This window comes from Stigmatopora argus, chromosome 22, assembly GCF_051989625.1.
Source record: "Stigmatopora argus isolate UIUO_Sarg chromosome 22, RoL_Sarg_1.0, whole genome shotgun sequence".
Lineage (NCBI taxonomy): Eukaryota > Metazoa > Chordata > Actinopteri > Syngnathiformes > Syngnathidae > Stigmatopora > Stigmatopora argus.
In genome coordinates, this window is record NC_135408.1 from 1,361,138 (window position 1) to 1,416,435 (window position 55,298).

A 55,298-nucleotide genomic window follows, 5' to 3' on the forward strand; every position below is an offset into this window, starting at 1 on the left:
CTCGCCTGACTCCGGTGCGGGCATGCATGGGCTCGATTCCCGCTGGTGGCGCTATGATTGTGATCGCGGGTGGTCGTTTGCCTCTCTGAATTCTCTTCAACTGACTGGCGACCAGTCTAGGGTATACTACTCTGCCTTTCAGCCAAGGTCAGGTGGGATAAGCGCTGGCAAATCCCCGCAACCCATACAAGGATGCACAGTATAGAAGATGAATGAATGAATGTCACGTATACGCTATAGTTTATAATACAGTATCATTTGTAGTATTTACTATAAGCTTTGCCTGAATTTGAGTGCATTCTTGCTTTAGATGAAGAGTAGTCATTATTACATTTCTTGCCACCAACAAAGGACGTTTTGTTTATCTGTTAGGGTTGGTTGGTTTTTGTTATTCCTTTTTCCCTGTGTGTTTGCTTTCACCTCTTTTGCCCCTCCTGGCTTCCCTTTCTCATAACCAGCCGAGTGTATTTTGTGATTAGCCCCTGGGGAGCTCAGGTAGGAGTTTTTAACACCGCCCGCTAATGTCCGGGAAATTGCCAGTTTTTTTTGGGAGGCTCAGTGGCAAGACTTTTCCCATGTTGCAGAGGAGGTTAACAGTCATCTATGTCCCAGCTCCACTCCATGTCTCTTGCTCTCCGCCACCGGTTCAAGCTCCCCGCTTGCCGGGACCAACTCCTTCCCCCACGTAATCATACGCCCTCGCAGACACCGCATGCACGAGCTCCAATGCCGACGTCGCGTGCTCGAGCACCCGTGCGTTATTCCTGTGTTCCGGTTCCGGTGCTCTGTTACCGTGTTCCCGTTCCGGCTAGCCACCCATGTGTTCCATTCCGGCTAGCCACCCATGTGTTCCGTTCCAGCTAGCCGCTCATGTGCCACATTCCCGTGTTTCTGTTCCGACACCCCATCCCGTGTTCCCGTTACTGCTAGCCACCCATGTGTTCCGTTCCAGCTAACCGCTCATGTGTCCCCATTCCCATGTTTCTGCTCTGACGCCCCGTTCCTGTGTTCCTGTTCTGGCTAGCTGCCCATCTGTTCCCATTCCAAGGCCCATTTCCATGTTCTTGTTCCGGCGCCCCGTACCCATGTTCCTGTCCCGGGGCCCCATTCCCGTGTTCCTGTCCCGGCGCCCCGTTCCCGTGTTCCCATCCCAGCGCCCTGCTTTTGTGCGCCCGACGACTTTGAGTCCGAGGGCGGCGACCCTCTTGGCGACGGCGACAACGAGGCCAAGGGCGGAGACCCTCTCGGCGACGACTCCATCATGCTTCCCGGTCGAGGTTGCCTCCGCAGACACCACGGTTTTCCATACCTGTCAACCTCTGCCGATAACTGCCCTTATAAATGATTATGATTCCCCTTACAAACCCCAAAAAACCTTACAAACACCGTACGACTCGTACGGTGTTTGTAAGGTTTTTTGGGGTTTGTAAGGGGAATCATAATCATTTATAAGGGCAGTTATCGGCAGAGGTTGACAGGTATGGTTTTCGGTGAGTCACTCTGCCACGTCGCCACCGCGCACCATCACGACGGTCAGGAGACCGTTCAGGGAGAGGCGACCTACGACAGGGCCGTCGCCTCTCCAGAGACTGTCCAGGGCGAGACGCTACTGCCTCGTGGGCCGGCCAGCCCGGACCAACTCGCGATGAGGCAGCTCACTGCCTCCTCAGGGGCCGGACCGGTCAGCCCGACGCCTCCTCAAGAGCCGGACCGGACGAACGCCGGAGCAGCCAGCCCGACGCTTCCTCACGGGCCAGACCGGACGACAGTCGCCAAAGACATAATATTATCCTTATTCAAAATGTGATGTGCCGAAGCATCTTAGTGTCCTTGTGCCTTGTATTTTGACTATAGTGATGCGATTGTGAACATGTTTTCAAAACTTTGATATCCCAAATGTATCATCCACCTCTCCCTTTAGAATTGGAACATCCATGTAATCAAAAGAAAAGAAATAGCAGAACGCCATGATGGAGTGGTTCTCAATCGCTGTCCTCCTTCCAAGTGAAAATCCAGAAGGTTGTCGTTCCTCTTTCTTCATGCATGTTTTTGTGGATCTCAAACGGCCAACCTGACAGAACTGTCAGAACTGTTAGAATACACTAAAACCCTTTATATTACTATAGTGGGAATTTATTAAGTGGTGCGATTAGTTCCAAGACCCTAAGTGCCCCCAAGTGTCTGGTGCCCACACACACACGGATAAAGACACAATCTACCCTCAAATTAAAATATTTCTATTTTCTGTAGTATATCGGGGCCAAATAAAAACCGAGGGAGATTTAGAAAGCATCACATTTAATTCTTGTTGGCAGTAGAACTCTTTTTTTACGCCATTTTAAAGACGTCACATGATTGATCATGCAGGCTCGATAATAGAACGCAAATGGTCATGGTGTCACGTTGTCTTCTGTCATCTTCCAGGCAGTTCTCAATAGGTACCAGAGTAGCTCTAATACCTGGGGGCATCTTTTATTTAACTTGTAGGGGACTCCATTAGGGCCTGGTGCTGATGAGGACCTTGCCTTCTTCACTGCTTGCCTAACTTCGCTGAGCTTGGGGGGCATGATGTTAAACTCAGCCATCGGTGGTGAGGGCCGGGGTATGTACCCTGGTGTTCCTAGTGGGACGTCTCTTAGTTCGTCGCTGTACTGCCTTCTGACGTGCTGTTCCATTAGCTCCCTGGTGGTCTCGAGCTTTCCGGACTTCTCCTCCAGCAGTTGTCGGGCGTGCTTGAAGGGGTCCTTGTAGAAGCTGGCTCGCTCTTTCTGCCTCCGTTTGCTATGCTTGCGGACGCGTTCAACTCTGCGAAGCCCGGATAGTCTTTGCCTGACTTCTTCCCACAGAACTGGACCAATGAAATAAGCGGGATTTCGTATTATCATACACGTGGGTACTCGGATGATTCACCGAAAGACATTTCGCCAACGGACGCTTGACAGACGGACAGGTCGCCGAATGGAGGTTTCGCCGAACGTTCATTCGGCCGAATGAACGTTTGGCCAAACGGAGGTTTCGCCGAAATGGGATTTGCGCGCTCGCCCCGCCCCCAGATCGTGTACAAGTTTTTCAACCTCGGCCCGCGGGCCATATACGGCCCGTTAGGAGCTTTAATTCGGCCCGCCGCCGGCGTTGTCCAAATTATAGTAAAAATCAATGATTCATTTCCCTTTGCCGGTCATCACTCTCAATTTATTAGTCTACCATCAATAGCAGCCCGGGAATAAGCACTCTTGGGCGTGCATGGCAGCCCGGGAATAAGCACTCTTGGGCGGGCATAGCAGCCCGGGAATAAACACTCTTGGGCGGGCAGATGTAGCAGAACCGAGCCTTAAAATGACAGCAATCGGGTCAAATCCATCCTAAAACCGCATTTAATGATTAAATACAAATACTGGAGCTCTTTGGACACTAGAACCGAACCCAGGGAAGTGAATTCCTCTGTAAAATGATGCGATGTCGCGATGGAGGCAAAAAACGTCCATATACGTCCATTCGCCAAATGGCTCAAATTGCTCTCAAATTCGGTCAAATCCAGCCGAAAACAGCGTTTAATGATTAAATACAAATACTGGGGATTTTTAGACATCAGAACCGGGCCCAGGGTGGTTGATTTCCCCGATAAAATAGCACTTTACAGCGTTACCTGACCCAATTGCAATGAATAAATTTGTCCACCGGATAGAAGAGTTCTGCCGATTAAAGCAGGGGTATTTTTGTTGCAAATTTATTCATTGCAATTGGGTCAGGTAACGCTGTAAAGTGCACTTCTATCGGGGAAATCAACCACCCTGGGCCCGGTTCTGATGTCTAAAAATCATTAGTATTTGTAGTTAATCATTAAACACTGTTTTCAGCTGGATTTGACCAAATTTGAGAGCATTTTGAGCCGTTTGGCGAATGGACATATATGGACGTTTTTTGCCTCCATCGCGACATCGCGACATTTTACCGAGGAATTCACTTCCCTGGGCTCAGTTCTAGTGTCCAAAGAGCTCCCATATTTGTATTTAATCATTAAACGCTGTTTTCGACTGGATTTGACCGAATTTGAGAGCATTTTGAGCCGTTTGGGGAATGGACGTATATGGACGTTTTTTTGCCTCCATCGCGACATCATCCCGACATTTTACCGAGGAATTCACTTCCTTGGGCTCGGTTCTAGTGTCCAAAGAGCTCCAGTATTTGTATTTAATCATTAAATGCTGTTTTAGGATGGATTTGACCCGATTGCTGTCATCTTACAGCTCAGTTCTGCTACATCTGGCCGCCCAAGAGTGCTTATTCCCGGGCTGTCATGCCCGCCCAAGAGTGCTTATTCCCGGGCTGACATGCCCGCCCAGGAGTGCTTATTCTCGGGCTGCCATTGACGGTAGACTAATAAATTGAGAGTGATGGGCGGCAAATGGAAATGAATCATTGATTTTTACTATAATTTGGACACTGCCGGCGGCGGGCCGGATTGAAAATCCTAACGGGCCGTATATGGCCCACGGGCCGAGGTTGAAAAATATGTACACACACAATCCGGGGGCGGGGCGAGTGCGCGAAACCTCAGTTCGGCGAAACGTCCATTCGGCGACCTGTCCGTCTGTCAAACGTCCTTCAGCGAATCATCCGGTCACGATACAGGTGTGCTCAATGGTCAAGAAAAAAAAGTGGATGCCTGCGTATTCTTAAAATGCACCCTACTAGTAATTGTTCATTCTCCAAATTGGACACAATTTTCCAATTCCATGATAATGCAGAACAAAGCGCATCCCTTTTAAGATCAATTCGGAAAGCGTACTTTTTTCTCTGAATACGAGACGATTTTGTTTTTCGAGATGCAGTTGGCAACCGCTCTGGTCAAACATTTCAATCTTTTGGGTTTCTGCTTTTATATTCTGAAACTTTAATTATTTTTGTCAGTGGGGGATGATGCACTTCACTAGAAACAAATAAATATGAAGTGTGAGCAGTTTCAAGATGGATGTGGCAGAGGTAACGTGATTGTTTTTTGCTGTGATTGTTTTTCAGGCAGTTTTTCCAAAACAATAACTTCTGGGAGTTGGTTGGCAGTGTCCTCAAGGTTGGCTGAATTCTGCTGTTCAACAGTGATAACCAAAATAATCAACTTAACCAAATCCAGGCACCGGTAGGCTTGTGTTATTTGGGATTTTTTTCTTATCTGTGCTGTCCACGTGGAGATTAGAGGGTGCATTTTGGGGGTTTAAGAGACACATTGTATCATGTAGATGATGGAAGAATACAATTAAAGTTTATATTTTTGCCTTTTAACTGTTTTACTAACACCACCATGCATACTTTATTTGGTTTATTTGCCGAAAAACTCATCCTGAATGCGGCTAATGCTATTATTTACAGTTGTTTCAAATGACAGCCTCATGAAAAAAGTGCCATCAACGGTGCTGACAAAGTACTTTGAAAGCTGTTTGCGGTCGTGCAATTCAATATTTCATTAGTGAACAACGGCACTTGTTAACATAGGTTTGCCGCCTTGCCGAGTCTAGTGCTTTCACATCTGTTTTTCCTTTTGATTGGTTCTGCGTTTACAGGTCTTGTTGTACAAGAGCTTTGATCCCCATCGTTTGCAATTGACTTTTACCAAAGTTTGAATAGAAGTGCTAACTAGGATGCCACAAATATTAGACTCATGAATTGACAGCTTTTATCATAGTAGATAGATCAATTATTTGTCCAAATCCCTATTTTAAGCCTCTCATTAGCAAATATTCTTTTGTGATTTTGATTTATTTTTCATTCATATTTTTTTTTATTCCATGTAATTAATTCCCCCCTCCTAAATTATCGATTACAAAAAAACAAGAAAACTTTGAATTGAGAAAAAAAGGTGGGGGGAAAAACTCCTAAATATTCTATTTTTAGAATTAAAAAAATGTTTGACATTTTTTCTTAAAAAGGGAAAACATTAAATATGAGCATTTTTATCTTTTAATCATTTGTTTTTCATTCAAGAAAACAATACAAAAAACTAATAGATTTAGTTTTCTTATTTTTGATAAAAGATAAAATGGAAAATATTTAGTTATATTTACTTTAAGAGTTTTAAAAATGTTTTTAACTAAAAAAACAAAAATACATTTGGATTAAAAATTAGTCATCACCATATCGTGGTGGTGGGGTTTGTGTGTCCCAGTGATCCTTGGACCTATGTTGTCTGGGGCCTTGTGCCCCTGGTAGGGTCACCCATGGCAAACTGGTCTGAGGTGAGGCACCAGACGGAGAATGGCTCAGAAGACCTCTGCTGACAAGTAAGAGCTATGGACTACAATTTCCCTCGCCCGGACGCGGGTCACCGGGGCCCCACTCTGGAGCCAAGCCCGGAGGAGGGGCACGAATGCGAGCACCTGGTGACCGAGCCTACACCAATGGGGCTCAGCCGGGCACAGCCCGAAGTGGCGACGTGGGTTCCCCCTCACATGGGTTCACATGGGTTCACCACCTATGAGAGGGGCCAAATAGGTCGGGTGCGTTAAAAGCTGGGCGGCAGCCAAAGGAGGGATCCTTGGCGGTCCGATCCCCGGCTCCAGAAACTGGCTCTTGGGACGTGAAATGCCACCTGTCTGGTTGGGAAAAAGCCTGAGCTAGCGCGTCAGGTCGAGAATTTCCGGCTTGATGTAATCGGGCTCACCTCTACGCACAGCTTGGGTTCTGGTACCACTCCTCTCGAGGGGCGTTGGACACTCTTCCACTGTGGAGTTGCTCACAGTGAGAGGCACCGAGTGGGCATACTTGTTGCCTGTATGTTGGGGTTTACCTAGGTGGACGAGAGGGGAGCATCCCTCCGTCTTTCCTAACTGGTATTTGTGCGTATGCACCAAACAGCAGTTCAGAGTACCCACCCTTTTTGGAGTCCTTGGAGGGGGTGCTGGAGAGTGCTCCTTTGGGGGACTCCCTCATTCTGCTGGGGGACATCAATGCTCACGTGGGCAATGACAGTGATTAGGAACAATGGCCCCCCTGATCAGAACCCGAGTGGTGTTCTATTGTTGGATTTCTGCGCTCGTCGTGGATTGACAATAATGAACACCATGGTCAAGCATAAGGGTGTCCATATGTGCACTTGGCACCAGGACACCCTAGGCACCAGTTCGATGATCGACTTTGTGGTCGTGTCTTCGGACCTGTGGCCGCATGTCTTGGACACTTGGGTAAAGAGAGGGGTGGAGCTGTCAACCGATCACTACCTGGTGGGGAGTTGTCTCCGATTGTGGTGGCAGATGCCGATGCAGCTCGAGAGACCCAAACGTTTCATGAGGGTCAGCTGGGAACGCCTGGCGGAGTCCCCTGTCAGAAGAAGTTTCAATTCCCACCTCTGACAGCTTCTCTCATGTCCGGGAAGAGGCGAGGGACATTGAGTCTGTCCGAGTGGACCATGTTCCGCTCTTCTATTGCTGAGGCGGCAGACCTGAGCTGTGGCCGCAAGGTGGTCGGTGCCTGTTGTGGTGGGAACCCCAGAACCCGCTGGTGGACATCGGCGGTAAGGGACTCCGTCAGGCTGAAAAAGGAGTCCTACCTACCGGATCATTTTGGCCAATGGGACTCCGGAGGCAGCTGATGGGTGCCGGGTGGCCAAGCAGCACGCGGCTCTGGTCGGCTAATAGGCAAAAACCACGGGCATGGGAGGAGTTCGGTGAGGCCATGGAGAACGACTTCCGGGTGGCTTCAAGAAATTTTGGTCCACCATCCGACGTCTCAGAAGGGGGAAGCAGTGCACCACCAACACAGTGTATAGTGGGGATGGGGCTGCTGACCTCGACTAGGGATGTTGTGAATCAGTGGGGCGAATACTTTGGTGGGTACCCGGACGTTTTGTCGACGGACAATTGGTCGACGGACACTTCGTCCCCGGACATTTGGTCGAACGGACGTTTGGTCGGCGGACAGTTCGTCCACCAGACGTTTGGTCGAACGGACGTTTGGTCGAGCGGACGTTTGGTCGGCGGACAGTTCGTCGACCGGACGTTTGGTCGAATGACGTTTGGTCGAACGGACGTTTGGTCGAACGGACGTTTGGTCGAACGGACGTTTGGTCGAACGGACGTTTGGTCGAATGGACGTTTGGCCGACGGACAATTCGTCACTGGATTCGCCGCCGGACATTTCGTCGAACGGACAATTCGTCGCCGGATTCGCTCGCGCTCAAAATTATAATCATGAGAGAGACAGTTTACTGTTGAAAGCGATCAACCAAGTAATCTCTCGCTCTCAAAATTATAATAATGAGAGAGAGAGTTTGTCATTGATTGCATTGACAATGTCAGAGCATTAATATATAAATATCTAATATCAAAATTATCAATAAGTTGCGTATTGTTGGCGTGTGTGTGTACATGTTATTCATCGCCGGATTCGCTCGCTCGCTCCCGGATTCGCTCGCTCTCAAAAATATAATCATGAGAGATAGAGAGTTTGTCTTTGATTGCATTGACAATGTCAGAGCATTAATATCTAAATATCTGATTTCAAAATTATCAATAAGTTGCGTATCACTGACGTTGTGTTTACACGTTTTTCAAACTACGGCTCGCGGGCCATATACGGCCCGTTAGGATTTTTAATCCGGCCCGACGTCCAAATTATAGTAAAAATCAATGACCTCATTCATTTCCCTTTGCTCTGCAATACCCTCGTTTCCCGGATAGATGACGCACTAGTCTAGACCTTTGTTGGAGTGTAACTTGGAAAACATGCCTTTCATCACTCTCAATTTAAAGACTGCTTTCTTTCGTTGAATAATAATATGTTCTTAATGTTGAAAGTAAATTTGAAAATACATTTTCACCTTCAATTGTGTCTTTTTTCTTACATTTCAATCCCCAGGTTTGATAAATTACATTGCGTGTCCAAATGCTCCTGGCCCGCCCCCTCTGTCAAATTTTATTATCCATTCTGGCCCGGGAGTCAAAAAGTTTGCCCACCCCTGGTATAGACAAAGTTGCCTCTTTTATACTATTATTGTCCCAAATTAAACACATTATCAATAAGCTGCCATTGACGGCGGTAGACGTCCGATTCATGTTGACTGAGGTGCAGATGCTATTTCTGTTATTAGAGCTCCATTTAGTGGATATATAACGCAACAGTCAACATGAATCGGACATCTACCGCCGTCAATGGCAGCCGGACGTCCGGGTACCGATCTTGCTATGGGATAATGAGGTTTTTTTTATAGCATAAAGAAAAATCCTCACCGTCAACATGAATTGGACGTCTACCGATTATAGAGCACTCATACACTTATTTCTTAAGGAAAATTGAGGGTTGTTGTGAGACAGCCAATGAGACCCCAGTATATGGTGGATTGAGCTTCTAAAGCAAGAATCAATGCATCCGCGACAATATTTTCAAAATAAAAGAACGGATAAGGAATGCCTGAACTTTTGGGGGTTTTCATAACTTGGATATTTTTCTTATCTCGAGGAACTCATTTGCATATAAAAAGCTTTCATAACCTGGAAATTTCGCACCTAGAGGCATTCGTAAGTAGAGGTATGACTGTATTCAAATTCAGGGGTCAACTCCTCTCCACAAGGGCACCTATCCAGTCTGTTTTACCCTGTCTCCCTCCTCAAACTCACCTGAATCAAACTATCAACTCCTCCGCAATCTCTCTAGAAGCCTGTTAACGATCCTGGGAATTTGATTCAGGTGTGTTGGAGGAGGGAGATATGGAAAAGACCTTTGGTGACCCCTGTTCAAGAGTAGCTGAACTGATGTAAGTTGAACGCTGCCACTAGCCAAAACAGCAGACTTTTCTCCTGGTGTTTTGTATGCAGTATCGTATTCAACTGCGAATGAATTTTTAAAAAGCCCACACTTATTTGGATCTTTCCTCCTGTTGATTCCTGACATTTGCAGCAGGTTTTCTTGTCCTGTCATCAGACGGGAAATGAAGAGCAACACCTCCTGGGGGTGTTGCTGAAAGAAAGAAACATGTCTGTGCTATATAATTCATATTTGGGTGTGTTTGTGTGTGTGTTCTCATGAAAACCACAGTGGACCATCATAAATGTTTCACCACCAACAGCACCATCTTCTGTCAAAGGACATTAAGAAAAAGTTGTGTTTGTGCTGGAGTATTTGGGACGTAGTCTGGGGGTTTGTGTGCTTCCTAGTGCAATATTAAATAGTCCAATAACTGGATGAAAAAAAAATGAAAAATATGTCTACCACATTACTGTGTGGGCGTGCTGCCATGTTAGTATACCACCAAACGCATGCATTGTATTAATAAATGGAATTTAACCAATTTCTCCCATAGAAATGAACTACTTACAAATTAATTTGTTGCCACCCTCTCAAAAAACACCAAAATCAGGATATTACAATGGAAACGCATATTTTTATTGCTTCTAATTCACCATCTACTAACAGAGTAACAAATAACTATCTAGTGGTTATACTAAAATGAGATATTATTCAGTACAATGCGGAGTGCACTGAGGGGAGAGGGAGAGAGAGAAAGACAACACACTCGTAACATAACATAAATTTAACTTTAATGAACTTAGATCACGATACAGACACATACACAACATAAGTTTTAATCTTACCTTACACGAAACTTAATTCTAATTTTGTTTTAATTCTTTTTACTTTTCTTCTTTGGGATTGGCTCTTTTTGCCTCGCTTTCACCTTCACTTTGGGCGGGAATTTTTAAAAGGAACTTATCTAGGGTTGTTTGCTTTTGTCTCCTTCAAAATATTACGAAAATGACGCACACAAATGTCCTCACAATAGGATAATGATCACAAATGTCCTCATAATAGGATAATGCACGACTTTTTGCTCTTCTTGTATTGACGAGCCAGCTCCATCACACGTACTCCGCTCTCATGCTTTTTTTATTATTTCGTGCTTAATATAGATTTCGTTGCACTACCCTTCATTGCACCTGCTTGGTTTGCACCCATTGTTTTTCCCCTTAATTCTTCACTGACTAACGCAAAAAGCACGGGAAAAAATGCAACGCTCTGCCCAGTGCTCATAGTTATCTTTACACGAGGGAGATGCGGCGAGAAAGTGCACTGATATCGTAAGCAGCCTCTCGTGCCACGGTCTCCTGGCTGCTCGTATGCTTGTATCTCAAAATTTGTCTCGTATCTCAAGGCAAATATTTGCTCGGAATTTTACTCGTATCTCGTATCACCATTTGCTAATATAGATTCTTTGGAGCAAAGTCTTTTACACGAGGGTCATCTATTCATTTCGTTTTCCCTTTTGCACCTGAGCTGCTTCACTGAGTCAATTAATAACATTAACCCCCTAGGACCAGGCGTCCACGTGTGGACATCAGATTTTTGGTTATCAGAAGACTACAATGTTAAATTTTGGACTGGCACCCACTTATGATGTGGACATCATTTTTCTCAGAAACTACATAATGTAAAAAGATCATTCTTTGTTTTTCCACTCATCAGGTCCCACATTTAGCATAAATATCAAAGAGAAAATAAAAATCCATGCCTTGCAAGAGTCTGGGTCTTAGAAGGTTAAGAGGCAACATGGTGAATGTATATACTTGCTATCAGTGGCGGGACGTCAGGGCCTTCAAGGCCTTCTCTGCTGGCCTAAGAAATATCTGAATCATATTATATTTTGTCCATCAATACTTATTATTCCAAATGGTCTGTTAGCTGCCTTTCATTGCTTTTCCCCCTGGTTGCACTGCTTCTAGATGTGTGTTTTCATATTGAAGCATTTAACCAATCACATTTCAGCCATTATTTGTTGCCAGATCAGATCTGCCTCAAAGTCTTCACAATCAGTTCTTGCGGGCTCTGCAGCATTAAACTAGACTGTTGCTTTTAACCAATCAGATTTCGAGTTGGAAACCCCACAATGATTTTTCATAGGCGTTAGCATTTTGCTGGCTCGGACATGTCATTGCTTTCACAAACTATGATTGGCTAGTAGGCGGGCCAAAGCAGCACCCGAGGCAGCCGAGATCGCAAACTCCACCCACTAAGGCCGACAGAAGCAGAAGCAAAAACAAATTGATTCTGTTTGCTCACAAAGCTATTTTCCAGACGGACTTTTCTAGAAAAAAATGGACATCATTAAGAAAAGGCGGTCAACTCCGAAGCTAGCAAGCCTGTTACAGCCGGGAAAATGGTGTGTGGGGCACTTTCAGCGCGCTAACTTAGCTCCACAAGCAAATAGTATATTGTTGTGTTGATTTAATGCTATTTTCAAAACGGACTATGCCGGAAATATGACAGGACAGGCTCGACTTTCATCATTAGCTTCGATGGCGATAGGAAAGAAGGAAGAAAGAAAGGAGGATGGATATTGTGTAAAAAGGATTTTTGGTGAGTAAAATTACAAATATGGCTATATTCCTAAATAATATTTCAATTGTGGGCCTAGTTCTGATATCTAAAAAGCTCCAGTGTTTGTATTTAATCACAAAATGCTGCTAGGAAGTGGATTTTACCCCAGTTTAATTTTTGGCGTTTCACCATTGACGTCCATCGCTGTCTTTTCCCGGGAAAAATCACCCCCCTGGCCTGGTTGTAATGTCTCAAAAGCTCCAGTATTTGTATTCAATCAATAAATGATGCTAGGAAGTGGATTTTCCCTAATTTTAGTGCATTTTTGTCATTTTACGTATGGACGTATCGACGTTCATCGCTGTCTTTTTACCTTACTCCGGGCCCGGTTCTGATGTCTAAAAAGCTCCAGTGTTTGTATTTAATCACAAAATGCTGCTAGGAAGTGGATTTTACCCCAGTTTAATTTTTGGCGTTTCACCATTGACGTCCATCGCTGTCTTTTCCCGGGAAAAATCACCCCCCTGGCCTGGTTGTAATGTCTCAAAAGCTCCAGTATTTGTATTCAATCAATAAATGATGCTAGGAAGTGGATTTTCCCTAATTTTAGTGCATTTTTGTCATTTTACGTATGGACGTATCGACGTTCATCGCTGTCTTTTTACCTTACTCCGGGCCCGGTTCTGATGTCTAAAAAGCTCCAGTATTTGTATTTAATCAATAAATGCTGTTTTTGGCTGGATTTTACCCCATTTTCGGGAAATGTTTGCCCGTACGCCATTGACGTTCATCGCTGTCTTTTCCTGGGAAAATCACCCCCTGGCCTGGTTTTAATGTCTGAAAAGCTCCAGTATTTGTATTTAATCATGAAATGCTGCTAGGAAGTGGATTTTACCCCATTTTTGCGCATTAATTTATTGATTATTTTTTATGTGTCGCAGCTGTAGCTGCAGTAGAGGTTTTATAGCCATAAAATAGTTTTTGAGGGTTGGATTGATACGTTGAAGGCGCTACCAGAAAATGCACCGCCCGCCACTGCTTGCTATCTACTGAAAGAATTGAATGTAGAGGTCTAAAACGGTATTACTTGAATACAATTTAAAAAATGTGTAAAAGATTGAACTCTATCCTCACCATATTTCTATTTCGACTTTATTTACAGTAGTTAGACTTCAAGGTCATGATTTATGAATTATACATTATTTTCTCACGTAACACTCCACATACATATCTCAAATAGGTTTTTCATGTAAATACTACTGTATAAAACAACCAATCACGTAAAATGTCAAGTGTCAAGGTTGAGAAGATAGAACGTGTAAAATAAACACCTTACTTAAATAAACATTTTTACTGTCAAATGACATATCTTCAAAGTGAAGGTCAAACATGACCTTGAAAGCACTGATGAAAAATTCACTAGATGGTGGCCAGAGGTGCTTGCATTAGGAAAGGTTGTCATCAAAGAGAACAGAAGCAGCGTGAATTTCCAGAGGATGAATCCATCTTTTTCACACTTTTGAAATGTGAACGTTCGGCATTCTGTTGACAAGAGTGAGCGACCCGACCATCCATCCCGAGATGGATACGCATGTCTGATGAAATGTAAGCCGGTGGATGCTATTGAATGTGTTAGCGCAGAGAGCAAAGTGGTGCAATTCAGGTGAACTGTTATGTGATCCAAGTTAGAATATTACAAAAGTGATGTTTTGAGTTTTATTCATTCATTCATTTTCTGAAGCGCTTCATCTTCACAAGGGTTGCGGGGGGTGCTGGAGCCTATCCCAGCTGACTTTCAGATATGAAGCAGGGGGCACCCTGAATCGCTGACCAGCCGATCGCAGGGCATGAGAAGACAACCATTCATGCACACTCAAACCTAGCCTACCATGCGTGTCTTTGGAATGTGGGCGGAAACCGGAGTATCCAGAGGAAACCCACGCATGTCCGGAGAGAACATCCAAACTCAACACAGGTGGACCGACCTGTATTTGAATCCGGGACCCCAGAACTGTGAAGCCGACGAGCTAACCACTCAGTGGCCGGGTCACATGTTTTGACTTTTAATTTTTAAAATGTTAATTGTTTTAATTGTAGAATTCCAATTTTAGTAGTAATACTTATACTCGTAAATTATTATATTATTTCTATTGTATTCTTATCACTATTTGCAAAAGTTATAATTATTTTATTCTCATAAATCCAGATCTTTTAAATAATTCTATGATAAATCCTCATGATTTATAAGATTATTCATTCATTCATTTTCTGAACCGCTTGATCCTCACTAGGGTCACGGGGGTGCTGGAGACTATCCCAACTGACTTCTTCAGGCTAGAAGCAGGGGACACCCTGAATCAGTGGCCAGCCAATCGCAGGGAAAAAGGAGACAGACATTCACGCTCATCCTCATACCTAGGGGCAATTTAGAGTGTCCAATCAGCCTACTATGCATGTTTTTTGGAATGTGGGAGGAAACCCAAACACATGCAAACTCCACACAGGTGGACCGACCAGGATTTGAACCCAGGACCCCAGAGCTGTGAGGCCAATGCGCTAACCACACGAGACGCCGGGCCACCTCTTCTTATAAGATTATTTAACCGCAATTAAGTAAGAAAAAAAAGTAATTGTGTTAGCATTTTGTTGCTTAGACAAGGTACAGCAATCCCTCCATTATCGCTGTTAATGTAGACCAGACATGGCAGCGATAATCAAAATATCGCAAAGTAGGGGCAGCCCTCTTTTTTTTTAACTTCTAAGTCCTAGTAGCAAGAGTGGCTTCCGCTTACGAGTTCCAGCATGGATTTTCACATTTTTATGAACTTAAAAAAATAAAAATAAAAGATAATTAATAGCAGAATCGAAGTACTGAATTCGCGATAAGTGAAGTCGCGATAATCGAGGGATTACTGTATAGGTTTTTTCTATCCCATTATTTCATTGGCGAGAGGGTCTGGTAGAATTTACCAACCTTAAATGGGGTATACTGTACAGCAGGGCTTTCCAAACTGGTCCTCAAGAGCCACTTTGGTTCCTAGTTTTTGTTTCAACCAATCCAGCGCAGGCAATTTAACCAATGAGGTTTCTCATAGCACATGTAGAACCTGACTGCAATCAACTGATTACACTTCTTAAACACCAGATTGGTGAAAAAGGTGTCGCCTTGTTTTATTGGAATTAAATCCTGCACCCACTACAACCTTTTCTGGAATAGTTTGGGCACCTCTGCTGTACAGCATTTGGAAAGATCCATTTAAAGAATGCACCTGAAGTGGTTTATTTTAAAAAAATGCTTGCCAAACGCATGTTAAAAATGGATGCGTGATCTACAGACTGTGTATAATGGTCCTATTCTTGAGGCCTTGCACATACTCATTGGCCCGGTCAATGTTGGTCTTTTCCTCCTTTGTGGGTGGCGGCCCCTCAACCAGCTTGACAAAATAGTGGCAGTAGACTTTATCCATGATGCCGAACATGCCTCTGCCGTGGTAGCGGATGCGCTTCAGGTACATGCCTTTCCCCGTATTTGACTCGGCTTTAACGTAGCAAAGAGAGAAAGTGTTGAATAAGATGAGCTCATCTAAATGGTACATACTTGCAACATTAATATGCACCGTGATCTTCAGAAAGTAAATTCTGCTTTAATAAGGGCTGAGAAGGGAATGTGAAAGGAAGAAACAAACTTTGGATAAAATTAATAAAATGTCAGCTGATGTTACAACGCCCTCTAGTGCATTGAATTGATATTGCCGTGGTACGGTATACAGTGGTACCTCGACATCCGAGTGCCCCGACATACGAGCAATTTGAGATACGAGTAAAATTTCGGGCAAATATTTATCTTGAGATACAAAACAAATTTTGATATACAGTGGTACCTCGTCATACGACCGCTCGTCATACAAAATGCTCGTCTTACGGGGGAAATTTCGATCGAATAATTCGCCCGTGATGCGGTCAAAATTTCGTGATGCGACCAAGCCAGGTGGCCATGGTATTTTTTTTTTTGCATATCTTTCGTGTATAACAATATTTACGAGCACCGGATGAGTTATTCCGACCAGGAAACGCACAACGCGCATGCGCGGTGAAGAGGGCTTTCTGGGTAATGAAGTATACTCGTGCACACAACGCCGACAGGCAATGGCACTCAGAACTTTACCCACAATCAATATGTGGGTAAGCTCAGCTGCTGCATTTCCTGTTATTTTTATCTAATACAAGGAGTATTATATTACTTCTCGTTGGCTGCTCATAAGAACATCAGGGGCACTGGCTCGCAACAGCATCCCCGGTACCAACTCTATCATAGGCGCCGTTCGAGGGGATGCGAACACAGATGCTACAAGCTAAAAGGGAGCCGGTAGCCAGCGCCCCCAAAGCTCCCATGAGCAGCAGAGCGATCGCTGATAAAAGACTGCTGCTCGTTGGCAAGTGGTCGTGCGTTATCCGATTGTGAGGACATTTGTGTGCATCATTTTCGGAATATTTTGAAGGGAATAGTACGACAGCAAACAGCCCATCAATAGCGAACGTGAGGGTGGAGTGCATTGTTGCCGTGGAGAAAGTCCCCCCGAACAGCCCCCCTCTCCGCCTCCGTGTGTGTCGTCTCTCCGGTTCCGCGAAATGCGTCTAATTTTACTCCTATTAAACACATTATTACTATCAAACCACTCGTTATTTATTACTTTGTCAATATATGGCGAATTATAAGAAATAAAACTTTTTCAATCCAATATCCTGTTTTTGGTGTTTTTTTCAGAGAGTTGGAACAAATTAATTTGTTTCCCATTCATTTCAATGGGAAACTTCCGCTCGAGTTACGAGAATCTTGTCATACGAGCTCAGTCCCGGAACGGATTAAGCTCGTATCTCGAGGTACCACTGTACAAGCATACAGCGGACGCGAGAGGCTGCTCATAAGAACATCATGGGGACTGTCTCTCTCCCGCAACTCCCTTGTGTAATGTCTCTGGTTGCAAGTCCCTCGTGCAATGTCTCTACGAGCACTGGAAGGAGCGTTGCATTTTTTTCAGTGTTTTTTTTTCCCGTTAGTCTGTGCAAATGGCGGAGGGGTCGCTAATACGAGAGGAGTATATACTACTTGTTGGCAAGTGGTCGTGCGTTATCCTATTGTGAGGACATGTGTGCATCATTTTTGGAATATTTTGAAGGGAATACAAAAGCAAACAACCCTCAATAGGTTGCATCTGAAAGTCAGGGTGGAGGCGGGGCAAATAGAGCCAACCCGGGAGAAGAAAGGTTTAAAAATGTAAAACAAAATTAGAATTAAGTTTAGTGTAATGTTAGATTCAACTTATTTTTGAGTGCGTCTGCATCGTAATCCAAGTTCATTTAAATTTGTTTATGTTATGTTACGAGCGCGTTGCCGTGCGAAAAGTCCCCCCTCTCCCATCTTTCTCTGTCCCTCTCTCTCTTTCCCCTCGGCGAAATCCGTCTAATTTTAGTACTATTAAACACATTTTAGTACTATTAAACTACTAGTTATTTGTTACTTTGTTAATAGATGGCAAATTAGAACAAATACAAATGTTTTTCCAACCCAATATCCTGTTTTTGGTGTTTTTTCAGAGGGCTGGAACAAATTAATTTGTTTTTAGTTCATTTCTATGGGAAACGTTCATTTGAGTTACTGTATACAGTGGTACCTTGAGATTCGAGCTTTGTTCACACCCTCCGAATTTTTTTTTACCATCTACTAACAGAGTAACAAATATCTAGTGGTTGTGATGTTTAATGATAAAACGAGGCACTATTTTATACAACGGGGAGTTCGTGGATAGGGATAGGGGGAGAGGGGGAGGGAGAAAGAGAGAGAGAGAGGGGGGAGAGAGAGAGAGAGAGAGAGAGAGAGAGAGAGAGAGAGAGAGAGAGAGAGAGAGAGAGAGAGAGAGAGAGAGAGAGAGAGAGAGACTTGACGGATGCGCTCGTAACGTAACATATATTTTAAACTTAATTTAAATGAACTTAGATTGCCATACACACTTAAAAAGTTGTAATCTTACGTTACATTAAATTTAAACCTTCTTGTGCAATAACCAAGGCAAAGAGGTTCATGTATTCCAACGCGGCTTTCGGGGCGAACTTCCTGCTTCTCCATACATATTGACGAGCCAGCTCAGTCACCCATACACTACTCATGTTTTTTGGTAATTTCGTGCTTAATATCGATTGTCATCATTCGCCTTTTCCTCGCACTACCCTTCATTGCACCGGCTTGCTTTGGATCCATTGTGTTTCCCGTAATTCTGCACTGACTAATGCAAAAAAAAAAACACCTGAAAAAATGCAACGCTCCGCCCAGTGCTCGTAGACATCTTTGACAGACAGTGCGGTGAAATCATAAGTAGCGGCCTGGCCAACTGGCTGTCTCAAATGCTCGTACCTCAAAATTTGTCTCGTATCTCAAGGTAAATATTTGCTCGGAATTTAACCCGTATCTCAAATTCCTTGTATGTCGAGTAATTACTTTAATTGACTACCTTTGTGTTGAATTTCTTTTTGTGACCATTTATATATATTTTTTCCTAAAAATTAAGTATAACTTTTGTAGTAATATTATTTTAAAAATTATTTTATATTTTACTTCATTCAGAACAAACATGCAAGATTTTCTTCCTATTTTAGACCTTTTTTTTAAATTTAATACTATGATTTAGTCTTTATTTGGTCCAAAATCTGTTGAATTATTACTTGATAATGATAATGCTTGTAATTTGTAATTTTTCTCTTACAAACTCTATTTTCCTTTTTTCTGTAAAATGTTTTCTTCTTACTGCCACAAAAATACACTTTTCCTCATATAGCATTACAAATTTATTCTCATGAAATAATCTTGTGATAAGAATAGTTTATATAAGACATTAGGAGATTTACCTGGGAAAGATTACCTTTTCATTTTGCCCATACATTTGGTAAGATTACAAATTATTTTTCTTGGGAACTTTATTCTTGTCAATATTTTGTTCATCTTCTGTTTTTTAATCATCACATTATCATTCCGCTTTGTCCGATTACATTTTATAACTTGACTCTTTCCTTATTGTATTATAAATTTCCACACAGCAGAAACTCACCTACATACAGATTGGACTTGTACTCCACGTTGTGATTCTTAACTGCCATCTCTTGAGCTTCTAGGAGCACCTGGAATATAACATGGGAATCGGTCATGTGCAAATCGGTTGAAATCAGAAAGGATCTACAGGGGTAGTGAACCAACTTCTTTCATGATCTTGGCCCCTTTTTTGTCGTTAAACTCCAACTGTGCGACAGCTTCATCGATGCTCATCCCTCGGATCTATGGATGGAAACATCAATTCTTCATTTATTTATAAAAAGTTTACAATGCTCAAAGTTCAGGTTTGTGTGAATATGTCTGTATATGTTGAAGCCGCGAAGTGGCGAAGGATCACAGTATGTATGTGTATGTATGTATATATACAGTTGTGGTCAAAAGTTTACATACACTTGTGAAGAACAATGTCATGGCTCTCTTGAGTTTCCAGTTATTTCTACAACTCTGCTCTCTGATAGTGATTGGAACAGATACTTCTTTGTCACAAAAAACATTCATGACGTTTGGTTCATTAAAAGACTTTATAATGGGTTAACAGAAAAAGTGATCAAATCTGCTGGGTCAAAAATATACATACAGCAACACGAATTAGCAATTTTGGTGACTTAAAAAGTTGTGTCAGTGAAATGAGCTTCATAGCATGGCCTTTTAACTTCTTGTGAGTGATTATGAGTGACTACAGCGGGTGACTTCTCCGAGGCCATTTAAATAGGGCTCATTGGATGCAAACGCCCACAAATGCTACAATGGGAAAGACAAAGGAGCTCAGCATGGATCTGAAAAAGCGAATCCTTGACTTGAACAAGTCAGGAAAGTCACTTGGAGCCATTTCAAAGCAGCTGCAGGTCCCAAAGGCAACAGTGCAAACAATTGTTTGTAAGTATAAAGTGCATGGCACTGTTTTGGCACTGCCACGATCAGGTAGAAAACACAAGCTATCACCTGCTGCTGAGAGAAAATTGGTCAGGAGGGTGAAGATTCAACTGAGAATCACCAAAAAGCAGATCTGCCAAGAATTAGAAGCTGCTGGAACACAGGTGTCAGTGTCCACAGTCAAGCGTGTTTTGCATCTCCATGGACTGAGAGGCTGCCGTGCAAGAAGGAGAGTAAATGGGATAATGAAGGAGGAGGATTACCTTCAAATTTTTCAAGATAACCTAAAGTCATCAGCCCAAAGATTGGGTCTTGGGCGCAGTTGGGTGTTCCAACAGGACAATGACCCCACACATCAAAAGTGGTAATGGAATGGCTAAATCAGGCTAGAATTAAGGTTTTCGAACTGCCTTCCCAAAGTCCTGACTTAAACCCCATTGAGAACTTGTGGACAATGCTGAGGAAACAAGTGCATGTCAGAAAGCCATCAAATTTAATTGAACTGCACCAATTCTGTCAAGAGGAATGGTCAAATATTCAACCAGAAGCTTGCCAGAAGCTTGTGGCTGGCTACCAAAAGAGCCTAGTTGAAGTGAAAATGGCCAAGGGACATGTTACCAAATATTAGCGCTGCTGTATGTATATTTATGACCCAGCAGATTTGATCACTTTTTCTGTTCACCCATAATAAAGTCATAAAAGAACCAAACTTCATGAATGTTTTTTTGTGACAAAGAAGTATCTGTTCCAATCACTCTATCAGAGAAAAATCAGAGTTGTAGAAATAACTGGAAACTCAAGAGAGCCATGACATTATGTTCTTCACAAGTGTATGTAAACTTTTGACCACAACTGTATGTGTACAGTAATACCTCCACTTATGCAATTAATTGGTTCCAAAACTTTTTTCATAACTTTACAATTTAAGTTAAATAGAGAAACACTTTATATGTAAAATATCTAATTCGTTACACGGTCCTCACACAACTACCAACTAAACCCTTTAAAATTGGTCAAAATCTCCTAATTTTGCAAGAAAGATGTGAGAAACACACAAAAATGAGAGAAAATGATCAGAAAATTATTTGTAAAAGTCATGAATAACAAGTACATTTACAAAATCTACCCGTCTGGAAACGCAGAGGAACAAGAGAAAGCTACCGGGATGCAAGTTAGAGATAGCAAAGGCACATCTACTAATAGCACACAAACACAAAAACACACATCTAATAACCACAGCATTAAGCTAATAAACATAGCGTTAAGAATTCAAACAACAAAATTTCTGGTATGTTGGGACACTCGTATGTCAAGGTATTTCTTACCATATTAGCAAGATACCACATCTTGTCTTTGCTGTACTTGATCTGTCGCCGCGAATGATGGACCTCCTGTGTGTGGGAGGGAAAGAAAATGTTTCATATTTGTCATTTATTTACTCAATTTCAATTTGTAAAAATCACTTATACAGCCGGTCTGCGAGGCTCGTCAGGCAGCTGAGGTGGATAAACAATCTTGTTCTTCCTTTCCCAGTTTTTTGCTTCCACTGCAGTGCTGGTGTGGACATAGGACAATTGTTGAGGACCACTACCTATTGTTGCTAACCTAGACAGGAGAACAGAAAATTGGGTGATGTGAATATTATTCATTTTCAAGTAGATTTATTCGATGCATTCATGCATAAGTATTTATACTTAGTACTTATTTTCGAATAATAGTAAAAGTTGTAAATGTTTCAAACCATTGTTTTACTTCAATCATGTCTAAAATGTTGTACAGAAAGTGCTAAATAACAATGTCGTTCCGACCTTCTGAGTGCCTTGCACGCAAACATAAACACAACATACCTCGAACGAATAAGTCCAAATATACTCCTTATTGACATAACACCTGTAAATAAATCGTAAACATGTCAGCTAAAATCATGCAATTGAAAAGAAAGACTTTAAAAATCCAATATTCCTTACCACATCCTCTCACGGTCACAGCCATTTTGGCTCGCGTCAACGAATCACTTTACGGTAGTTTTCATTTTACTTTTCTTTTTTGTCAGAACTTTAAATTTACTCTAGTTAAATAAAACACAGAGTATTTACACTTTGAATCCCATATAAAACATATAATTTCAAATATAAATTAATACAAAATGGACGGTAGATAAGTTTCTCTAAAATGTATGTTTGTTTCCAAGGGTCGTTTTGATCTCACTCGATTTCCGTAGTTTCTTTTACGACACCAGTGTGACATGCGGTCGTTGTTGCGTCTTTAAGCCAGACCATGTGAACCGTGAGCTGGCATCATGTTCTGTGTTTTTCCGTAAAGCTTTTTATATTCTCTAAACATTTAAACACTTCTCATCATTATAATCATGCACGAACGTCTTCTTCCAGCCTCTCCTAATTGGTACTGCTCCCGATGCTGTGACGTCAACATTAGTGGCTTGCTGGGCGTCGGAGCTAAAAACTTTATCTACTTGATTGAGGTGTCAGCGTCCACCTGCCTTACTAAAGGTGAGCGTGTCACAGAAAACACCTTTTAAATATTTTTAAATTGATGCAAATAGAGGTTTGGATGTGTCCATTTGAGACAAATTCTGACTATTCCCGTTGTCTTCACTACCTAATGTTAGTGTTCATTAATGTTGTTCTGAAAGTTTTGGGGACCTGACTGCAGACAAGACACAGGTCAGTCTCAGTGATCACATCTCAATAGTTAATTTGGGTAAATGGCACCCTCGTGCTATCTGACACCAATATTTAAATTCTCCCAGTGGGCATTAACTTAAACATCTGTTGGGGTAAAAGACCTCAAGATATGACACTTCTGTTTCAACTGCAGGAACAAGATGTTTAGACAGGTCAGGAGAAGCTTTTACGATGTTTTGTTTCTCTTTGAACAGCTTTTACAACTGTCAGAACACAAGAGCAATTGTTTATACCGCAAACACCAGAGCCCTATACTGTAGTCACACATCGTTGTGAAGATAAAAGCATGAAGCATCCTACGTTCTGGTGGGAAAATATATTTTGAATATGAGACACTAACCACAAACATTTCAGCTTTTAAAAATAAAATAATTCTTTGCATCTTTATTCTTGGGTGTAGGGTTTTTCGTAGGGGTGTGACGAGGCATCATTTGGATTGAAAAAGCAGCTGGTTAAGCAATGATCCGCTGTGTTATGTTGTGAACTTAAATGCAATTTAGTATATGTATGTATATGGATGCCGTCATACAGAACTTTTTTTGTAACTTGAAAATTCCGAAAGTAGACCAATACTTTATATGTAAATACAGTGGTACCTCGACATACGATCTTAATCCGTTCCGGGACTGAGATCGTATGACGAGATTCTCGTAACTCGAGCGGACGTTTCCCATTGAAATGAATGGGAAACAAATTAATTCGTTCCAACTCTCTGAAAAAACACCAATAACAGGATATTGGATTGGAAAAAATGTTTTATTTCTTCTAATTCGCCATCTTTTTTTTTCCACGACAACGCACTCGTAAATGGAACAAACTAATTTAAATTAACTTGGATTAATATATATAGACACTCAAACATACGTTTAATGTAACTTTACACAAAACTGAATTCTAATTTTGTTGTAATCTTTTGTTACCTTCGTTTTCCGGGTTGGTGGTTTGCCACGCCTCCACCCTCACGTTCGCTATCGATGGGCTGTTTGCTGTTGTACTACGTATTCCCTTCAAAATATTCCAAAAATGATTCACACAAATGTCCTCACAATAGGATAACCCACGGCCACTTGCCAACGAGAAATAGTCTTGTAGTACATTTTAGCGATCGCTCCGCTGCTCGTGGGGACATCGGGGGCACCGACTCGCAACTCCCTCGTTGTAATGGGTCTGGTCGCAACCGCTTTGAACAGTGCCTATGAGAGAGAGTTGCGACCGGCAATATTGCGAGGAGGGAATTGCGGGCCGGTGCCGCTGGATTTTATGAGCAGCGAACGAGAAGTAATATAAAACTCCTCATATTAGATAAGGATGACAGGAAATCAACAGCTGAGCTTACCCGCGTATTGATTGTGGGTAATGAAGTTTTATTCTGAGAAAGAGTGCCATTGCCTATCGGCGTTGTGTGCACGACTATACTTCATTACCCAGAAATCCCTCTTTTTCCCGCGCATGCGCGTTGTGCGTTTCCTGGTCGCAACTCGTCTGAAGAACTCATCCGGTGCTCGTAGTATTGTTATACACGAAAGATATGCAAAAAAGACAGTGCCATGGCCACCTGGCTTGGTCGCATCACGAAATTTTGATCGCATGACGGGCGAATTATTCGATCGAAATTTCCGTCGTAAGACGAGAATATTGTATTACGAGCGGTCGTGTGACGAGGTACCACTGTACTCTCATTTCTCTTTTTTGCCGCATCTCTTTCGTGTATAACTACTATAGCTACGAGGACTGAACGATTTATTCAGACTAGTTTCGACGAGGAAACGCACAACGCGCATGCGCGGGCAAAAAGAGGGATTTCTGGGTAATGAAGTATACTCGTGCACACAACACCAATAGCCAATGGCACCCTTTCTCAGAATAAAACTTCATTACCCACAATCAATACGTGGGAAGCTCGGCTATTGCATTTCCTGTTATTCTTTCTAAGGAAAGCAGGTCCCGCGATCGTTCTTTAAAGACTATTTCTCGTTGGCAAGTGGTCGTGCGTTATCCTATTGTGAGGACATTTTTGTGCATCATTTTCGGAATGTTTTGAAGGCAATACAACAGCAAACAGTCCATTGATAGCGAATGTGAGGGTGGAGGCGTGGCAAACCGCTAACCCGGAAAACGAAGGTAACAAAAGACAAAACTAGAATTCAGTTTTGTGTAAAGTTACATTAAACATATGTTTGAGTGTGTCTGTATATGTTGTGGTTGACTAAATACTTATTTGCCCCACTGTATAAACCAGAGGTCTCCAAACCGGTCCTCGAGGGCCGCTGTGGGTGCAGGTTTTTGTTCCAACCGATCCAACACAAACAGTTTAACCAATGAGGTTTCTGCTGAAAAAAGAAGCACCTGACTGCAATCCACTGATTGCACGTCTAGGATACCATATTGGTGGAAAGGTTTCCTCTTACAGGTTGGAATGAAAACCCGCACCCACTGCGGCCCTTTCTGGAATAGTTTGGGGACCACTGGTATAAACCATTGGACATCCATTGCTCCCAAGCCGTTTTTTTGGATGCACCGTTTATGGCAATGCCCATCGGTTTTATTTCCTTCGTCAAGCCTCTCGGAATGACGGCAAGCTCGGAGTTCATATGCCGGACTTGCCGGACGTACACGTTTTCAATATATGAATATAGCACCTCAGCAAGAAATGAGAAATCCTCGCAGACAAACAAGCGCTCAGCGACATCTACAGAATCTTGAATTTAGTTCATCCAAAGATTGCACTGACTGACTGATTGGGCACCCCGACCACTTTGGGTAACATTTTAGACTTTTAAGTGCGCCCTATATGTGTGAAAATAAGGTATTCTGGTTTGCGTCTTTTCTCCCAATGTCATCTCTATAAAGACCTTCAGAGCATATATTTACTTAATGTTTCAGGTGTTTTTGAAGGCCACCGAGGCTTGGTGTCAGGCGTTTCCTTCTGCCAGGATGCGACACAGGGTCACATCTGCTCTAGCTCCTCCGGCGATGGTGTCATCCTCTTCTGGGACACCAACACAAAATCTGTGTTACGGGAGCATGCGGCTCATCAGGTCAGTTCTAAACGTTCGCGTCTGGCCCTCATCCCGGATAATGCTATTTTATTTTCCTCAGAGCGCAGTTTCGGCCTTACACTGGTCCCCACTGGACAAAAACCTGGTGGTTTCCGGCGATGAAAAGGGCATGGTGGTTTGCCACCGCTACAACACAGGAGACACGGCCAGCTTCTTCCCCGAAGCTAAAAGCATTGTGTGTCTGACCTGTTCCCCGCACGAATGGAGCATTGTAGCTGTTGGGTAAGACTAGAATAACTAGAAGAAATAGTACTTATTTTGAAGCACAACTGCATGAATACAAATATGTTGTACCATACCATAATTCAAAGTAAAAAACACCACTAAAAATAATATACCTTTTAGTATTCTATTTTTGTTTCCTGGGCTCCTTTTTCATTTTTTTTACCTTTCTGTACTCGCACACATTTTTTTCTACTTTGAATTTAATATTTTATTGTATTTAGCATTTTATCATTTAACTTACTGTATTTACTCGCATATACGCCGCCTGCGCGTATAAGCCTTAAAATTGTTGAATTTTGCAATTTCTCGCGTATAAGCCACCCCCTGATTCACAAGTTTCACACAATTTTTAAGAGGGAGTACAAATGTGTTACTTTGAAGGGAAAATCCTGATGAAAATCATCACACGTGGTATTTCTGAGATACTGTATGAATAAAAAGCATATTATTAGAGTCAATATCACAAGGTTCACATTCACTGTGCTGGATAGATTTTCTTGTGCGCTGAGTGTGCGCCACCAGTATACAAATGTGCATTTGCGCAGCTTAGAGGGGACGTTGGACAACATACCTTAATTGTGATTTTTTTTCTTTTCCTTCTCTTTGTAGCTACAAAGACGGCCTTATCGTACTGATTGATGTGAGCAAGAAGGGCCAAGTGATGTGCCGTCTGCGCGGGCACGACGATGACATCCACTCCCTTGCCTGGTCGCCGTTCGCTAACGAGGCGGAATCCGGTGATGGCACCTTTGAACTCCGAGGTTAGCCAAGTTCCTATTTGCTTTTTATTCAGTATTCTCCCCATGTTTGAACAATTATGATATCAGTATATTTTTATTGTTTTAGCTTCAAATGGAGACACTGCAGCAGAGGAGCAGGGTGCCTTGCTTGCATCTGGAAGCAAAGACCAGACAGTGAGAATCTGGAGCACAGCTACTGGACGAGGTGAGACATTTCTTTATCAAGAAGCATTTATGTGGAAAACATACTCTGCGTGCACGGGATGAAGTCAATTGTGTGCAGGGGTAACCACCTTAAAGCTTCCCTACCTGAAGAGACGAGGCTCTGCTGTCGACCCGACGCTTAAAGAAAGACTTTGGCTGAATGTTCACTGGCCAAAAAAACGGCCCATGCAGCTGGTTTCCAGTTGTTTCAGGTCAGTTGCTCCTTTCACATTCTCAGGCCAAGTCAGTTAACTTATGTTGTCGCGCGCAGCGGCGAGCTGATCATGTGGGACCTGGCTCGCGCTGGCAAGCCGAAGTGGACTCTGTTTGGCTCGTCCTCTGAAGGCCAGAACCACAGCAGAATTGTGTTCAATACTGCCGCTTTCACAACGCCAGAGGGGCGAGAGCTGCTCATCAGCACATCTTTGGACAGAGAGGTGAGTCACATGAAAGCAGCAACTTTGAGGTTGCCCCACACGAACCTGCAATGAACTGTTCTAATGAGTGGGCCCAAGTAACAATGCCGCGGGTGACCGCCCATCCAAATGCACATAAACTTTAACGAAAATGATGAACAGTTCTGCAAAACATGTTCCTGTTTTCAACTTGACTGTCATTTCACGGTCCACACAGGTGAAATGCTGGGACCTCACAGACCTCGATTGTTGCTGGACGCTGCCTACGCTAGGGGGCTTCGTGTACAGCCTGGCCTTCTCACCTGTGGCCACCGGTTGCTTGGCACTCGGCGTGGGGGACAACATGATCCGAATGTGGAACACGTTGTCAGCTCAGAACCCGTACGAGGCCCGCTGCTTCTGGCAGGGCATCAAGTCCAAGGTCACGGCGGTAAGAAGGCCTTTTATCATGGGTTAGTTTGCAAAAAAAAAAGATATTTATAAAAATATAGATAATGCAAAATCCTCTTTACAAATGTGTTATAATAAAGGAAATCAACTCTATTACTGGGATATTTACTATACAGTCATACCTTGAGATACGGGCTTAATGCGTTCTGGGACTGAGCTCGTATGTCGATTTACTCGTATCTCAAATCACGTTTCCCATAGAAATGAACAAAATACAAATTAATTCATTCCCACCCTCTGAAAAAAAACGCCAAAAAACGGGATATTACAATGGAAAAACATATTTACCAACAGAGTAACAAATAACTAGTGGTTATGTTGTTTAATAACGAAATGAGGCATTATTCAATACAACAGGGAGTTTGCGGATGAGGGAGAGAGAGACTTGACGGATGCGCTCATAACATAAACTCTAAATTTAACTTAAAGGAGATTCCTATAGACACACACTTTTAAAAAGTTTTAATCTTACGCTACACTAAATTTAAACCTTGTGCAATAACCAAGGCAAAGAGGTTAATGAATTCCACTGCGGAGGTGAACTTCCTGCTTCTCCAGACGTACGAGCGCTCAGTCACGCGTACACTACTCATGTTTTTCGATTATTTCGTGCTTAGTATCGATTGTCATCATACACCTTTTCTTCGCACTACCCGTCAATTCTGCACTGACTAATGCAAAAAAGACGGAAAAAATGCAACGCATCGCCCAGTGCTCGTAGAGATCTTTGCACGAGGGAGTTGCGGCAAGAAAGACTGCGCTGAAATCGTAAGCAACCTCTCGCGGCCACCTTGGCTGTCTCGTACGCTCGTATCTCCAAATTTGTCTTGTATCTCAAGGTGAATATTTGCTCTGAATTTTGCTTGTATCTCAAATTCCTCGTATGTCAAGGTATTACTTTATGCACATGTATTGGTTACATCTGTAGCTGGCTTGGCATCCTCAACGAGAGGGAACCTTGTCGTTTGGAACCGATGACGGCAAAGTGGGAATCTATGAAGTTTTCTCCAGCAAGTAAGGTTTTTTTTTTGCCTTTTCGATGATCCAGCACATTTCTCAACTTTGTCTTCTCTTTGCAGGCCGCCCCAGATATCGAGCTCTTACCACAAAAAGACAGTTTACTCGCTGGCCTGGGGACCGCCGCTTCCCCCGATGTCATTTGGTATACGCTTTATTTTCCAGCTTTGACCTAACAACAGCAAATCAGTTATTAAGCTAGTCAGCGAAAAAATCTCGTACTTCTCCCTTCCGCCGCTGTTCTTGTCATTGAACGAGTCTAGCTCATCAACAGCTGGTCTTTTAATAAGTCCATCCATCAAACCCGAGCTCCCCAACCCCTATTGTTGCCATGCCGACCATCTGCTGATGCTCTGTAATAGGACAAAAAGAAGACTTTAATGTCAGCATAGGTCATTTGTCTTAAGAATTTTATTTTTTAGATTTGAACACCTACCTACATGCAGAATGGACACTACAAACCTGACCAATTTTCAGAGGCATCTATCTCATAAAAAAAAGATTAATTTGGGACAATAATAGTATAAAAGAGGCAAGTTTGTCTATACCAGGGGTGGGCAAACTTTTTGACTTGCGGGCCAGAATGCATACTAAAATTTGACAGCATTTGGACACGCAATGTAATTGATCAAACCTGGGGATTGAAATATAAGAAAAAAAGACACAATTGAAGGTGAACATTTATTTTCAAATTTACTTTCAACATTAAGAACATATTATTATTCAACAAAAGAAAGCAGTCTTTAAACTGAGAGTGATGAGCGGTATTGCAGGGCAAAGGGAAATGAATGAGGTCATTGATTTTTACTATAATTTGGACAACGTCGGCGGACCGGATTAAAAAGCCTAACGGGCCGTATATGGCCCGCGGGCCGTAGTACACACTCCAATACGAGCGAATCCGGGGGCGGGGCGAGCGAATGCTCTTACATTGTCAATGCAATTACAAACTCACTCTCTCTCATGATTATAATTTTGAGAGCGAGAGATTACCTGGATATTTAGATATTAATGCTCTTACATTGTCAATGCAATTACAAACTCACTCTCTCTCATGATTATAATTTTGAGAGCGAGAGATTACCTGGTTGATCGCTTTCAACAGTAAACTCTCTGTCTCTCTCTCATGATTATAATTTTGAGAACGAGCGAACCCGGCGACGACAAAACGTCCGTTCCACGAAATGTCCGGCGGCAAATCCGTCGACCAAACGTCCGTTCGACGAACTGTCTGTCGACCAAACGTCTTTCGACCAAATGTCCGGTCATGGGGACACCTTGAATCGGTGGCCAACCGATCGCAGGGCACAAGGAGACGGACAACCATGCACACTCACACCCATACCTAGGGGAAATTTAGAGTGTCCAATTAGCCTACCATGCATGTTTTTGGAACGTGGGAGGAAACCCACACAGCCCCGGGGAGAACATGCAAACTCCACACAGATGGACATGACCTGAATTTTTAACCCAGGACCCCAGAGCTGTGAGGTGGATGCACTAACCACTCGCGCCCGTGTGCGGTCGATTGGTCGCCGGTCTTTTGGTCGCCATCTTTTGGTCGCCGGTCTTTTTGCCGCCCGGACCGCAACAACGGGCAACCAAAAGACCGGCGACCAAAAGACCGCCGACCAAAAGACCGCCGACCAAAAGACCGGCGACCAAAAGACCGGCGACAAAACAAGGTAAAACAACACGGTCTACGCATCAATAAAAGCCAACAATGTCCCCTTAGGAAGGTACGTCAGTCAGGGTCTTGACAAGTTCTCGAACAAAAAACAATAAAAGTATGGGAAATTTTGAGCTTTTCTTTAGCCTAATAATTAATAGGGCATTAAGTAAGACTAAATAGTAATTCGCTGTTTGTATTTAGGGAATTTGAGCAACGATTTAAATGGTAATTATCAATAACCTTCTGAGCGACCAAAAGACCGGCGACCAATCGACCGTGTACCACTCGCGCCACCGGGCCCCCTCTTCATTGTAAAATAAACCAAAAAAGTTTTTTATCCCATTTTCCATCCTTCCCCAGGAAGTCAGAGTCGCTACTGAGTAACGTCAGGCCCGGTCAGCCTCTCTGTGCACTGTGATGGCCGGCGTTTTATTTATTATTTATTTAACAAGAAATTATATTATTTTATCGGAAGATGTTTAATACACTGCTGACAGCCATGAGCTGAGTGAATTGAGCGCATAAAAGGAAGTCCGTAGCTTTTAAGTAACCTATTCAGTGGTTTTAATCCAAACACTGCTTTGACCAAGTGACACATGATTTGTGGCCAATTAATTAAACTGCAGTAAAAAATATATCAGCATTAGATGGTTAGAATGTGAGTAGTAAAATAAAAAAAAGTTACAATTCTCAGTTTTAATTTCAGATGGTAAATTATTAGTGTTTCAATTGCAATGCTTGTTTGTGGAGTCCAGGGACGTAAATGTAAGATATTTACCATTCATTAAATTGAAGGTGAATGGAGCCCCAGATGCTTCTGTACTTCCAAACTATTAGTACATTAAAAACTGAGTACTTGGCTACATAATCTTTTTTTCATAGGATCAGACATCCTCTGCCGGATCTTGTCCTCCCATTACGTCATCGGTTTTTAAGAATGCTAATCCATAACATTGTATTTTTTTATCAATAGTTGTGAATCTTAGTTATTTTTTAATTTCACAAGATTCTATAATTTAGTGTGTAAAAATCAGTGATAGTGCAACTTTAAAATACAATAACATTCACGTGTTGTAGTTTGCTGTACATCTCTTAATAAATGACGTTCATCTGTGTGTGCCGTTCAGGTGCAGTGGAGAGCAATGTGTCCCTTAGCCTGTACAGCTGCGCCGGCGAGGGTGTTATCTTGCAACACGACCCGACAAACCTTAGCGGTGATGCCTGCGATATTGACAAACTCATCAAGCAGACCAACAATATCAAGGTTCCGAAGGGTTTTTGAACTGTCATTTTTTTTTAATATGGTTCAAGTATTGTAAATAAATGAAGCGGTCAACCTGAATTTTGTCAACAGCACAAGCTTTCTCCTCACACCGACCTTAGCTGGAAGCCAGACGGCAAAGTGGTCGCTATTGGCAATGAGGACGGGTATAGTGAAAGGCGAAGTCTGGTCGCTGACTTGAATTGCTTTGACACATTACATTTAACGCAACTCATCTTCCCACAGGTGCATTGATGTCTACCTTGCTCCATTGCTGAAGCTGCTGTGCAGCATCCAGCAGCACCACAAGGTCATCAACACACTGCGCTGGCACCCTGAAGATGACGCGGACCCGGAGCTCCATGGCCTTCTGGCCTCAGGCTCCTGCAACGCCATTATTTACGTGCACGACCTCCGCCAGATTATAGGTAATTGGAATTTATCCACAATAGCTACCTTACTTTATCTCCATCTGAAAAAAATTACAATTTACATGGGTGTCTATCCAGAATGGTAAATAATAATAGCAACTTTCGTTCTTTTGAACATTCCATTGCTTTACAATGAATTGACAGCTCACCACTGAACATAAACACTAAACAAGCAAGGGTTTTTTAATCAGGTGAATGTTGAGATCATAGCATACATGTTATGTCTGCTCTGCTCTTTCCTAAACCAAGCGATTAAATAGGCTTTAAAAGAGGCCTGCAGAAATCTGAGAACTAAATAAATAAGCACTACACATTTGGCTTATTCAATATGAAATGAATAAAAAAATGAATTAAATCTAAAAGTAAATACAATTATAGGAATATTCAAATGAATACAGTAAATACATTTTAACAACAACTTTATTTATGTTAATTGCTTATTTAGAATAATTTTAGTATTGTCTCCCTGGTTTTACATAAGTTATTTATTGGTGGAATATTGTAAACAAAAACTGAAATAGTGACTGCCTACCAATCACCAACAATTTAGCTATGAATCAGCCTTTTGGCTGTCATGTTATAATAAATAAATAAAATAAAAATAAAAAGTTGTAACCTTGTGAAAACGTGTTGCAGAGAATCCTCCGGAGAACCCGTTGGTGTTAATGGAGCCATATCGTAGACTGTGCGGCCACACGGCCAAAATCACCGGACTGGCTTGGAGTCCTCACCACAGCGCCAAATTGGCCAGCGTCTCGTACGACGGAACGGCCCAGGTCCGGTTGAGTTTGCTAAGAGCTTTAGGGAGTTTTTCACATTCCTGCAATTGTGTGTGTTTATCTGTTTTGCATTCAGGTGTGGGATGTACTGCGGGAGACGGCACTCTGCAATTATCGGGGTCACCTGGGGTACTTGCTGAGCGTGGTCTGGTCGCCAATTGAACCCGATGTCATATGGACCGGAGGAAAGGACTTCACCGTGCAGGAGTGGAGGGTCTCCAAACAGGAATTTACAAAGCCACCCAAAGGTGACACTAGGCCCCCAGCCCCCTAAACCAGGGGTATCCATACTCTCTTCTTCAAGGGCAGCTTTCAGTTAGGACAAAGTACTCAGGCGCCAGTTTTAAATCCTACCACTTTCATGTGTTAAAAAGAGGATCCGAATTGGGTCAAATAAATAACAAAAAGATCCAATCCGTTTTGACTGGGCGGTGGGCAGGAATCGAAAGACCCAGTCAAATTAGATTAGAGGTCTATCCCAGTCAATGGCAGTAAAACATGATTATACTCAATGTCAGCCTTCCCAGTTGAAGTGGATTATTTTTTTATCACTGTCAATGGCTGTGAATGAGTTAAGGGGTACCGGCAACTAAATGTTGTTAGGAAATTTTAATAAATATAGTAATTATTTTTGCATTTAAAACATTAAAGAATTGATTAGTCAGAAGTTAATTATGGACACCATGTGATTAATCACAATTAAAAATTTATAGGATTTTTTTTTTTTACACTAGTAAAAAAAGTCAAGAAAATCAGCTCTTTATTCACATTGGCTTTTTTTTTAATATCTAACTTCCTTTATATAAAACAAAATAAGTAAATTCTAGATCGTTTCTTACATTGATGGAAAATAATGGAGAGACACTGTTTAAGTGATTACCTCTATCTAGTGTTAAAGCTGAGAAATGTGACAGAATGTAAGCTGCTTTAGTGGGCCATATTCAACTAGTATATTTTTATAATTTGCTTCTGGCTAATAAAACCTGGGCAGCGGGGTGCAGTTTGGATACCCCTGCCCTAAACCTTGAAAGTCAGTCTTCTGACAAAGACATCTTCGTAGGAAAAAAGATGGTGGACCTGAAGGAGAAGGCCAAGCTGAAGAAGAAGAAGAATAAAAACCCTGAAGCGCGACTTCCAGAAGTCAACGGCGAGCATTTGAATGAGGTTACCAGAGCAACCAATGGACAGGAAGTATCGGATGAAGCCCAAGAGGAGGAAGTCCGCTCTACGAGCAGTCCAGTGCCACCAACAGGTGAAAATGAAACTTGTTGTCTTGGCGTTGTTAACCCTTCATGCTAACATAATTATTCATAATATATTGTTGTTCATCAGTCGCATTTGGATATCAACACAAAAACGCTATTGGAGTTAAGAGCAAAGAAAAACAAGGTGAGTTTATTGTGTGTATTGCAAGTATCTAGTAACTTGAATGATGTGATATCCTGATCCGATACTCAGTAACTCTGTCGGCAATTTATACAGCTATTTTTGGAATATCAGATTCGGATCCAATCCAGTAGTCGCTTGGGTTTTCAATACCATCGTACTCTTGAGCTGCTGGAAATCAAACCTCCGGGCAAACAAATACCCTAAATGGGAGTTCTTAGTTTAATCAAAAATATTTTGTGTGATTTACTAGTTATAATTGTTTTTACTGGTCTAAAAAATGGGCAGCATATCAGTATCGGAAGTCTAAAAAATCAGTGTTGGCACACTTGTTGACACAAGTAAGGCTTTTATTTGCATTTGCATTGTAATTGTTACACAAATATGTAATGTGACTTATCCTGTTTTTGAACGATGCCAAGCATAGTTACTTTCATGTCTTTAAAGTATTTAAGCATGCAAATCACGAGGCCTAATAATGTGGAAAATGTCACTTATACTCACACACTAATGGACTCCTGCACGAGTGTGTGAAAGGTTTTAACAGTATCAGGCTTGGCGGACCTTTCATTCACTATAAATGACAAATCAGACATGTATGAGTATAACACTTGCCTAAGACCCTTGTTACATGCGCAGACTCAACCTTTCTCAAGAGGAAGAAGGCTCGCTCCATCTTGCCCCTCAGCACGTCTATGGACCACCGGCCCAGAGAGGATCTGCTGCAGGATTGCCTCACCCTTGCCGCCGTCGTGCACAACGTTGGTCCGTGAGCGAGAAAATGATTGTCACGAATGTTTTCACGGGGAAGACAGGATATGGCCGCTAAGGTTTCAGTACAATTGACGGCACCAAACACCCAATTCAGCCAAAGTGGTTTAGGCGTCTAGCGCCATTAGTGGCATTCAGTGACTTAAAAGACAATTTTTAGAGGAAAATACTGCGAACAACGTGTTGATTCCTTTTCTTTTAAACAGTGACACCTTTTTAAAATGTTATATCGATTCTTGGCAAGAGCATGTCGATAACGTTTGGTAAACAAACATGTGTGGAATTGTAATGATTTTTGGTGCATTTGTTGCCTTAGTTGCTCACCGGGTTGTGCAACTCCTTGCTAGTAAGTAGTATTGACTGGGCTCTGGGTTGTTACTCCAGCAGACTCTGCAGACTGCGTCGCCGGCCAGGGGCAGCATATCCACCTGGGTCTCTTCTCTGACAGAGCAGCCCTGCAGCGCATGTTCAACACGGAAGGTGTCTTTTGAGTTTGACTTTCTTTTAGTCCTGTAAGACAACAAGAGAGAGCTGTTTTGCTTTTTTATTTGTCCAGAGGAGGCTCACGTGCAAAGCGGACACATGGAGTCAGCCTTCTACTTGCGGCTGTGGAGCGGCGACCTGGAAGGGGCACTGCAGCTGGCCGCAGAGAGAGGAGAGCTGACCGACCACCTGGTCGCTATGGCACCCGCAGGTGAGTGCTTTGCTGTCCACTGCCTCAAAAAATATAAAAGCACTTTTGATCAAATGCGTCATGTTTTTGCTTGGATCCGGTTCTGGCAGCGGGCTACGTGGTGTGGTGCCGCTTCGTTGAGCTCTACGTCAAGCAGCTCTGTCTGCAGGAGCAGTACCTGAAGGCGGCGGCACAATTACTGGCTATCAACCAGGTGTACCAGGCTGTTGACTTGCTGCATTCTCACAAGCTTTACAGGTACATTGATGCGTGGCATTTCTAAACTTTTACTAAATTAAAAACCATCAAGGAAACAAAAGCAAGCTGTACCTTCATGACCAACATTATAGTACAGCTGTCAACCTGGATTGGACGTCTATCGCCGTCAATGGCAGTGAAACGGGTTCACTCAATGCCAGGCTTTCAATTGAAATGTATTTGTTGTCTATAACTATCAATGGCAGTAAAAGAGTTAAAGGCTTTAAAGAACAAAATACTCCTGAGGTATATTGCAAAAAAATATCTATACGGTACAGTCGTACCTCTACTTACGAAATTAACTGGTTCCAGAACGTTTTTCATTGAGAATTTCGTAAGTAGAGCAGTACTTTGTCTAAATTCTTTAATTCGTTCCACGGTCTTCACAAAACTACCAACTAAACCCTTTAAAGTTGATCAGTGTGAGAAGATGTGAGAAACACACACAAAAATGATAGAAATGATCATAAAATTATTTAATAAGCATTAAAATGGATAAACATGCAAAATCTATTCGTACTGAAGTGCAGGTACACAAGTGTCAGGAAGCTGATGTTAGGCATCAGAGGCAGAAAGGTTATGAACACATCTACAGAGCTGCCAGCCTCCGTTGACCCCATTTCTGGAGTTTTTCCAGAGTGAATGTGATTCACGCAAAATCGATATCAAATGTAAAAAAAAAAAAATGAAAAAGGAATACCGTAGGACAATTTAAATAGAATTGTTATCGTGTTTTTACATTAATTGAAATTGTGTTTTTGCAAATTATTGAAAAAGTACAGCATAATGAAAATAAGTTTCTTTGTGTTTGGGTCCTTCCACGTGTGTTTTACATATAAGCCACCCCTGCGTATAAGCCGCACCCTTAAAATTTCCTTAAAATCGTTGAATTTTACAATTTCTCGCGTAGAAGCGCCCCTTGATTCAAAATTTTCGCCTCCATATTCATGGTTTTAATAGGGAGTATAAATGTGTTACTTTGAAGGGAAAATCTTAAGAAAAATCATCACACGTGGTATTTCTGAGATACTGTATGAATCAAAAGCACATTACTAGGGTCAATATCATAAGGAAGCTAGTAATTCATCCAGTAATGGTTGTTTTCTTACTGCAAATAATCAACAAATAGTAAATGTTAATTTGTTGACATACTGGTGAAAAGGAGTCTAGCAACACTGTAAGTCTTGTGTGCCTATAAGTCGTACCCTTGATTCAGTCATCATTGTTTGAGTTACGAATACGGCTTATATGCGAGAAAATACGGTAATTCCACCATGTGTCACGCTGAAGTCGCACATGTGCAATGTGCAAATTTCGATGCTTTTGGAGACTACATGGGATATTTCGTCTAATACGAACCAATAAACTTCTGCGAGTGTCTTGGTTTCTTATTAGAAGTTTCATCCAAATTGTCATCCATTTTGTGCTTACCCCAAGCAGTCATTGATAAGTCATACCAGTGCTGTGTATGCCTACTGCTTTTAGAACAACCCCGGAAATGATAGGATTTTTTTCAAAACAAAAGACTAGTGGTTTAGTCAGCCTTAATAATACTTACTTTCCTTATGAAAAAAACGAAAACGGAAATGTTAAAGCGATAGAGGCTGCCGATGCAATCGATTCCGAATCGATTGCCACGCTGAAGTCGCACAAGATGAATCATTTGTCAGAACTTGTAACCTGGATGATCCACAAAGCACTCGTGTTACCGAATTCGTGTTACTCGCTCCACCGGGCCGCCCAGTTGTACATTTGTGATTATGAAATAAAACAAAATTCTGCTTTGATTTTCGTTTCTTAGAAGCAATTTGGCCGCCACAACATCTTAATTTTCTGGTAGAAAATTGTAATTTATGTTATTTAAAAAGCATCGGGTTCTCATCACGATAGACTTATTTCTTTTTTCAAATTGAATAATTTGATATTTTGCATTGAAAAGACAGGCATAATAACTGATGATATTGACCCCAATAATATGCTTTTGAGCTCAGAAATACCACGTGTCATGATTTTTCTTAAGATTTTCCCTTCAATGTAACACATTTGTACTCCCTATTAAATCCATAAATATGGAGGTGAAAATTGTGAATCAGGGCGGCTTATACGCGAGAAAGTGTAAAATTCAACATTCTAAGCCAATTTTAAGGGTGCGGCCTACAGTAGGGCAAGTATATAGTCAACCACCAATTGTGCAAGTTCTCCTACTTGAAAAGATTAGAGAGGCCTGTAATTGTCAACATGGGTAAACCTCAACCATGAGAGACAGAATGTGGAAGAAAAACAAAATCACATTGTTTGATTTTTAAAGTATTTATTTCCAAATTAGAGTGGAAAATAAGTACTTGGTTACCTACAAACAAGCAAGATTTCTGGCTGTCAAAGAGGTCTAACTTCTAACGATGTCTAACGAGGTCTCCACTAGTTACCTGTAATAATAGCATCTGTTTTAACTCATTATCGGTATAAAAGACACCTTTCCACAACCTCAGTCTCTCACACTCCAAACTCCACTATGGCCAAGACAAAAAAGCTGTCGAAGGACACCAGAGACAAATTTGTAGACCTGCACCAGGCTGGGAAGACTGAATCTGCAATAGGTAAAACGCTTTGTGTATAGAAATCAACTCAACTATGGGAGCAATTATTAGAAAATGGAAGACATACAAGACCACTGATAATCTCCCTCGATCTGGGGCTCCATGCAAGATCTCACCCCTTGGCGTCAAAATGATAACAAGAACGGTGAGCAAAAATCCCAGAACCACACGGGAGGACCTAGTGAATGACCTACAGAGAGCTGGGACCACAGTAACAAAGGCTACTATCAGTAACACAATGCGCCGCCAGCGACTTAAATCCTGCACTGCCAGACGTGTCCCCCTGCTGAAGCCCTTACACATCCAGGCCCGTCTGCGGTTCGCTAGAGAGCACTTGGATGATCCAGAAGAGGACTGGGAGAGTGTGTTATGGTCAGATGAAACCAAAATAGAACTTATTGGTAGAAATACAGGTTCTCGTGTTTGGAGGAGAAAGAATACTGAATTGCATCCGAAGAACACCATAGCCAATGTGAAGCATGGGGGTGGAAACATCATGCTTTGGGGCTGTTTTTCTGCAAAGGGACAAGGACGACTGATCTGTATAAAGGAAAGAATGAATGGGGCCATATATCGAGAGATTTTGAGTGAAAATCTTCCATCAGCAAGGACATTGAAGATGAGATGTGGCTGGGTCTTTCAGCATGACAATGATCCCAAACACACAGCCAGGGCAACAAAGGAGTGGCTTCGTAAGAAGCATTTTAAGGTCCTGGAGTGGCCTAGCCAGTCTCCAGATCTCACCCCATAGAAAATCTGTGGAGGGAGTTGAGAGTCCGTGTTGCCCAACGACAGCCCCAAAACATCACTGCCCTTTTGGTATTGACCAAATACTTATTTTCCACCATGATTTGCAAATAAATTCTTTAAAAATCAAACAATGTGATTTTCTGGGTTTTTTTTCCACATTCTGTCGCTCATGGTTGAGGTTTACCCATGTTTACAATTACAGGCCTCTCTAATCTTTTCAAGTAGGAGAACTTGCACAATTGGTGGTTGACTAATACTTATTTACCCACTGTATATGCGAGTAAATACGGTACCAACTAAACTCTTTAAAATTAGTCAAAATGTCCCAATTTCCTATGAAAGATGTGAGAAAACATAAAAATCTGAGAAAATTATGAAAAAAAGATTTGTATTAATGTCTTAAAATTAATAACAAGCATACAAAATCTATCCGCTTTGAAACAAGGGGAACAAGAGGAAGCTAACGGTAACAACCACACGAACACATGAACACACCTCTTTTCTGGATGTGCTTTTTTTCTGCGAATTACAGAATGTTCGTGAAATTTCTCCAGCATTTCTTTGGCGCTTCGGTGCTTCCTCCTCGTCTGCCTTCTCGTTTTATTCCTCCTGTATTGTCGAGTGTTCCATTGACTCTAGGGAGTTTGTTTTGATGCCCCTCGACCAACGTGTCATTGTCCTCCTCGCTCACCACTTTTTATTCACTCTGGTAATTTTCTCGGTAGGCATGATGATAAAAACAGAAGCAGCTGCTTTATCCACACTTGGAAAACCTCAAAAAAGAAAACACCGCCAGAACTCTGTGACGACGAACGGCGGTAGAAAGTACATAAAAGAGAATCTTGAAACATGGATAGTGGTTGTTGTGAGACAGGCTATGAGAGCCCAGTAGAGTGTACCGAGGTTCTAAAGTGAGAATCGATGAATCTGCGACAATATTTTCAAGATAAAATAAGGGATAAGGAAATGCATTTACCGTATTTTCACACGTATAGGGCACACTTAAAAGTCTAAATTTTTCTATTAAATGGTCAATGCGTCCAATCGGTCGGTGCGCCTTGTTTGTGCACTAAAATCTAATCTTTGTTTGACCATGACCGCTTGAGGGACTGGTTTATTTCTTGCTGACATGCTACTTATTGCGATCAACCCAGCGGACGTTCACCCTAAATATAGCCTCAACGCGTATTACAAGCTTTACGGTAAATCCATTCAAAACATCCCAGGCGAGTGGAAAGGCATTTGACTTCCGTGTGCTCGTAGCGCTTTTAACCCTCAAAAACACTCAATACTCACAGAAACAGAACTTTAGCTATATACAGAGGAAATGCCTTACGTGACTGACAACAGAATGCGGGTGTGAACGCTTGGAAAATGGACTGAAGCCATGGATCGAACACAATTTAACAGCGAGGAGGAATAGTTTTGCGAACGGGAGTGATGAATGTCAGATGCCCGCCAGCATAGAGGTTCCATACAAAGACAGGCAGGCAGCGTCGCACAAGTTACGTGACGATTTGCGCCCTTTATAGGTTTGAAAATGCGGTACTTTTTGGGGGCTTTCGTAACTTTGATCCTTATCGTATCTCAAGGCACTCATTTGCATATAAAAGGCTTTCATAACCTGAAAATTTCGTACCTAGAGGCATTTGTAAGTAGAGGTATGACTATTTTGTTCACAACCGCAATTTAGGAGGCTGACTAACTGATTTGCTAACAACCCACTTATATGGTTGTAATGTTGGATAGCTTAAATTAGGGGGGAAAAATACATTTGTATGTGCTTTTTCCCCCCCTCCTTGATATAGTCTGAGCAATTTCATTCTGTCCCATTTGGTCCTTCATACTGGACTGCTCAAAATGAACACATTGAAGCTAGTTATTTCACATTTCTTCATATTTTTCAAAAAAAAGAAGCCTTTATTGTCATCATACACAGCTGCATATAACGAAATTGGTGGTGCTACTCCACAAAGTGTGTTTTCCCAGTAAACAAAAACATAAGTAATATAAAAATATAAAAAGTCACATCCTGGCAAGGTAAATTTTAAATTTTGCACAATCTAAGATATTGCACATTGTTATTGCACAGAAGGGATTGTGTGTCGCGCTAACGCAAGTTCAGAGTCCTGATGGCTGTGGGAAAAAAACTGTCCTTAAGTCTATTTGTCCGTGCTTTGTGAGACCTGTAGCGTCTGCCAGAGGGCAGCAGCTGGAACAGGTTGTGACCAGGGTGGGTGCCTGACAATGTTCCCGGCTCTGCTGAGGTAGCAATGGCGGGCAATGTCATCCAGTGAGGGCAGAGAGCAGCCAATGATCTTCTGGGCGGTGTTGATCACTCTCTGGATGGCCTTTCTGTCTGCTGCCGTGCTTCCAGCATACCACACTGTAATGCAGTATGCCAGGACGCTCTCCACAGTGGCTCTATAGAAGGTTACTAGAAGCTTAGTGTCCAAGTTGTTCCTCCTGAGTACCCTCGGGAAATTGAGTCATTTCTGGGCCTTCTTCACCACTGCCGTAGTGTAGGTAGACCAGGAGAGCTTGTCCGTGACGTGGACCCCCAGGAATTTGAAGGACTGGAAGATGAGGACTTTGACAGATTTGTAGATCTGTAGTACGCATACTCCATTTATGAGGAGTGGGGCCAGATCTGTGCTGCGTTTGCGAAAGTCCAGGATTATTTCATTCGTTTTGGTGGTTATTAGTGTGAGATTGTTCACCAAACACCACGAAGACAGTTTGTTGACCTCATCCCCCACTGAGATGAGTCCGACCACAGTGGTGTCATCGGCAAATTTGATGATGGAGTTAGACTGGTGGGTACAGTCGTATGTGTACAGGGAGTACAGAAGAGGCCGCAGTACACAGCCTTGAGGGGAGCCAGTGCTCAGTGTAATGTAGAAAGAGAGGTGGGGACCAAGTCTAACAGTTTGTGGACGGTTGGTTAAGAAGTTCTTAATCGAGCAGCAGATGGAAGAGGATAGTCCAAGGTGGGAGAGTTTGTCAGACAGAATGTCCGGTATTATAGTGATGAAGGCTGAGCTATTGTCAATGAAACTAAGTAGAGAAATCTTCCAATTATTTTCTTTTTTTTCCCCTAAAAAAAAATGTTTTTCTTTTGTGTAAAGCATGAAGGCAGACTACTAAATGGCAAATGTATTTTGTCTTTGAGGGAGGCCATTGCGCTGGCCAAAGCACGACTGTCTCCTGAAGATCCCATCGTGACGGAGCTCTACACCGGATGGGCCGTTATGTTGGAACAAGACGGCCATTTCTCTGCAGCGGCCAAATGGTGATTGGACTCTTGAACAACCCTTCATTCGCCCGTTACAATCTTGGTCTTATTATATATTGGGCAACAGCCGCACACGATTAACACCTCACCCACTCCCCCAGTTATATCGCGGCCGGTGCCAGCTTCGACGCTGCCAAGGTGATCTCCCGGAAAAATGACGTGACCTCGCTAAGAATGGCCGCGCGTTTGGCAGACATGGCGGGTGAAGTTGTTCTGTCCCAGTCACTGGCACTGCGCTGTGCCAAGGATATGGCCGCCATGCAGGACTGGATCGGCGTGCATGAGGTCCTCGCATCTCACCGTGGCCTGCTGGTGAGTAGCAACAAATTAGCAGATGCACTCCAAAAATTAAAGTTATGGAAAAAGCTTTTTTTGTAAGTATACAGGGAGTCCTTGGATTAAGATGTCCTCGACCCACAACGTTTGGATTTTAAAAGGCCCTTGCCTCATCCGCCATTAAGTCCCCTGCACCGTAGTACTAGACTCGGAGTATTTTTCCTTTCTCACATTATGGCTGCAAAAAGAAAGCTGGGTTCTCTAGGTCAGTGTTTTCCAACCAATGTACCGCGACACACTGGTGTGCCGTAGGAAATTGCAAGAAGTCATACAATGTAATATTCAGAGAGAAAAAAAATCATATAAATATGACGAGATTAAAATTGAACAATTACAAGGTTAAAATCAAAATATGATGAACGTTACATTTTATAGATTATCCTATTACAAGATTCAAATTGGGAAAGTCATTTTGTTGCTTATTTTTCTCTAACATGAACCGGAAGTTGTTTGGTTTCTAGCACATAAACTTTTGCTCACGTAAAGTCTGTGTGAGCACAACATTTTTTTGCATATTATTAAGAGATTTAAGTCTTATTTGGAGAAAAGTCATACAATTATGCAATTAAAAACCTTACATTACTTATTTTTGCATCACCGGAAGTTGTTCAGGGTCCGCAGACATCAACTTTTGGTGACATTAGGTCAGTGTGAAAAATTTGATTTTGGAATAATTTTGGAAGTTTATGTGGTTCCTGCTGATAAAACTTTTATGAGAATGACTATTGTCAATATAGGCGACATAGTTTTAAATTAAAAGATTTTTAGATGGTGATGTCCCTGGAGATTTTTTTCAATGCAAAAAGGGTGCAGCAGCTCAAAAAAGGTTGGGAAACACTGCTCTAGGTTCAGCCAAAAGAATAGCAATCACCATGAAAAGAAGCGTAACATCATAAAACAAATGGAAAGGGGACAATCCCTGAATGTGCCGTGTGTTAGAGAGGAAAGGAGGGATGGACGGATGGATAATTTATTATTTGTTTCATTTCGGCATCACAGTAGTCAAGTCCCGTACTTCCATTTCATGGCAATAGACACCAAATATATTTAACGCCTATTGCTGTCATTGGCAGACTGAGTTAAACAGAAATAAAGTGCAACAAAAGAAGTATGTGGTGAAATTTAGTTTTCATGTGATTTCTAAAAATGCAGAAAGACAAATGTATGATGTCAAGAAGTGTTCAATGTAATTTAATATTTTAAGCAAGACATCAACAATCGGTTATTCCACAGGTTCACAGATTGCACTTCAGCGTGGCCGAGCTGCTGTGCACCTCTGTCGCAGACGTCCTCCCTGAGCTGTGTTGCGTCGGGCGTGCGTGGGCTCCACCAGGAAAGGACGGCATTCTGAAGCAGGCACAGCATGTCTGGGCCCAACACTTGGGCGTCTCTCGGTTGGGTTCAGACGCTGGCGTGGGCGAACTCCGCGCTCTGCTTGCGGAGCTCCAGAATATGGAGAACCCTGCACCGAGTGCCAATTTGCCTCTTACGCAGGTACCCCTTGTCCAAATCTAAGGTGCTGAAAGTTAAAGTGGGCCTTTTAGGGCATTTTTCAGGAGTCATCATCAGATTATAATCAAAGGCGCCTTAGTTATAGTTTTCTTTGGGGTGTCATTACTTTATCGGCCAGTCCTTATAAATAATTAACTAATTTGAATGATACGGAGGGTGCTAAACGTCTAATGGCACAGGTGTCAAACTGATTCCAGAAAGGGCCAAGAGGGTGCAGGTTTTCCTCCCTACTGAAACAGCACATACAGTTAGGTCAATGAGGAGGTCTGCTGGAAGAAGCAGCACCTGACTAATTAGCTGATTACAGTTGTAAGAGAACCAATTGGTGAAAAGCTGTCGTCTTGGTGGGTTGGAACGAAAACCTACACCCACTTGGCCCATCTGGAATGTGTTTGACACCTACTCTAATCCATTTTGAGATTTTTCGACACTGACGTGTTTTCGGTATTGCAAAATGGGTATTGTTTGGTGCAGTACTTGCCCATGGCCAAATATCTGTTAAATCTGTTATCATTCCATGAAAGATGATCATTTCCTTCATTTTAATTAACATGCGCAAGCTATGAAAATGTTGTAACTAAATGTTTTACAATCAGTTTCTTGTCATTTCAATGCAGCAATTAATTTCAGAATGGGAGGCTGATTTGTTGCTCCTCAACTAGACAGTCAAGAAAATTGGCAAAATTCAAAACTCTAACATAGTTGTTCATACATTTCTTAGGGTGAATTTCACCAAAATTCCACATTTTTCACACATCTTCCAGCTGCGTATGAAATGACATCAAATGCAACATCTAGACATGCATTCATTTAACCAACACAGTTGACAGTGCGGAAATGTTAGATCCCAAATTTTAAAATTAACCAATTCGATTCATGGTTCGTAATCAAACATTTTTAATTTTAATCGTTCCAAAAATTAACGGCTGAATAACTGCCTCAGGTGCTGCTGTGTTTGTCCCGTCACGTGGCCCATGGCATGCTGGCCTGGTTACTTGATGATGGCATGGCGCTGGTGAAGGAGCTGTGCCTGGCTGCGGCTTGGCTCCGGGAGACCACCCACTTCCAAGTTTCGACGGTCCTCTTCGAAATCCTAGTGGATGCGTCAGCACAGGCTCGGGATCTTACGGATGAAAACTCCAAGGCCGCCGCCGACAGTCTACGGGCATGGGATGCCTATCATCGCCTGTATCAGTTCTGGTGGCGACAATCGACTGATAGCGTCACTAATGGAGCCCATGGGGAACAGTCACCGCAAGAGACGACGGTGTCTCCCGAGTCAGACTTTGACGCGGCCTCGCTTGTGTCTGACGCTCACGCCGCCTATCAGGCCGAGCAGCAGGTGGTCCAGGAACTGCAGCGGCGTTTGGCCGCTATGGTGGAGCAGCACGGACGCAAGCTGGTTGCCAATGGAGACGATATCGTTAAAGATGGACAGGAGTGAGTTGTGGTTAATGCAATCAGTTTGAATTTACAGTTTATCACTGTATTTCACCTTTTCTATTTCAGGCTTGAAGAGGAGACATTTCTTTCCCTGACAGTTAAAATGGCCAAACACCAGGCACGACTTGCTACCATTCCTGATACAATCAAGGTACTGACTCGGGATGAGTGTACTCCAAACATTTCCTGGCTCTTTCTCGGCTCTAATGTACGTGTTTTCGGATTCTGTTGTCTAGCTATATCCTCATCCCAATGTGGTGGAATGCTGCATGGTTTTCCTCCGCCTCGGTTCCGCCGTCCCAGACTCCCTTCAGCAGGACGCCAGGGACCTGGTGCGGAAATACGGAATGTCTACAATGCTGCGAGATGTTCCTGCCGTTGTTTGAGCTAAATTATGTATTTGCAATACAGTGTACAGCCATTTTTGTTGAATTAGAGGAAAACCTCTAAGGGTTTTTTTTGCATAGTGGAAAATACATTAAAATCAAGAAGCAAGTGTGCATTTAAAATACAAAACAATTTAATGTACAACAGTTTAAAACAAGTCATAACGTAAAAACAACGGTAACTTCTTCACGTTGACAGTATTCGGCCCGGATAAAAAACGGACGCATGCTTTTAAAATTTTCTCTTGGCATGTGGAGAACAATTCTAAAACTTTTTTTCTCTTCTCCTTTCCCCAAAAAAAGCATACTTTATAAATTTACAATGGGTAGTGGAGGCCCCGACCGACGCTCGCTTCAAAAGCAAGTGTCAGCAGCTTGGTAAGAAAAATGGGCGCTGGTATTGTGGTCCCACACTCGCTAATAACTAGCGAACCCAAAAACAAAGTTTAAAAGGTTTTGAAAAACAAGTGCAAGGAAAGCAAGGCCAGCCGAGAGTCAGTGCTTGTTGTTGCTCTCCTCTTGACTCGAGCTGGAAATGCCATTCTGGGGTTGCGTGGAGCCAGAGCCCAAACCGTACAAACGGCCGCAATACTTGGCGTCGTCGATGTTGTCCTCAAAGAACAGCTGTGAAAACGAAAAACGCTGAATATCATTGAACAACCTCGGCAGAGGAACGTGCACTACCTCTTTCATCCTGAAGAAGGCCATGCCGGTGAGCAACGAGTCAGAGCCCGCTTGATGCTGCCGACCGATCCGCTTCAACTCGAGCTGGTCCGCCACTTCTTGTAGGCCCCCCTGAGAGAGTGACTAATGTTACTAAAATGGATGTCCCATCTTGCTGGACGATAGGAGTATATACATCCAAAATGAATAATTCCTCGCTTGACATAACTTCCTTCTTTCATTGCTATAGTTAATTTTGACAATGCTGGTACTTAAAACAACGTGCTGAAGGGCCAGTGTCGCTATATTAATTCACATCAAGGATTTTTGGAAGGAACAGTTGCAATTGGATTAAATAAATGTATGGCAGAAGGCTCAAAAATGTGAAAAAGTAAGATCTAATTGTCTTTTTAAATTTTCAATTCAGTTTTTTTTATTAAACGATGGAAACAAATGACCCAAAAAGTTTAGTGGTGCTCTTTTTTTAATTACCTTTAAAATGTGCATCAACACCATTCATTCACATATTTGTTGTAAGTACAGTGGTACCTCGAGATACAAGCTTAATTCGTTGCGGGACTGAATTCATATGTCGATCTTCTCGTAACTCGAACAAACGTTTCCCATTGAAATGTACTAAAAACAAATTAATTCGTTCCAACCCTCTGAAAAGACACCAAAAACAGGATATTGGATTGGAAAAAATATTTTATTTCTTCTAATCGCCATCTATTAACAAAGTAACATAACTAGTCGTTTAATATTACTAAAAATATGTTTAATAGAACTAAAAAGGGTTAAAAAAAAAGGGGGAAACACGGGAAAATGCAACACTCCGTCCAGTGCTCATAGTTATCGGTTATACACGAAAGAGATGCGGCAAAAAAGACAGTGCGCTACAATGATAAACAGCCTCTCATGTCTTGGCCACCTGGCTTTCTTGCATCTCTAATTTTTTTTCTTATCTAGAGACAATTATTTGCTCGTATCTTGACATGCTCGTACGCTTGACATACGAGTGCCCCGGCATACGAGCAATTTGAGATAAGAGTAACATTTCGAGCAAATATTTATCTTGAGATACGAGCATACAGTGGACGCGAGAGGCTGCTCATAAGAACATCATGGGCACTGTCTCTCTCCCCGCAACTCCCTCGTGTAATGTTTCTCTGGTCGCAACTCCCTCGTGTAATGTCTCTGGTCGCAACTCCCTCGTGTAATGTCAGTGTTTTTTCCCCCGTTACTCAGTGCGAATGACGTATATACTACTTCTCGTTGGCAAGTGGTCGTGCGTTATACTATTGTGAGGACATTTGTGTGCATCATTTTCGGAATATTTTGAAGGGAAGACAAAAGCAAACAACCCTCGATAGATTGCATCTGAAAGTCAGGGTGGAGGCGGGGCAAATAGAGCCAACCCGGGAGAAGAAAGGTATCAAAATTTAAAACAAAATTAGAATTAAGTTTAGTGTAAAGTTAGATATAATTTATTTTTGAGTGTCTGCATCTTAATCCAAGTTCAGCAAAATGTGTTTATTATGTTACGAGTGCATTGCTGCGCAACCCCTCCCCCTGTCTGTCTCTCTCTCCCCTCCGCGAAAGCCGTCTAATTTTAGTACTATTAAATACATTTTAGTACTATTAAACGACTAGTTATTTGTTACTAGATGGCAAATTAGAACAAATAAAAATGTTTTTCCAATCCAATATCGTGTTTTGGGTGTTTTTTCAGAGGGTTGGAACGAATTAATTTTGTTTTTAGTTCATTTCTATGGGAAATGTTCGTTTGAGTTACGAGTAAATCGACATACAAGCTCAGTCCCGGAACGAATTATGTAGTTGGACTTGATCCCTAGGGACTGCACATGTATTTGAAAAAAATGTGGGTTTTGAAAATCAATGAAAATGCTCGGGCTAACCTTTATTAAAAATAAAAAAAAAGTGTCTTTTTGTGTCGCATACCTTGAGGTTTTTGCAGCTCTTCATCAGGTACTTTACGTCGTAGATGGCGGGGAAGAAGAGGTTGAGGATCTGGAAGAAGTCATGTTCTTCTTCGGGCAGCCTAGCATCCGTCAACAGCTTCACCAAGTAACCAAAGTCGTACCCACTGGAGGGAACGGGACACCGTTACCCCAAACAGGATGCAGCTGAAAAGGCGAAGGCGACCGACACGCACCTGTGGAAGGAGAGCCACTTGACGTTGTCGCACAGAACCAGGCCCGATGTCATGAGCAGCTCGGCGAAGTAGAGCGTGTCGATGCCTTCCTCCTCGTGCTTCTTGAACTGAAGCCCAGAGTTTTGCAGAAGGTCAATCGAGTCCTGAGAGTACATGTCTTCTCTGTGGGGATGGACAGAATTTCAACTGTGAGTCATTTACACTGCTGCGCACAAAGGCAATATATGCTAAGCTTAAAAAAAATACAAAAAACATCCAGACAAATGAAGGCAAACGTACGTGAGGTTGAATTTGAAGTTGAACTGCCAAGTGGTGGTGCCGTGCGGGTAATCCCCATCCTGGTTCATGAAGGTGAGGCCCAGCTGGATGATCTTGAGCAGGTCCACGTTGCAGCGCAGCAGCTGGTATTGGTAGTCTACCGTGCTGCGGAATTCACCGATTGGACGCACCACCACTCCCGGGAACTCAGTGTCCTGTCAGTGGATTCTTATTTTTTAAGTCGTCCTTTTAAATATGATCATTCTGATAGAACAAATGTAAAAATAGCCCCTCCCCTCTGAACTGAAATGGCTGTCAAAATTGTTTGGTCAATCTTGTTTAAAAAAAAAAAACTTCACGAAAGGCCTGAAAATGTCATGTCATGAGGGTAAGCAAAATATTTCATTTCATTTCCTGAGAGTTCTCAGGAGGAACAACTTGGACACTAAGCTTCTGGTAACCTAAAGAGCCACCGTGGAGAGCATCCTGGCATACTGCATCACAGTGTGGTACGCTGGAAGCACGGCAGCAGACAGAAAAGCCATGCAGAGAGTGATCAACACCGCCCAGAAGATCATCGGCTGCTCTCTACCATCACTGGAGGACATTGCCAGCCCTCGCTACCTCAGCAGAGCTGGGAACATTGTTAGGGACCCATACCAACCTGGTCACAACCTGTTCCAGCTGCTGCCCTTTGGCAGATGCTAGAGGTCTCACAAAACACGGACAAATAGACTTAGGTACAGTTTTTTCCCAGAGCCATCAGGGCTCTGAACTTGCATTAGCACGACACACAATCCCTTCTGTGCAATAACTTCGGAGTGTGCAATATCTTAGATATGGCAATATTTTAGAATTACCTTGCCTGGACGTGACTTTTTTAAATTACTTATGTTTTTATTAGGAAACACGCACTTTGTGTTGAAGCACCACTAATTTCATTATATGCAGCTGTTGTATAATGACAATAAAGGCTTTTGACTTTGACCTGACTAAAGATGAACGAATGTAATTCTATAGACTCTTTACACACTTTAATCAAGGCAACAAAGTGGACTTCCCACGGACCAAAGACATCACTAAAGTCTGTTTTCAAATGTTTTGGCCAGCTCACCATGGCGATGTAGTTGTAGCTTTGGATGATGTGTCGGATTTTCCTCAATTCATCGTCAACGTTGCTGGCCCAAACCTCGCAGATGATTTGGCTGGCGTCCGTGAGTGCGGCCGGCATGCTGGCGACGGCGGCTTGGACGATGCCCACCTACGAGTCCACGAGGCAAATAATATCTGACAGGGAGAGGAAGGGGGATCATTGTTGCGAGTTCTTTGCCACAATATAATTCTACTAGAGTCATACATCTACAGTGGTACCTTAACGTACGAGCACCCCTACATACGAGCATTTCGAGATACGAGTAAAATTTTGAGCAAATAATTATCTCTAGATACGAGAAAAAAATTGAGATGTGAGAAAGCCAGGTGGCCAAGACATGAAAGGCTGTTTATCATTGTAGTGCACTGTCTTTTTTGCCGCATCTCTTTCGTGTATAACAGATATCTACGAGCACTGGGCGGAGCGTTGCATTTTCCCTGGTTTTATTTCCTATCTCCTACTTGAAAAGATTACAGAGGCCTGTAATTGTCAACATGGATAAACCTCAACCATGAGAGACAGAATGTGGGAAAAAAAACAGAAAATCACATTGTTTGATTTTTAAAGAATTTATTTTCAAATTAGAGTGGAGAATAAGTATTTGGTCACCTACAAACAAGCAAGAATTCTGGCTGTCAAAGAGGTCTAACTTCTAACGAGGTCTCCACTCATTACCTGTATTAATAGCATCTGTTTTAACTCATTATCGGTATAAAAGACACCTGTCCACAACCTCAGGCTCTCACACTCCAAACTCCACTATGGCCAAGACCAAAGAGCTGTCGAAGGAAACCAGAGACAAAATCGTAGACTTGCCCCAGGCTGGGAAGACTGAATCTGTAATAGGTAAAACGCTTGGTGTAAAGAAATCAACTGCGGGAGCAAATATTTGAAAATGGAAGACATACAAGACCACAGAGACTCAAATCCTCATTGCCAGACGTGCCCCCCTGCTGAAGCCAGTACACATCCAGGCCCGTCTGCGGTTCGCTAGAGAAAACTTGGATGATCCAGAAGAGGACTGGGAGAATGTGTTATGGTCAGATGAAACCAAAATAGAACTTATTGGTAGAAATACAGGTTATCGTGTTTGGAGGAGAAAGAATACTGAATTGCATCCAAAGAACACCATACCCACTGTGAAGCATGGGGGTGGAAACATCATGCTTTGGGGCTGTTTTTCTGCAAAGGGACAAGGACAACTTATCTGTGTAAAGGAAAGAATGAATGAGGCCATGTATCGAGAGATTTTGAGTGAAAATCTTCCATCAGCAAGGACATTGAAGATGAGACGTGGCGGGGTCTTTCAGCATGACAATGGTCCCAAACACACAGCCAGGGCAACAAAGGAGTGGCTTCGTAAGAAGCATTTTAAGGTCCTGGAGTGGCCTAGCCAGTCTCCAGATCTCAAACCCATAGAAAACCTGTAGCGGGAGTTGAAAGTCCGTGTTGCCCAACGACAGACCCAAAACATCACTGCCCTAGAGATCTGCATGGAGGAATGGGCCAAAATACCAGCAACAGTGTGTGAAAAGCTTGTGAAGAGTTACAGAAAACATTTGGCCCCGTTATTGCCAACAAAGATACATAAAGTATTGAGATGAACTTTTGGTATTGATCAAATACTTATTTTCCAACATGATTAAATACATTCTTTAAAAATCAAACAGTGATTTTCTGTTTTTTTTCCTCCACATTCTGTCTCTCATGTTTGAGGTTTACCCATGTTGACAATTACAGGCCTCTAATCTTTTCAAGTAGGATAACTTGCACAATTGGTGGTTGACTAAATACTTATTAGCCCCACTGTATAAAGTGAAATTTCAGGTTACAAAAAAAGTTCTGGGAACAATTAATTTCGTAAGTAGAGGTATGACTGTAGTTTCCCATTTACTTTCGTTACCTGGGCGCCATCTTGTTGCATCTTAGCTCATTACAGAAACAAATTTGAAAATAAACACAATTGATCGGGCAGTGCCAATAACAGCCTTATTTGTATAAATAAACAATCAAGCTTCGCTCTGTTATAGACTAAAGCTAGTGCGAAATGCTCCTACAAATGAGTTACACTTTAATGAATAGTTTACAGGACAAAAATATTACACCAATCATTTTATCAACTGTGATTACTTGTTGAGAAAGCCGCCTGACACGCATGCCAATCATCGGGCTCATAAAAATTTAATGGTATTAACCTCGGAGAGGATATACATTGCCTTTCTATAACTTTTGTTTTAATTTGTTACCTGCGGGCTGCATGTTTGGTTATGATGCTACCGTATTGTTTACCAGGGAGAACATGGCTTTAAATGGTGAAGATTAAATAACATAACGCCGCTACTAAAAGAAATAACGTACGAGTGAAGCTTCAGAAAGAGGGGTTATAACGGGAACACTTAAGGGCAGCGACGTCGCCAATTCAGCATCAAAGCTAAGAATTTATATAACGAGCGCATCCCCTCGCTAATGGCGGCACGGTGGTGATGTGTTGCAGTCATTTTCTCTTTTTTATGTCTTCTGCGAAAACGACAATAATAAAGGATTTATAAGAAGAAGGTAGGAATTAAAAAGAACAAGAAGAAGATGGAATTGTGTTTACCTGAAAATTCCCACGAACTACCCGTAGCTGAGCTAGTAAACGAGCACCGGACTTCTTCGTGGTTTCCGTCCGCGTTTTTGGATTGCTTCCTACTTTGATGTGCCTTAGGCTTCCGGTTTATTTAACTACTGCCATCTGTCGACATAAGAGTGCACAGCAACGTTGCGACAAATGTAACCGTATTGTTAATTGAATTGAATGCTTTTATTGTGCAGTGGCGTTTGCCGCCCAAGTGACCAGCAGAGTTGTGGACTCGGACTAGGAATTTGAAAGTCTCTACTTGCTCCACACATTCGCCGTTAATATACAGGGGTGACGGAGCAGCCTTGTTCCGTCGGAAGTCCAGGATGAGTTCTCTGGTTTTTGGGACATTCGACTCCAAGTTGTTGTGAGCGCACCACTTGCCGAGTCTAAGGACCTCTCTCATTCTTCCCTGTGATCATCCCCATCACCGTTATATCGTCCGCAAGTTAAAAAATGATGTTCTCAGGGTGCGTGGGTCTGCAGTCGTGTGTGTAGAGCGAGTAGAGTAGTGGGCTCAGCACACAGTCTTTGGGCGAGCTGGTACTGAGCGTTCAGGCAGACGAGAGTTGGCGACCTCGCTTCACATGGTGGGGTCGGTTGACCAGAAAGTCATCGATCCAGGAGCATGTGGAAGGTGGGAGCCCCAGATTGGCCAACTTGGGGATAACAATGTCCGGTCTAATGGTGTTAAAGACTGAGCTGTAGTTGATGAAAAGCATTCTGACAGAGCTCCCTCTTTTCTCAAGGTGGTTTTTATTGCATCTTCGGTGGATCTATTCAGCTGATATGCAAACTGATGCAGGTCGTGGATGAGGGGAAGACAGGCTTTGACGTGTTTCAGTACCAATTTTTCAAAGTATTTAGTGATGATTGGTGTGAGAGCTACTGGGCGGTAATTGCCCAGATTGTTAGCAGGTGACTTCTTGGGTACTGGGATGATGGTGGCCGATTTTAGACAGGCTGGGACTAAGAATTGTTCTAGTGAAAGATTGAAAATGTCTGTGAAGACTGGTGCTAGTTGGTCAGCACAGCCCGTAAGTACTTTGCCTGGTGTTCCATCCAGTCCAGTGGCCTTCCTGTGGTTGACTGCATGGAGCACACGTCTCAAGCCACTATCTCCACAATGAGTGGGGCGGAGCTTCTTCCTGAGCTTGGTGTGGGACGTACTGAAGGTTCGGTCCTCTGCCAGTGCCGCATTTGAGTCGCAGCTCGGCCCTTGTAGTTGGTGAGGGTCCGTATGCTCTGCCACATCGTTTGGGGGTCGTCAAGTTGCCAACTATCTTCCCCTTGTAGTCTGCTTTGGCAGCCTTAATGCCTCTTTTCAGGTTGATGCGAGCTGCGCTGTAGAGTGCCCTGTCACCGGATCTGAAGGCCGCATTTCGGGCCCGGAGGAGTGATCGGACCTGGCTAGTCATCCATGGTTTACTGTTTGGGTACACTTGGATGGTCTTCTCCAGCGATTGCAGGGTGTTGAATATTATTATTCATTCATTTGCTAAACCGCTTTGTCCTCACTCGGGTCACGGGGGTGGTGGAGCCTATTCCACTGACTTCAGGCACAATGCGGTAGGGGCAAATTAGATTGTCCAACCAGCCTACCATGCATGTTTTTGGAATCCGGGAGAAAACCGGAGAACTCGGAAAAAACCCACACAGAGGAACATGCAAACACCACATAGGTGGACCAACCTGGATTTGAACCCAGGACCCCATCACTGTGAGGCCGACATGCTAACAACTCATCCGCCGGACCACCCTGAATATTATTTTTCCAAAAATAAACG

General features: G+C 42.6%; 3 protein-coding genes across 6 annotated transcripts; 1 reads left to right on the plus strand and 2 right to left on the minus strand.

Moving 5' to 3' along the window:
• Positions 1-15,564: 15,564 nt before the first annotated feature.
• Positions 15,565-22,694, minus strand: mrpl22 (mitochondrial ribosomal protein L22). Of its 2 annotated transcripts, XM_077591953.1 has the most exons (7): positions 22,243-22,694; positions 22,123-22,165; positions 21,745-21,880; positions 21,601-21,666; positions 19,547-19,624; positions 19,401-19,470; positions 15,565-15,838 (listed from the first exon to the last, which is right to left on the minus strand). In XM_077591953.1, exons 1-7 carry the CDS (start codon positions 22,265-22,267, stop codon positions 15,630-15,632), a joined length of 627 nt encoding a protein of 208 aa, XP_077448079.1. In that variant the 5' UTR covers positions 22,268-22,694; the 3' UTR covers positions 15,565-15,629. The 2 variants fall into 2 exon arrangements, with proteins under 2 accessions (XP_077448079.1, XP_077448080.1); XM_077591954.1 differs by lacking the exons at positions 22,123-22,165; positions 22,243-22,694 and having other exon boundaries at positions 21,739-21,885.
• On the plus strand, positions 22,488-48,086 carry gemin5 (gem (nuclear organelle) associated protein 5). 2 transcript variants are annotated; one of them, XM_077591945.1, is made up of 27 exons: positions 22,488-22,785; positions 25,864-26,018; positions 26,080-26,261; positions 26,874-27,025; positions 27,111-27,209; positions 27,288-27,420; positions 27,480-27,645; positions 27,842-28,054; positions 29,003-29,088; positions 29,154-29,236; positions 31,891-32,027; positions 32,118-32,191; positions 32,271-32,452; positions 33,092-33,231; positions 33,311-33,482; positions 34,295-34,486; positions 34,567-34,623; positions 35,260-35,385; positions 35,779-35,871; positions 35,948-36,085; positions 36,175-36,322; positions 42,842-42,961; positions 43,066-43,276; positions 44,534-44,794; positions 45,756-46,252; positions 46,322-46,406; positions 46,492-48,086. In XM_077591945.1, the coding sequence occupies exons 1-27, from the start codon at positions 22,644-22,646 to the stop codon at positions 46,639-46,641; spliced, it is 4,194 nt and encodes a 1,397-aa protein (XP_077448071.1). In that variant the 5' UTR covers positions 22,488-22,643; the 3' UTR covers positions 46,642-48,086. The 2 variants fall into 2 exon arrangements, with proteins under 2 accessions (XP_077448071.1, XP_077448070.1); XM_077591944.1 differs by having other exon boundaries at positions 35,776-35,871; positions 46,492-48,085.
• On the minus strand, positions 46,754-54,367 carry cnot8 (CCR4-NOT transcription complex, subunit 8). 2 transcript variants are annotated; one of them, XM_077591950.1, is made up of 7 exons: positions 53,491-54,349; positions 50,853-51,025; positions 49,760-49,953; positions 49,481-49,642; positions 49,267-49,411; positions 47,326-47,436; positions 46,754-47,265 (listed from the first exon to the last, which is right to left on the minus strand). In XM_077591950.1, the coding sequence occupies exons 2-7, from the start codon at positions 50,967-50,969 to the stop codon at positions 47,137-47,139; spliced, it is 858 nt and encodes a 285-aa protein (XP_077448076.1). In that variant the 5' UTR covers positions 50,970-51,025; positions 53,491-54,349; the 3' UTR covers positions 46,754-47,136. The 2 variants fall into 2 exon arrangements, with proteins under 2 accessions (XP_077448076.1, XP_077448074.1); XM_077591948.1 differs by having other exon boundaries at positions 46,754-47,436; positions 53,491-54,367.
• Between the last annotated feature and the right edge of the window lie 931 nt (positions 54,368-55,298).

Coding starts and splice junctions, on each gene's coding strand:
- mrpl22 (XM_077591953.1), bottom strand. CDS start 22,267: ATGGCTGTGACCGTGAGAGGATGTG. Junction 21,881..22,122: donor TTTGGACTTATTCGTTCGAG/GTATGTTGTGTT, acceptor TCTCCTGTCTAG/GTTAGCAACAATAGGTAGTG. Junction 21,667..21,744: donor ACGAGCCTCGCAGACCGGCT/GTATAAGTGATT, acceptor TCCCACACACAG/GAGGTCCATCATTCGCGGCG.
- gemin5 (XM_077591944.1), top strand. CDS start 22,644: ATGCACGAACGTCTTCTTCCAGCCTCTCCTAATTGGTACTGCTCCCGA. Junction 35,386..35,775: donor CGCCGTCGTGCACAACGTTG/GTCCGTGAGCGA, acceptor TTGTTACTCCAG/CAGACTCTGCAGACTGCGTC. Junction 36,323..42,841: donor CATTCTCACAAGCTTTACAG/GTACATTGATGC, acceptor TTTGTCTTTGAG/GGAGGCCATTGCGCTGGCCA.
- cnot8 (XM_077591948.1), bottom strand. CDS start 50,969: ATGCCGGCCGCACTCACGGACGCCAGCCAAATCATCTGCGAGGTTTGG. Junction 49,954..50,852: donor GCTACAACTACATCGCCATG/GTGAGCTGGCCA, acceptor ATCCACTGACAG/GACACTGAGTTCCCGGGAGT. Junction 49,412..49,480: donor AAGTGGCTCTCCTTCCACAG/GTGCGTGTCGGT, acceptor CGTTCCCTCCAG/TGGGTACGACTTTGGTTACT.